Raw genomic sequence first — 72,089 nt, 5'->3', positions numbered from 1 at the left:
CCTTGGTTCATTTTTTAGTAGTATTTTTGTAGCTCTCTCCAAATTGGGCTTTGGAATCTAGAATCACCAAGTTATGGATCCTAACATGTTATTGACAAATTCACTTTTTACATAACCAATTGGTGAATTTGGAAAGCCTACTTAGTGGTCGCACAATGGCCAGTTGGTGAATCTGAAAATCTTGCTTATAAATCTAAGATGATAGAGCTGGAGATCCTCTCATTTACTTCAATCCTACCCTGTGGTAGATCTAGATTTCAATAGGCCTACAATTTGGTGGAGCTAGCTACCTCTTCAAAGTGGTGGACCAAGAACCCATTAAAGTCTAGCTACCTCTTCAAAGTGGTGGAGCTAGGCCAATGCACCCCCCCAAAGACAGTTTTTGCAGAGCATCCATTTAAGTCTAGATCTACCATATGGTAGAGCTAGGCCAATGCATTTCTAACTCCACCACATGGTAGAGCTAGTTCAAATGCAATTCTAGCTCCTTGGTTCTTGTCACGTGCGAGGAGCTAGAACCCATTGAAGTCTAGACCTAGAACCTATGGAAGTCTACTGGCTCCACCCATAAAGAAGCTATCTTGATCCCCAACTCAACCACGTGGTAAAGCAAGACTTATAAATTTCAGCTCTACCATATGGAAAATCTACAACATCTAAAATTTTAGCTTTACCATATAGTTGAGTGGTTTTGTGTTTCTCACCTCCACCTACTCTTGGAGCTCAAGAGTGGATCTCAAGGCCTACTTCCAACAAGAGCTCCCTTGCAAACTGGCTCTACCAAACGGTAGAGCTAGAATAATGGGTGTATTTGGAAATCCATTTTAAACCCTCCAATTCTAGAGTGAGTAACTAGAATTGATAATTGGTATCCAAACATGATTTCCTTTTAGATTGCACCAATAAACATGTGTTAAGAGTGAGTGTTACAATTGTAAATTCTTTTAGTTTGAAAGATTGTTGAGTCAATGTTACTTTTTTTTCTTTTAGATCCCGAAATTGAGATAGTAGCACCAAGTGAAGTAGCTACGGAATGCCACAATCAAACTGTGGATGAGAGCTTCTCCCACACATTCAGTGATGTCCATCCAGAAGGTTTAAAGACAATGAAATTGGGGTACCTAAATCTCCAACAAATGAAGCAATGGGTGAGAGTTTCCAGCCCGAAGAAGAAGTACCAAGAAGTACCGACACTGCTATCTCCAAGAAATCAGTGTTGACAATTGTGTTGGACTTGAATGGTCTACTACTGAAACGTTGTCAACAACAACCATCTTCAATACATGAAACTATTCAAATGGATTCAAAACGATATATTGTACTAAGGCCAGGATGTATCCAATTCTTGAAGATTTTATTAAAAAATATTAATGTTGGGATCTGGTCAACAGACAGAGAGTAATGTTCTTCAAATATTGAGAATATTACAAGACAGAGCAGGAGAGATATTGCCTTTTTTTGTAGTTTGGGCTCAAGAAGCTTGCGAGAAGGATAAAAGTGGTAAAATAGCTAGACCTGATAATCCAACAGTTCAGGCAATGTTCATCAAGCCATTGTCAAAAATTGCTTCATGTTTTGATTGTGATGCTCGTAGAACGGTTCTTATTGATGACTCTCCATACAAGGAATGTGCTTCTCCTGATAATAATTGTATATATCCTGCAAAGTTTGATGAAGAAAAGATGGTCGACAATATTCTCATTGATGAGCTGCTCCCTTACCTATTGTGCAGCTTGATGAGAGTGAAGATGTGCGTGAGATCATTGGCTCTAATCGCTACAGACAACCTCCAGTATCCAATGAAAATGAATACAGAGGTGTGGTAGATTTTTGGAGAAATCGCAATTTAAATTGGTCACAGAAGACAATCTACACTGATAGGCTACCACTATCAGAGATTATACAAAAGTATGTCGACAATCAAGAGGTATTAGCAAGACAATATGAAAACAAAAGAGAAGAAATAATAGAAATTATGGCAAAAGAACGAGTCAGTATTACTAGCATGAGGGGATCACAATTGATTTCTCTAGCTAGAAAATTGGGTTCTACCACAACGCAGTTGAAGGTAGCCAATGCAAGGGCTTTCATAAACAAGGTGTTAAATGAGTACAATCTTCTCCAACGGGATAGAAATAACTAAGGTACTACCCAACATAAATAATAATTATAACTAAATACATGATTTTATACAACAATTGTGTATTCACAATGAAGAAACTTAATTTATGATGGTTTCAAGCAGATTTATTTCAAGGATATTGTTCCAAGGAGTATTCACTTAAAGAAGCCATTTGTCACCAAGAATTGTATTTTTTTTGGAGGAATTTTATCTTTTTGTAATCATGAATTGACAAGAAATTTTGTCTTATTTTTAAAGTAGTGGCAAATGTATTACTCTTCAAATAATTTTATAAATGTTGGAGTGTACTCTACTATAAGGGGCCTCCTAATTTGAAAATGTATGGAAGCTTGATCTTTGTCTTATGATTTTAATTCCTACATATATGGACTATGGTAGAGCTAGATCAATGCCTTCTAGCTCCACCTCATGGTAGAGCTAGACTTCAAAGCATTCCACCTCCACGACATGGTAGAGCTAGACTTGAAAGCGTTCTAGCTCTACCATATGGTAGAGCTAGATCAATGCATTCTAGCTCTTCCAAATCACCACACATGGTTGAGTTGGACTTCAAACCATTCTAGTTCTACCATGGGGTCTATCTAAAATATTTTGATACAGCTCTACCACGTGCTAGAGCTGGACTTCAAATATTATTTCTAATTTTGCCATGGGATCGAGCTAGAATACTTTGATATAGCTCTATCACATGGTAGAACAAAATATTCTAGAGCTGGACTTCAAATATTATTTATAATTTTGCCATGGAATCGAGCTAGAATACTTTGATATAGCTCTATCACATGGTAGAACAAAATATTCTAGCCCTACCACATGGTTGAGCTAGAACAGTGCATTCTAGCTCTACCACGTGGTTGATCTAGATCAATGCATTCTAATTTCACCACATTCTGATATCTGCTAGCACATTTTGTCGTGTCTTTTTAGAATTAAATGGAAAGAGTCTTTGCATCTTGGGTCATTTTGTCGTGTCTTTTTAGAATCAAATGGAAAGAGTCTTTGCATCTTGGGTCATTTTGTAATGCAACAAAAGTCAACATTTTAGAACAGTATATAGTTTAATGTTAGCGTGCATAGTCACATTTGTTTTGTAATTGTTTAAAATCTATCTTTGCATAAAAGTAGTTGTAACATGCCTTCCCCCACATGCCCACCTTTATCATTAAGCATGCTCATTTTTTTCTAGGTCATGTGATTGATTCTAATTGGCAGAGGCAACTTCTTCGTCACAGAGCATTAGTACGTCACAAGAAAATCCAGAGTGTACGAAGACAGTTGGTTCAGCGCCGTCTTGACCGTCTACGGGAAATTGATGCAAGGTTGCGCTTTGTGCATCCCTCTGAGGGGGTTATCATACTGACATGGTATTCGTCAGACCCAATATGCGTACCCCTATGCAAAGAGGATGATAGGAGGGCTATTATTCTAAACCTTAATGGTTTGTTGTGCCATGTTGTTGAAACCCAATATGAGAAGAAGGATCCTCCTTACAGCAACGAGTTGGTAAAATACCCAATTAACCAATATCATTATGTCCTATGGCACAAGGATGCACATGAGTTCTTAGATTGGTGTATTCAATTCTTTTATGTTTTTATTTGGAGCGCATGTAGGAGAACTAAGCTCTCTGGAATAATTGACACAGTATTTCCACAACAAAAGCCCAAGTTTGCAGGTGTTCTCTCACAAGAGCATTGTTCAAAATCCACATGGGTTGTGCAGAATAGACAAGTTTTCTTTAAAAAGCTTGAGACCTTTTGGGGTCTCCATCCTTTGTACAACAAGAAAAATACATTGATAATTGATGATAGCTACTATAAGGTGTTTAAGAATGAACAAGGAACCTGGTTAATAGTCCGAGAATTATACCAACAACCTTCCAAGGAAAGGTATAGTTTTTTGAAAGAAGATTTAAGAAATTGGTTGTTTTTATGGCTACAGAATGAAGATCGGCAAGAGTATACATGGGATAATGCCTTTGAAGAAAAACCTAACCAATTCTCAGATGATGTGATGAAGAAATGGCTTGAAGAAGAGAAATTGGAAGTAGAGAATAGGAAAAAGGCAGAGGTGTGGAAGCAACAGCAGGAGGCTGATGCTGAGGCAGAGAGGCAGGAACAACTTGAAATTCAAAGAAAGCAAAGAGAGGAGGCTGAAGCTGAGGCAGAGAGGCAAGCAGAGAGTGAAAATCAAGCAAAGCAACAAGAGGAGGCATCATGAAAGTAATACACCACCATGAAGCTCATTTTGTTTGTCCATAATATAATCAAATGTAGAGGATGCAAGTATTTTGGCCTTTTTTTAATGTAATAAAAAGCCATATATTAAAATATGATATTGTAATCAGGCCTCTTATGGAGCATACTGTTCAAATGTTTGCCTTTGCAAAGCATTGAACAAATTCTAGCACAAGCAATAAATTCATGTTCATTTACAATGTCTTATTATAATTGAGTCATAAATGGAGTGCATCCTTCTCTAAGGGGACTCCTTTTATCCTTTTATCTTTTGGTCAAACTTTGCAAATTATTATTTTTTTAGTAAGAGTAGGTGAAGACTTTTAACTATCATTTTGACAAAGGTCATCCTACTGCAAGGAGACTCTTTCTATCTTTAGTAATGTTAATTTGTAGTAGTTGTGTATATAAGGAAACTTTCACCATGTCAAATTATAAATTCTTGTTTCAAATTATTTAGTCTTTGTTCATTACAATGCAGTCTTAAAATTGGAGAGTGCATCCTAGTCTAAGGGGACTCTCAATATACAATCTCTTGTATCAATGTTTTTACCTGGGGGTCTAGATTGAACAAATGGTAGATCTTGGTTCTTTCAATGCGTTCTTGCTCCACGTGGTAGAGCTAGCATTCTATATCTATATCTACCATGTGGTGGATCCACCATCCATTGAAGTCTAGCTGTATAATTTCATGGAGCTAGCTAGCTCCACCATGTGGTATCTTATTGAGCTCTAGCTCCACCATGTGGTGGAGGTAGCAGCCATGGTCTCTTCATGGAATTTTGGCCTTACCACATGGTGGAGCTAGTATCCATGTGTGGTAGACCTAAACCTTTGGAAGTCATAAAATACGACTAGAATTTTGAGTCTACATCTACCGTTTTGGTGGAGCTTGCATCCACTGAAGTCTAGCTCTTTAATGTCCAAGTGGTGGAACAAGATCTAGAATGGATAAGTCATGGATCAAGAAATCCTTTTCAGCTCTATAATAGACAAGTGCTAGATGTAAAGTGAAGAGATAAAGTGTTTGACGTTGGACTGCTAGCCATGCTAGCTAGACACCTCAATATGAGCAACAAGGCAAATATCTCGCTACATTGTCCATTTCAGATAAATAACTACACGAGTTTTCTTCAAAAAAGTTCATTTCTTTTGGGGTCTCCATGTTTTGTACAACAACAAGAATAGATTGAAACTCAATGATAGCTACTACAATGTGTTCAATGAAGATGATAATCAAGATAATAATTGAGAGAATAATCTAAGTGTGTAATCTTGTGAGTACACAAAATGAACATGCTTAAAAAGAAGCTCAATACCTCATTCAACCAATACACCCCCATGACACTAGTACAGAATTAGCTTCATCAAAATGAAAATTTATAATCGTAATGTTCACAAAGTGCATCCTACTCCAAGGAGACTCTTTCTATCCTTAATAATGTTAATTTGTAGTGGTTGTGTATATAAGGATACCTTCAAGTGGTGGATCTGAAAAATCTTGAAACCTTTCTATTTCTAAGATCAAGCTACTAGGTTCGATCTAGCATCACTTGATAAAGCAAACCATTTTTAAATTTTTTATACTAGGTTGAAGAAGGTAGATTCTAGATTAAATACATACAATTTTTCAATGTGGGAATGGGATTTTTCCCACTTTACCTAATACGGTCTTAGCTCCTGTAGTCCTCAAAACAGTCTGTTTCCTTGTGGGGAAGGGGCGAAAGCCTATTTACTTGTGGAGGGAAGGGTGAGGGCTTTATCCCACATACTCACTTTACTCCTTGGGGGGTGGGCTACATACTCACTTTACTCCTTGGGGGGTGGACTACATATAGGGCACAACTTCCCATAAGCTCTCACTTGAAAGAAAGCTATGGAGGCTCACTCTCCTATATATATATATCAAAAGACCGAGGCGGCCGGGGCCGGGGTCGGGGTCAATTGGGGGTTTTTCTTTTCAAAATTTTTTTCTCCAATTAAAAAATCTTTCATCTCCACACGTTTGGTTTTTTTGGTTTTTTCTTTGAAATTAAAATAAATTTTTTTCTCCAATTAAAAAATCTTTCCTCTCCACACGTTTGGTTTTTTTCTTTGAAATTAAAATAAATTTTTTTTATTTTTTATTTTTATTTTTTTCACAATTAGGTTTTTTTTGAGAAAGTTTTCTAGGGTTTCTTTCTAGGGTTCAAGCCTTGGCCGCGACGCAATTCGCACATAGCACAGGTCTGGGGATTCAGAAATCCCTCCTCGCAGCGCAGAAACCCAGATAACAGAACGCACGCCCACACACGGAGCGGAAAAATAACAAAAGAAACAGAAATACAGAAGACAAATTGCAGAAACAGAAATACAGAAGACAAATTGCAGAAACAGATTGCAAAACACAGAAACGCCTCAACAACAAACACACAGACGCCTTTCCTGCAGTGTAAATTAAACTTCACGCAGCAGCCCGAGCTGCAAACTGGAGCTTGGTGCAGGGCATCTCCCCGGCAGCGGCGCCAAAAATGTGCGCTTTTGCCACACAGGTCATAGCTGGGGACTTGCCAAACACCGTATGCGAGCCACGAATGGCTGCAAGCATACAACCAGGAAAGCAAGCTCAAACAGAATGCAAAGGTGTGTCACTCACCGCTCTAACCGTCGCGTGAAGGATTCTCGCGTCGCAGTGAAGGAGCCGCCTCGCCGCTCTACCGCCTCTCCACCGCCGTGCCGCTACACAGTGCTCGATCGCTCTCTCACTCTCTCTCTCTCTCTCTCTCTCTCTCTCTCTCTCTCTCTCTCTCACGCAGGAGAAGGAAACCAAGGAGATAAGGCAAGAGCACTCTTGTATTCACAACACATGAGAATGAGGATTTTAGGGTTACATTTGTGACTCTTATAGGTGACTTGGCCGTTCATACTTGGGCGCCAATACATGGCCGACCGATCCTAACCCTTATCCTACTGATATTCAAGGTGCGCCTCTCATCGGCGATCACCCAATCCCTTCATCCTTAACATATGGTGCCGACAAGCCCGGCCCATGACTCAGAATATTTAAATTAATGACGTAAAACATAGTACGTCTCAACGTCTGTCATAGGTTAACAGAATGCGAAGCTCCTCTCATTAAGGCTTTACTTAGAGCCACTAGAGTCACCATCCACATATGAGTGACCTACTGACAGATCAGGCACAAAAGGTTGATCTACCTTTTCCTTCCCTTTCCGTGATACATGTGTACATGCATCATTCGTCAACCTACCTGACCATGGACTAACATTGGATCCACTGCTCGAGGACTCCCCAGGTCCACTCAGCACCCGTGAGATTGTTGCTCTACATGTGGTGCAACATCAGCACTTCTTACATCTACATCTTATGTTGCCTTCACTATTGGTGCATACAAGCTACTCATCTCATCAAAGACATCTCTGCTTACTCGCATCTCACGAGTGGTAGGATTATAGCATCTATAACCTTTTTGCTCCATAGCATAACCAATGAAGATGCATTTCTTTGCCTTTGGATCCAACTTTGATCTCACTTCATCAGGAACATGTACATATGTAATACACCCAAACACTTTCAAGTGAGACACATCCGGTCTTATGCCTATAAACTTCTGTTCAGGAGTCATACCATGAACAGCTGCAATGGGTGTCCTATTCATAATGTACAAGCAGTTGCTTCTGCCTAAAATTAATGTGGCATATTCTTTCAGCCACATCAAGGCACGTGCCACTTCTGCAATGTGCTTGTTTTACTTTTCTACAACACCATTCTGTTTGTAGAGTGTACCTACACGTAAACTGCCTCTTGATTCCCTGCTTTCTCAGAAAATCGCTGAACTCATTGGAGAAATATTCTCCCCCACCATCTGATCTTAGGCATTTTATTTGCATGCCTTTTTCCTTCTCGACCAAGGCTTTAAATCTCTAAAAGTGAGCAAACACCTCACTTTTCTCCTTCATGAAATAAACCCACACTTTCCTAGTGTGGTCATCAACGAATGTAACATAGTACCTGCAACCTGCAATTGTTGCAGTCTTGGTCAGTCCCCATACATCTGAATATATGACATCCAATAGCCTTGCACTTATATTATTTTCATGTGGAAAAGCATGTTTGGCCTGCTTACCAAGTTGGCATGCTTCACATACCTTATGTATACCGTCAACCTTAAACTTTGGCAAACCTACAATAATATTTTGGGCCTACATAGACTTTAGTCGTTGTACATTCACATGACCAATGCGCTTGTTCCATATGTCAATATCTACAATGACACATGTTCCATGCTGCGCAAACATGGTTGCCTTTATCTCAGGCATGTTCACATCCAAAGTAAACATCCTGCCATTTCTGTTACCCTTTGCAACCAAGTGACACTTATTTTTGAAGTCTTCCACAAAACATCCTTGAGGAACCTCACTTTTGCAGACCCTGCTCAACCATCTATCCAACAGAAACCAGGTTCTTTGTAATATTCGGAACATGAAGTACATCAGCCAAGTACTTCATTTTGCCATCTTGCATAGACAATGGCACTTTACCAACATGCGTAATGGGATGCGCACAGTATCATCACCTGTTTCTACATAACTTGATTTTTCCATTTTTTGTATATCTCTAAACCACTCAACATGACTGGTCATGTGGTTAGAGGCACCAGAATCCACATACTATATATCTTGAGATCCTAACACATCCCCGGTTATATGGAACTAAGCATGTGCTGCATCACAAACAGCTGCTCACTTCTGTCATCACCTCCATGTTTGCTAGATGATGCATAGTTACCTTACTGCAGCTTTCCACTTTTAATGTCGTTCTGCTTTTTGTAGCAGTCCTTTGCCATGTGTCCTGGTTTGCCACAGTAATAGCACTATGCTATTTGCATTTTGATTTCTTTGCCAACCACCTCAGCCTCTTGGCTCCCCTTGCTTCTAGACTAGCCTCTTCCACCTGTGTATGATTGCTGTTGTGAATCATTGGACTGTTGTTGTCCAAAATTCTGATTTCCTTGTTGGGCACCACCTTGGCCTCGACCACGGCCTCTACCTGAATTAGAGTAGAAGGCATGTTCCAATGTGTTCTTGCTTTGTGAAAAAGAATCCTCACCTAAAGCCTTTTCTTCTATGATCAGCATAGATATCAAGTCCCGAAATTTGGGAATATTCTCCCTAACTGCAATGGAGGTCTTGAATTGTTTATAATCTTTGCCAAGCCCATTCAGACAGACACTCACCAAATCATCATCCTCCATTGATACATTGATAAACCCAAGGGATTCAACAATGCCCTTGATGGACATGCTTTTCTTTTCCACCATATGCAACTCTTGCTTTAACTGCAACTTCCTTGTCTTTGTGTTAGTTTGGAACATCTAAAACCAGATTCTACCTTGCAACTACATGAGTGTTTGCATCCTGTATGTGTTCTATCATAATGTCTACACTAATTGAAAGCCAGTACATGACTTTTCTTGCACCTTGATTCCAATCCTTGAATGCCTTTATGTATCTGCAGGCGTCACATTCTCCTCAGATAGCTCTGGAGGCTCCTTATTATCTCCTTCTACATAATCCCAAATTCCTTTGCCCATCAGGAAATTGGTCATTCTGAACTTCCAAGCATGGAAGTTATTCTTATCAAGCTTCTCACTAACAATTTGATTAATTCCGTCAGACATGTTTTCTTGCAGCAACAATCAAATAACTTGCAAACATACAACTTCTGTATGCAACCTGTAATATAGCAGTGTCTCCTACTGTTGCTGGCACAATGGTACTTCAGTACAACCTGTGTGTTACCAAATGCGACCAGAGTACATGTGCATACACCCAGTATCAACAATACATGTGCAAACCCTGTCTGCACTTCCAAAATGCACTGTTGCACTGCAATAACCAGATTTCGAGCAGAAACAGTTCTCTACCAGAACTTTCAGAAAACTACCAAAAATACCCTCCAATGATGAAACAGAGCCCGTAATATGCCCGAAACGCGAATCTAGCCGAAAAAACTATGTCCAATATAGGACTGCCAATAGGATAGTATACTTGCCCTACTGTAGCTCCGCTCCCGCGGAAGACACCTCCTCAATCGGAGATGTGTAGCTCCCAGAGCTACTGAGAGGGTGTTGTACCTAAACCAAGAAGGGGAAAGAGATGATGGTGTTCTTACCTGTGGTGGTAACGCTTCCTTCCTTGCTTGTTCTTGCCTCTTTTTCTTTCCTCCTTAGCTCTCACACGAACCAGGCTCTCTGATACCATAAAAAGAATGTGGGGGAGAGGGAGAGCTTCAAACCCTAGCAAGCAAACACACACACATAAGAGAGAGATGGATAGCTGAATTTTCTTCTATCTTCTTCTTCTTCTCTAAACCAACATAACATAAAGATAAGAGTACACACTATATGGGTTAGTACTCAACTACTACAACATACAAGGGTCGGTCCATAATGTGAACCCGACTAAATGAGCTAGTGCTATAACTATGCCAGTCTCTAGTAATCCAAAATGGCTGTCACACAGCTTGTCATCCCATTGGCCGCATAATGTCGGTCCATAATGTGAACCCGACTAAATGAGCTGGTGCTATAACTATGCCAGTCTCTAGTAATCCAAAATGGCTGTCACACAGCTTGTCATCCCATTAGCCGCATATCACCCATAATCTCACCAACCATGCCAGTAGTGTAGATGCGGAAGCTATCACCTAGGCGGGTCATCAATGTCCACCGTAGCACTAGTTGAGCTCAATATCTCAACAACTTGTACTCAACCAAAGTGCTCAAGGATAGGCTCTAACTCAGCCTATCCTTGATCACCTTCCTTACAAGCTATTAGGCTTGTTTCATTCATTGCTTTTCCAACATAGGGTTGGGGTACTCTTTGAGTTTCCTGAAATAGGGTTTGCATAGTCAATGGGCTTCTTTTTTTAAGCTGGTTTGAGTGGGTGATTGCACGATGTCTCTGCAAGGGAGGACGCTTCAATGCTCTCATCTAAACCACTGTCAATGGTCACAACATCATTGTCCTTAACAATTGATCTCGCATTACACTGGGTCATGCTCTTCTGCTCTTCAACGTCTTCTCTATTTGGACCTCTAATTTTGGTCATTTAGCCTTTTCAGGGGGGCTATAATAGACTTTGGGGCTTATGCCTCAAGATCTTTAGATTGAAGCTTGATCTTTTTTCTTATTAGAATCCATTCATGTTCTTTTCAATGTCTTCTTCTTTTGAACCTCTATTTTTAGCCCTTTAGCCTTTTTGAGGGGCTACATTAGCCCTTTAGGGCTTATGCCTCAGGATCTTTAGATGCTAGCTTTGAAGTTGAAGCTTGGGATTTTTGCTTACTAGCAACCTTAGAGCTTCCCTTGTCTTCTTGCAAAGTGTCAAACAGCTTGGCCAGTGTCTCTGTATCTATCTATATGGTCAGCCAGTGTTGAATAGCTTAGCCAATGTCTCCGTATCTATCTACATGGTGCTGGAGGAGGGATCGGTGTGGGATTTGAGTTAAGCCTTGAGGAAGCTCACCCTATTTTGATCTTTAAGTGATTTGTCTTTGACGGAGCCCATGAAGTCTGTAAAGAGGGTGGCTGCTTTTTCTTCTTTCTCTTTTGCATCCGGAGGTTTGGGTTCTCTTATTGAAGCCTTGTGATGGTTTCTTCTAGCTGGAACGCCCAAGCCTCCACTTGCCTTGTCATGAATGGATCCTCTCCCTCGAAGCAATGCATGAGGTACTCCGCATAATGTTTGGCTGTTGGGAGGTTGATTGGCTAGGGTGGCTTGGAGAGACCCACCGGGCTGGAGAGGACCACCGATTGGGTCGGAGCTATTTGACCCAATTGATGTGTTGCAGCCACCTTTGTTGCAGCCATCTTTGTGGCCCGAAACTCTGTCAGGGGCTTATGCCTCAAGATATTTAGATGCTAGCTTTGAAGTTGATGCTTGAGCTTTTTTCTTATGTGAGAAACCTTATATGTTCCCCCCAGGCTACTGTCCTTGCCTTGGCTTAGAGCCTTGTGATGATGGCATTAAGGGGGACTTTATGAATAAAATCTCCTTGTACACTTCACAAGTTAAGGCTTGTGAAAATGTTTGATGGTACCACTAAGGAAATCATCACTCTATTTATGGAGACGATCCTTGAAAGCATGTTCAAATCCACACATGAATTCATACTTGTAACATGTGCCTCCATAAGAAATGACATTCGGGTTTTGGCACTAGATTCAGGAATGGAGTGGTAATACTCAAGGTGAGTCATAGAAATTGTGGTAATGTGATACATACATCTCGATAAGGGGTTTTGATATGCAAGCACTAAATTATGTGTCGATTGAGGAGAATTTAGTATGGCTAATAGGGGGCTTATTGGTGCCAAGAGCATGGGTTGTAGTGTCAGAGTCCACACACACAAATGGAAGTCCTGGCTAGGATGCTTGATTATGAAGTTCTTTCAATTTTTTTGGAATATTTTGAAATCACCAATTTTACTTATGGTAAATCATTGTTGGAATGTTGGATAGTTGCCATGCTCATGGAAAGAAGGTTTGCTAAAATTACTACCCAAAAAAACAACTTCTGAAACTTTATCGAATTGGCGTCCCATCTCCTTAATGCATGTCATATATAAATTATACTTTTTCAAAGGAAGAAACTTGGATTTTTTAAATTCACATGCAATCATGTAGCCAAACCATAGAGATAGTGCTTTCATGAGAGCCCTTACATCAAACTCCGTATTCTTGGGAAAAAAGAAAGAGTCATCAGCATATGCTTGCACCACAAATTGTGTACCATCTAGCATGGAAAGATCATGTAGCTTCCCATCTTGTGTAATTTTTTCCATGTAAAGAAGTATTAGGTGAGTCGCAATGGCATACAGTAGTGCACTAAGCGGACAACCCTGTCAAACAAATTTCCCAAGATGTCAAGAGGCTAAAAGCTTACCGCTCAAAATGCATTTAAAGCCAAAAAATGACATTTTTCATTCTTGGCCCAAAGCCCATTTTGTCCATTACTTGATCTAATAAAGTCCTAAATCACTTTGTTAAAGTCCTTAGCTATGGCAACGTGCATGATGAGAACATCTTGTTGCATACTTGGCATATTCAATGCCTATGTATGCATTTGCTATATTATGAGTGATTTGTCTTCTAGGAACAAAACCATATTGTGCTAGATGTAAACCTGCATGCAAGACACCCTTTATTCTATTAACAAGCATCTTGGTGATCAATTGGCATTAGATATTGTGGTTGGGTGGTCAGATCCTGCCACCTAATGAGATAGTTAGCCATCTAGGTTACCCCTCACTTAGATGAACGTACATTCAAAAGCATCCTTGCATCAGTGGTAGCTAGTGGGGGAATAGGCTAGATAGTTGTCCAGTAATCCTTTTTGGCCCATACGAAAGGACATTTGTGGGTAGATAACTTTAAGGAAATCATACAAGGTCATGCACATGCTAAAAAAGGAAGTTGAATGCAAAGAGATCTAGAAGTACCAGGCGACAGATTCGTTTTTGGGACGGAGGAGGAAGGTAGAATAGTCTACTTTTTGGTTTTATATAAAAATAGGTTTGGGAGGAGGAACGTGACAAAGACACACACACACACACACACACACACACACACAGAGAGAGAGAGAGAGAGTGTGCGTGGAGAGGTTCTCGTTTTGTAATTTGTGTGCGCGCGCGCGCGCTTGCTTTGTGGATTTGATGGTTTTGGGCGGATGATCGATGAAGGGATTGAAGAAGATGCAGCAGTTCTTGCAAAATTAGGAAACACTAAGTTGTGGTCTCTCATCCTCTTCTCTTTCGTCTCATGTGTGTGTGTGCATGTATCAGACATAAGCTTAGCACAATCAATTTAGCAAGGAAAGAGCTTAAAGAGCTCTATTTGAATCTTGTATCCTGTTTATCTTGTTTACTAATTGATGAATACGGAAAACCTTTATGTTTATTTAGCTTCTCTAAGAATCTTTTTGGTTTCATGCAGAATGTTGCCTCTAAGTTGTCAGAAGGTCATGCTTGGGTGATTTGCTTGTTGGTTGTTGAATTTCTATGAGGCTGGAGCTATTGGGTCAAGGAGGACTTAGCTTCTTGTGGTTCATAAATGGTTGTCCTAATGAGTGTAGTCTGAGTTGAGAGGTAAGAGCAGAGCAATGTGAGAATAGAGTCTAGAGAGTGAAATTCTTACAGGTGTAGATTTATCTATTAGTAAGAGTGTGGAAGACAGAGGATTGAACCATGGTGTCTTCTGCTAGTTTAGCCTGATCCAGTCCTTGAAGTGCTAGCTACATGTAGCTTCACATCCTCTCATAGACTCATCAAATCAAGAAAGTGTTGGATCAGGAGCTGTCCAATTAGGATCTAGTCAAAGAGGAAGTGTCTCGGGAGTAGGGACTGGTCGGATCAAGAAGTGTCTAGGACTAGTCAGAACAGGAAGTGTCTAAAGTAGGACTGGTCATGATAATGTGTATGCTTTAATTAAGGATGTCAAGAGCAGGTGCAACTCCAAAGATGATAAAGTTAGGGCATTGTTTCTCACACGAAGATTGGAAGAATATGCACTTCTATGGTACATGGGTTTGGATAATGAGGTCAAATACAGGTAGAGATGTCTTCACAAAGCTTTGATCAGTAGGTATAAGGTGTGTGAAATACCTAAGTCAAGAGGATAATGAGCCTATCAATGACTTCATAATTAGGTTTGAAAAGCTATGGTATGATTATCTCCTTTTCTTTGATATAATAGATCATGTGCATGGAGCACTTTAGCTAGTTAGCTTTGTTCAATGTTTGAATGATAAGCTGCAAAGTAAGGTGTTGCAACAAGGGTGCCAAACATATGCAAAGGCAGTGCATCATGCGTGTTACCAGGAGCATAGAAACTTGAAGAGGAGGAAGCATGCAAGAAGGCAATGGGTGGTGGAAGGTGATGAAGGTGTTACAAGTGATCTTTCTATGTGTTTATCCACAGATGCAATGGAAAAAATTATGTCAACTAAGTATGACTGTGAGAGTTTGGATGAGGTGGGTGGTTTGTTTGAACTTTCTCTATAAAGTAAGAAGATGTGTTGGGTGATATTTGCCTCAATAAGAAGGATGTTAATGTTAGATCTGTGTGATAGTCAATTGGTGAGTGGATGCATGGTTGTTTAGGAACTGTGTGGAGTTAATGGCTTGTTTGAGGAGGATAGTGACAACAATGGTGATGGTGAGTCCATGTTAGAGATAGGATCTAGTGCAGAGGTAGGGCAGGTGGAGCCTTGTGTGTGTCTACAAAAAGAGAGGCCCATGGTGATGGAAATCCAGGTGATGTTGGCGGATTGCTCATCAGAGAGTGGTAGTAGCCATGAGTTAGGTAAGAAAGATGGAGAAGGGATGCATTGTGAGGCTATGCGCATGAATTTTTCCACATGTTATGAGAGTGTTGATACAGGTGAGACAAGTAATCAGGATATAGATGGGGAACTTGACATGGTATTGGATGATGCATTGGAAGATCTGCTGGCCTTGGAATCTTTGGCAAGAATGAATACATGTGGTAGTTATGTGAGAAAAGATCTAGGTACATGCATGGATGAGATTTTGAAGGAAGCTTTCAGCGAAGATGCTCATATGCAACCTGGTGTAGTATGTGATGAATATTGTGCAAGCCAACATGAAGAAGCAATTATTGGGATAGGTAACCAGGTGGAGAAGACAAAATGTTTGCATGTGAATAAGTATGCTAATGATATGTTGCTTTGAGTGGGAATGGATAAGGATTTGTGTGGATGTTCAAATGGGTTGGATGCAGATATACCGGTTATGGATATTGGTTCAGACTTGGATGTGCTTCTAGACGAGGCATTGCATGACTTGATGACTTATGAGAGCAAGATGGGAATAACTCCTCTTCCTATGCAAGGTGAGAATTTTTTTTGATACTGACCAGGATTTTGAATGATGCAGTGATGGATTTCTCATGTATCATATGTGATGGAAACAAGTTTATGTTTCTCACGTATGGTGGTAGGAAGATGTTTTAAATATGATCCAAGTTGAGTTGGACCATATTGTGGTGGATGTGGACACAAGTGAATATAAAAGTGAATTTCAAGAGAATCTGGGAATGATGACCATTTTGGATGATGCACAAAAGAACTTTATGAGTTTGGATTATGATTCTTATGGGCAGAATATGTTTCATGAGGTGTTTGATGAGCATGAATATGATGCTACATGTATTTTGGAAAACATAATGTTGGAAGATAGAGACTTCTTAATTGATAGGTATATGGATATGCCATTTGATCCTAGAGGCGGTTTTGCTGGTTTTCATGATGCCACTTGATCCTTGGAGGTGAAAAAAACTGATCTCTTTGGGTTCATGGACAAGTTGATATGCATCAACCTTAGAGTCAAATGTGTTGTTGGCAAAATGGGAATGGTTTTTATGCTTTATCATGACTGTGTAAAGGACTCAGTTCAAATATGGATTGCAAATGGTATGCATGGTATGGATGATGGGAAACTATGTGGAATCCGATTTTTAGGGTTGGAATCCATTACATTCAGGAGGTGGCCGAGAAGATCAAGAAAGCAAGAGTTTACATGGGGGGATGGCTAGCTATGGTAAAAGAATTGGCGATGGTACATAAATGCACCATCTTCCATGGGATGGGTTGTCTATGATGCAGGTTTTCAACATACCAAGATCTTCTTTTCAATAGTGTAGATGATAGTGGTAGAGCTGCTTGATGTGATCTCACTTAGATGTACTTGCATTCAATAACATCCTTGCATCAGTGGGGTAGCTAGTGGGCATAGGCTAGATAGTTGTCCAATAATCCTTTTTGGCCCATATAAAAGGACAGGTGGGTAGTTAAATTTAAGGAAGTCATACAAGGTCATGCAGTTGCTAAAAAAGGCAAGCTAATTGTGATGATGCAGAGAGATCTAGAAGAATAAAGGCGACGAAAAAGGAAAGAAGGAAATAGGGAGTTCGAGGGTACGGAGCGGCGACAGATTCCTTTTTGGGAGGAGGAAGGTAGATAGTCTTCTTTTTGTTTTTATATAAAAATAGGTTTTGGGGGAGAAACGCGACACACACACACACACAGTGGGGAGGTCGTGCTTTTGTGATATATATATATATATATATATATATATATATATATATATATATATATATATATATATATATGCCTTGTGGAGTTGATGGTTTTGGGGGGATGATCGATGAAGGGATTGAAGATGCAGCAGTTGTTGCAGAATAAGAAAACACTAAGTTGTGGTCTCTCAGCCTCTTCTCTTTCGTCGTGTATGTGTGTGTATGTATGAGACATAGGGTCAACACAATCAATTCAGCAAGGAAAGATCTTAAAGAGCTCTGTTTGAATCTTGTGTCCTGTTTATCTCATTTACTAATTGATGAATATTAAACACCTTTATGTTTACTTAGCTTCTTTGAGAATATTTATGGTTTCGTGCTGAATATTGCCTCTGAGTTGTCAAAAGGTCGTGCTTGGGTGATTTGCTTGTTGGTTGTTGAATTGCTATGAGACAACAGCTATTGGGTCAGGGAGGACTTAACTGCCTATGGCTCTTAATTTGGATGTCTTAATGAGTGTAGTGTGAGTTAAGAGGTAAGAGCAGAGGAATTCAGTGTGAGAAGAGTCCAGAAGGTGAAATTCTTGCAGGAGTGGGTTTATCTATTAGTAAGAGTGTGGAAGACATAGGATTCAATCATGGTGTCTTCTGCTAGTTTAGCCTGATCCAGTCCTCTTGTAGTGCTAGCTATATGCACAGCTTCACAACCTCTCATAAACTGGTCGGATCAGGAAAGTGTCAGATTAGGAGCTGTCGGACTAGGAGCTAGTCAGAGCATGACTGGTCGGAATAGGAAGTGTCTGGAGTAGGACTGGTCGGATCATGAAAGAGGAAGATTAAGAGCTGATCGGATGAGTTATCGAATTAGGAGTTGATCATATCAAGAGCTGATCGGATTAGGCGCTGTCAGATTAGGAGCTGATCAGATCAGGAGCTGATGGATTAGGAACTGGTCGGAACTAGTAGCAAGCCCATTCTACACTGTTGCTTGCAGCCCTTGCTACCACTTAGAGGGCCTTCATAACGACTCCGTTGTCTGGCCAACCTTCATCTGCAGACCTTGGTCAGGTGATTCACACCACGCGTTTGGTGGTGCCAAGTCTATAGACACGGTAACAGGCTTTAAGGCCTCCTTGGCAGGGAGATGGAATCCCGCTCAGAACCATCCCAGGGCAGGCAGCAACCACACCAAGTCGACCGCTCCACAGTCAAGTAACCTCTTTCTTGACAACGACAGTATACATCATGCCGAAGGTTTTGGGGATATCCATGTCCTTGCTGATGGACAAACCACACACATTTCGAAGGTGTACTACATGCCTGGCTGGCCCAACCAAGAACTTGCTATCAGTAAGCGAGTTGACAGCACACTGGGGCAACACATTGGGGAAATTCTTTCATCACCACAATGTCATCAAAAGGCCTGTCTCTCCACAGGGAAGATGGTCTACATTAAATGCCCACATCAAGGAAACTCTACCCCTTGGGCATCACCCGGGCTCCTATTTGGGCTCTCTTACTGCTGCCTTGCCGACTACGAGTCACTTGGAGACTCTCCGTTGGCACCCCTTGGGACACCCTGGTCAAAACACAATGAAGAAGATGGTGCTGAGAGAAGGAACCAGTCCTTGATGGAGTCTGCATGATCAATGCTCCAGACAGCTGGCCTGGCGCACTTCTACTTGGAGGAGGCTGTTGCTACGGCATGTTACCTCAAGAATCGCCTTTTTTCAACAACTCTGGAAAATTCCACACCCTATAGCCTCTGGTTCAGCCACCTGATCTCGCCCATCTTCGGATCTTTGGCTCCCCTGCATATTCAATCCTCCCCACCGCAGCTGGCACGCAGGGCAACACAGTTGGTATTTGTTGGGTATGGTATGACCACTTTGGGGTCAAAGCATACCAGCTCTTTCATCCCAACAAGCGAGCTTTTCATTTCAGTCGCAAAACGTCATTTTTCATGAGCTGGCCCTTCTAACCAGTGAAGCAGACACCCCTCAGTGCAGATTACACCGACCCGCTTCACATGGATCGTTGATCAGCTTCCTGCCGTCCCTCTTGCAGCGGTTCCACCTGGTGTGCCACAGGGTCCACTTCCTTCACCACCCCATCATGGCACTGCATCCTTTTGGAGACAAACAATGGACTCGAAGTACGAGTCCCTGATGCAGAATTCCAGCTGGAGCCTAGTGGAACTCCCTCCTGGTCGGCGCCCAATCACCTATAAATGGATACTGCGCTGCAAGCTCAAGGCCAATGGGTCAATTGAGCGCTACAAAGCATGTTTATTGATCGAGGGTTTTCAGAAACCCCTGGGCTTGATTTTGCTGAAACATTCTCCCCATTCTTGATGACTTCCTTGTGTCTGCCGGTCGCCATTGCTGCTCATCATGATCGGTACCTTCACCAGTTGGATGTGAAGACATTTCCTCTACGGAGAGCTTCAGGAGGAGATATACATGATGCAACCACCCTTATACCAGCATGTAGCCCACCCTAATCAAGTGTGCTGGCTCCATAAGGCTCTGTCTGGCCTTAAACAGTGTCCACGTCAATGATATCTCAAGCTACAATCTCTCATGGTTACCTACGCCTGCAATCTTAATCAAATGTCTATACAAGGCATGCTAATTCTGTGTTTCTTACTCCGGGTCTGTATGTGGATGACATACTTATCCTCTCCGATCGTGATCATGCTCTCAGCAAGGGAGCTCTCCTCAGCTTTTCCTCTTACAGATAGGGGAGAGTTATCCTACCATCTTGGTGTTCAGTTCACCGAGACCACAAGATTGGTGTCATCACTTTATTTCAGTCCAAGTTTGTGGACGAGATTGCATCGTTATCAGATGTTCTGAGTGCAATGGTGTACCAATTCCTTTGGCTCCCAGCAGCAAGCTTTCTTCCACCATGGTTTTTTCTTCTAAGGAGGAAAAGCATCACATGCAAACCATCCCATACTACAATGTTCTTGGCAGCATCTGTTACTCCAGGGGCCCATTTTGTGGCAGATTGTTGCAGAGTGTGGCCCCCGCTTTGCAGGTGACTGCGGCCATAGGGAAGTGCACGAGTTTAGCCATAAATTGCAGTGCTGGGGAAGTGAGCGAGAAGCTGGCTAATGTATTAGCATGCACTATACAAGGAAAAAAGCTCGCAAGTAGGCCAGCGAGGGAGGCAAATATTTCTTTGTCTGCCTCCGCCCTCCTTGCGTCGATCGCTCTACCTGAACAGTCTCCGCATTGTTTGAACTGCCGCTAGAGCTGCACGTGACGCCAGGCGATGCCATTCCCATCAGCCCCTCCAACTGTTCCAGTATTCCGCTGTTGTGCTCACCCTCTCCATTCAACTCCTTCCCACCAGTATTGCCCACAAGCTTACCAACACGTAGCTCCTAGCAGCAATGGAAGTGGGCTCCAGAATGTCTTAAAACGCCCCCAGTGGTACTATGCCCAATACCAAAGTGCTCAAGTCAAAGAAGTTTCAAAATTTTCGTATGCTCAGTATCAAAGTGCTCAAACCAAATTTTCATTTGTCAAATACTATATCAGAAAACAGATCTCATCTACTCAGTACTAAAATGCTCAAATCATCAAAGTTCCAAAAACAAGTCATATATATGCTCAGTACCAAAGTGCTAAATCAAAATGTTCAGTTAGAAAACCATATATTCTTCCAAGGAAGGCAAGTTCCTTGTCACTGAAATTTTTGGAAAGAAGTATGTCGATTGTCGACCCACAACAAATTGCACATCAAATTCGTGTGAATTATAAAATCATATATCAAAGTTCAAAAAACATATCTCATATGTTCAATACCATAGTGCTCAAATCAAAATTCCAAAGACAGATCTCATATGCTCAATACCAAAGTACTCAAATCAAATCAAATTTCTATTTTTAAAATTATATATTACATACTGAACATAAATTGCACTTTGTTACACTGCAATTTGTAACCCTTTATTGAAATCCATTTATTGCAAAACTCTTAATCAATTTGTTGAAATGAAACAACACTTATAGATTGCAAATTTGACATTATCGATTCGTTGTGTGACTGTGCATTCTTGTTGACCTTAGATGTACCTTTACAGAGTGTTGACTCCATCAAAGTGTTATCAAGGCTTCCCCTCCAAAATCCAAACCGAAGAGGGGGGGGAGGAACAGAAGGGGTGTAGAATCCCCCTCCCTCCTCCAAAATCCAAACCAAAGAGAGGGGGGGAGGAGGAGGGAACAGGAGAAGGGGGGGGGGGGGGGGGGGGGGAACTCAATCCTGACAACACTTTCATCCAAATTCTTTTCTACATCAAAATATGTAAGACCAAAAGGTAGAGCTCACGCTGGGATGGATTTCATCAAAAAGTACATCTGTTTAGGAATGAAATGAAACCTCAAGTAGGATTTAGGACTAGCATCCAGAAGGTAAGACTCAACTACTACTTCAAACTCCTATGACATTGGCTTGAATCACTCACCAATGACAGCCTGATAGGATAGAACAGCTGAAAACTTAACAGTCAAGCTCACTCATATCGAGTATCAAAAGCAAAAGATTACGGCTTGCTTTGTCTTTTTTCTACCACAGAACTCCATCACTTACAACAGAAGATCTTTTTTTTTTTAGACACCCCCTTTTATTCTACTTCACCAAAGAGAGTGCATTTCTGTTAGGCCAAAGTCTAGATTAAAAGAAACCAAAAGTCAACGGCATAAAGCCTCTACTAAATTTGCCATGCACTGCAGCTTTGGAGGTAGTGGAGGAACCTAAGTGCAGCTCATAAGCAGCAGAAAAGCACCACAGACTATAAGTTCTGCATTAGTATTCCATTCATTTACAATATAGAATACACACCTCTATACAAATAGGACTTTGTCCAGGAAGCTTGTACCATCGACTTCAATGCAGCTCTGAAAAGTCCATTGAACTTCCATAATGTTGTTAACGATAAAAGGGATGAGGCAAACATGACCTTGCCGCTACTTGGCCTTGCAAAGGTAATGTTTCTCCCCTTGTATTTTGTGGCACTTCATTTCTGTGCGCTTGATTGACTTCAGTCCCAACCCCCATGTGCCAGACAGTACACTAGCAACCTGTCAATTCCAATGCAAAGACTGTCCTGGTTTGAATGCATTATTAAAAACCTCCTGTATGATGTAGATCCAAGTGCTATGGTGATTGTAAAGCAAACAAGGCACTTTTTCATTATAGAAAACATCCACAGAATGGCTTTCTCATCCTAAGGCGATGATAGTTGCAAAACAAGCAAAGCAATTCACTAGTGCAATTTATCACTGGTCTGCTCCTTCAAAGTTATTTTAGCATCAGAAAAATATAGTTTATGCCACAACATGCCTTAAAGATTTCTGTAGAGAAAGCTACAATAACAAGTAATTCCATGAAACACCCAATTTGGAAGGTATGAAACTCATCGATTTGTAAGTTGTGGCACTTTATCCTAGATATTTACTAGAATTTATGCGAAATTACAGAGACAAACAGGGACCCATGGCCAGCATACTCAATCAAAAAACAAGCAGAGACCCATGGCTAGCATACTTTTAATATAATATCACAAATAGATGCAAAGTACACTAAAGCTGCAAGAAGCCAAGCACTAGAGCATGAAAGTTCCAGAGAAATTTCCTTCCTGAAAGTTGGCCTTAAATCTCTACTTAACCTCACCTTGGAAAGGGTCATCTCACCTTAGAAGGTGTCATAGCCTCCTTCAAGGAAGAAGAAAGAAGGCTCAAAAACAGAGAAAGAGGGCGAACAACTCCTTCACAAAGAAGAGCTCGAAGGTATAAAATGTTCCTTTTGTGGTAGGAACAATCATGCTAAGAAGGATTGTTATCCAAAGAAGCCATGAAGACATTGTGGGAAAAACAACCACAATGAAAAGAACTTCTTTCACAAAAAAGCAAATGCAAATATCATTGAGGAGACAGAGCTTCCCATAGTGGAAGCAAACTTTTGTTATGATGATTGGGCTGTTTAAAGTCCAAGATATGTGTTGTATTCTATCGAGTTGTGTGTTGTTTTCAGTTGTGTGTGTGCGACTAGATCCTTATTTGTCCTCACCCATGGGATCCCATAGCTGGCCTATGAAACTAGAGCCATATGATTTATCCTTGACCAAGAAAACTGGCATGATAAACCATGAGTTAAGATTTATCCGTGACACAATATGAGGTGATCCCTTGAGGGGGGGTTTGTTGGGAATCAAGATCTGTGTGTGAACCCACTCTTATGAGTGTGGAAGTATGTTTGCGTCTTAGAGGGATATCAATAATATCTAGATATTTATGTGTGATATGACATAAGCAATGATGTCAAGAGGAGAACCTTTGTAACCTATAAAGGTACTTGTACTTCATCGAATCGATCAAGCAACTATCACATCATTCAATTGTGTACTCCACACTCTCTAAGAGCTTTGTTCTCTCTCTTCTCTCTCTATTTTTGCACACTCACTCTTATGACATGAAGATCTTTCAATCTCCATAGCTCAGCATTGTACCTACAAACCCTAGCTGCAACTCTACCATTGACTTCAACAGTAATGACACTTTCCTTTCTTCTTGGAATCACGAGTCCACTTGACCCTAGAGAAGAAGACTTCGTCTCCTTTGCTTACCTGGATCTATTCTTCCTTAATTGCTCCTCATGGAGAAGTAATCCAACCAGCTTCTCAAACAATAGAGGATTGTCTCCTCTCATAGAGAGATTCAAAGAAGTGTGAAAACTCTGATAGGACTCGGGTAATGAATTAAGAATGGTGATAATCAATTTCTTGTTATCAACTACCTCATCTATATTCCATTCTTTAAGGTCTGTTAACTTGGTAAGGTGATATGTGATGGAATCACCCTCATTCATGGTTAAGTTGTCCTGCTCCCCTATCAGGTGCATGACTCGTGCTTCATTACGAGACTAGAACATGGTCTCGAGGACCACCCAAGTAGCCCATACAAAGCTGCAAGATCGGATGTGAGGAATAATGGATCGCTTGACTGAAAGAGCAATCATGGCGATTGTTTGGGCATCACAAATATCCCACCGTCTTTAATCTTCAGTGAGTGGAGGCAGCTGGTGCTAGAGTACCTACCACCACTTCAGCTGTAGTTTGGGTCCCCCTTCCTATTGTGGCTGATGTTGCCGAAGAGTTACTGTTGCAGGACAAGGCTCTTGCCCTATAACAATCTCTCACAGCCCCTTGGCTATCAAAAGACTCTTCATCATGAAGCTCCACAGTGAGTAGTTGGGACCATCAAGACGGTCTTCAATTGTCATGAATCCACTAAACCCAGAAAGGTCACAAACTCATGCTCTTTGCGACATCCTCACAATAAGGGATTTCCCAATGTAGTTCTATGTGCAAGAAACAAGAGAATCCCCCCTTGAATGGAAACTTTTGTGCACTAACAGGTTTGTGAGAAAGTACAAGAAGAGAATTGAATTGTGCCCTAGATATGACGAGATGAAAGATGTGATCACCAAAGTATACCAAAAGCAGGATGTATACTTGAGTGAGCAAAACAAAGCTCCGAGATATGTGCACAAGAATTGGAGTGCCTATGGATGCCTAATCCAAAAAGATATCTCTAAGAGAAAGCCCCATAATAAGAAACCAATAGCTCAAAGTTTTGTCAATGCAACCAGCTGATGTCAATGGAGAAGTGGAGCTGCCGAGGACGGCGAAGGATGAAGTGAGTCAGGTTCGGGCTGATCAGCAGGGCAGGACCGAGGACCGCCAGATCTAGGCATGGGCTGGCAGATGAGAGCTGAGTGGAGCTACCAAAACTCAACCAATGATGGGCGGAGTAGCCAAATCTGGCAATGGTGCACGGGCGGCAGTGGTGCACTCTGCACTAGTGCCGCTGGGGAGCTGGGCGGCCATTAGCTGGCAGTGGAAACGGGCGGCGCTTGGCGACAGTCAGCTGTGGACAAGCCGGCAATGGCTCTAGCAAAGGCAGGGGCAGCTGGACTGTGAGCTCTGATACCAGTTTTTGGTATTAGAGTTTAATCACAAGGTTAAACAAGAGTGATTAGCAAGACGGGACATGAGATAACTCAAAGACTAGGCATACTTGCATTATGATATTTGGTCCTTTGAATAGGAGAAGCTCCCTTTGCAAAGGTGAAGCTTATGCTGCCACATATGCCACATGTCAAACATGATGCCAAGTGTCCCTAATAGATGTGTCACTTTGCCACACATCATTGCTTACATAAGATCCTTTTAAGAGGTTCCCACACAAAGAACTTACACACACTAGCGGTTGTTCACACAAATTGGAACCACCTTATTTAAAGCCTAAGCTTACATGCTAGAGTGCTAGTTTACACAACCACCTAGCACTTGTTTATTCCCACATTAATCACTATTAAAATCACTTGGCAATACATGATCCCTTTTTTAGCAAAGGAACTTAGGAGTATTCTTCAAAGCCATCAAAGGAGTTGGATGAAGAGTCTTCACTTTCTTCACAAATGTCGATGGTTTCTTCACCATAAATGACACCACAATAGGACATGTCACTTGATGTGTCTTCAGCACATGAGGTTGTGTTAGTGAATGATGTTTAACTGGAGATAATTTTTTCAACAGTTGATTAAACAAACAAAGGCCAAAGTGTTATCTTCGTTGTATCACAATGTGTACTATGTGGAGTATGTTCTATTAAAGGGTGTAGGGAGGACCAAGAATTCGCGCCCAATAGGCACAGAAATGTTGGACTGGGCATACAGGTTCCAAGAGGTACTCGTGGATACAAGGTTGATGTAGGAGTTCTGAGAGTCTTGTGTCGCCTTGGGATGCATTCACTGACAAGCATATGTGGGGTTTTGCAAACCCGACTACATGCAAAAATTCAAAAGTAGCTGGACGTTTTTTGGTGAGTGCTCTCAACCAGAGAGGCAGTTCTGCCAGAGCTTACACGCGAATGCTCTCAGGAGTCAGAACTTTGTTGGTTCAAGGAGTGCTTGATCAGCAAATTCATCAAGAAGTTTCTTTGCAGGTTTTTGTGCTGCAAGGCAATCAGTCCCTTGGGGAATATTAGACTAGAGTTTTTGCATACCGGACAAATGAGGAGAGCTGTGATGTTAGTGGGAAAAAATGTGACACCTACTCCTACAAAAATGGCCAACCAGAAAGGCTTTGATTTTGCATACCGGACAAATGAGGAGAGCTGTGATGTTAGTGGGAAAAAATGTGACACCTACTCCTACAAAAATGGCCAACCAGAAAGGCTTTATTTTGAACAGATGGGCAGCTAGGCTGACCAAAAGAGTATAGGGATCCAAAGTTCAGATGAGCATTTTGGAAGGCTTTGTTTACAGTCTGGGGACAAAGTTACAATTCAGTAGAGCCTTTCACCCATAGATAGACAGTCAACAAGGAGCATGGACAACGATGACCACTATGATTCGGTGTTAGTGTCAAGAGCATCTGACTATTTGGGAGAAGTTTTTACTGTTGGTGGAACGTGCCATTAATGATGCAGTTCAGGCTTCAATGAAGAAGACTTCCTTTGAGGTTGGGTATAGTCGTCCAATCATCAATCTGATGACCCCAGCTCGAGACTTCCACAAGACATTATGGTGTGGATCAAGTGGTCTAGGTTATGTATCATATGTTGCAACAGGTCCGGGAAGAGATAAGAGATACATAAGGCTTGGATGAAACAAGTCTGAGGAGCTTATAAGCATCACCAAGATAGCAGCTTTAAGAAAAATGATTGGGTTTATCCAAAGATCCAGAAGTAAAGGTTCAAGCAGTTGGTGGAGATTTCTTCCAAGCTATCTCCGAAGAAGAAGGGTCCATTCAAGATCATCAAGAAGCTCAATGGCGTGGTCCTCAATCTGGAGTTACCAAGCAACTGAAAGATGCATCCAATATTTCATTCAAGCAATCTTGTGGAATACCATGGGACCATGTTGAGCGCACCGCTTGATGAGGATAAACCCAAGTTGGTGGATGATGGAGGAGGTTGGTGCCAAAGCACGTTGTGTTGCAACAGAACAAAAGGGATTCTTGTCGGAAGCAGCTTTAGTACCTTCTCAAGCTCAAAGGCTACCTGATCAAGCGGGCGGTATGGTTTGGTGAGAATTAGTTCACAAATGAGTGTCAACCATTGTTGAGAGCTTATTAAGAGGCCATGCAGCGAAGGACAGCTACAATGCAAGTAGGGGAGAGTGTAACACACCTCCAGTCACCCAACAGCAGTGCACAAGGTCCACGCAGCCAAAAACAAGGTCAGGCAGAAATGCAGGATAGGTCAGGCAGCTTGGGTAGGTGTCGGGCAGCTGGGACAAGTGTGTAAGGAAGGTTGGGCAGGCATCAGGGCAGGTCATGGAGCAACCCTACAGGCCTACCAGTGCCTGATGCTCCTATAAATAGGGCAATTGAGCATTTGTTAAGGCATCTCATGATTTTGAGCTTACCCATCTAAAGCACAAAAGCAAGACAATTTGGGGAGACGCTGGAATTGGATTGCAGCAGTCTGGGATGAAATTTCAAGAAGATCACCTTCTGGACGTCTTATGTATCTTCAGCACATTCATTGAACTTTCATTCTTGTACATAATTACAGTTAGAGTTAGGTCTACTCTGTGTGCTTACGTTTGCATGTGTCCACAGCTTTCTTCTCTCTTATAGCTCTTGCACAACACAAGTAGCCTTTCACAAACTCTCCTTCGCATAGAAGGTTGTAGAGAGCCCCACTACCAGATAGAACCAAAGCCACACTACGCAATCCACACAGGATAGAGACTGGCCGAACCGAGGATATCATGAGAGGAGAGGATAAGCGGAGTATGTACTATGGGAGAAGAGAGACCCAGCCTCCACTGGACACCTCTCAGAGAGCCATCATAGATGTCTTTGTTGGAATCATGGAGGTGCTAACTCTAGGTGCAGAAAGGAAAGATGGCAAACATAATGAAATGGAAATGAAAGGAAATGAACAAGTACTTACATGTAGACCAAGATAGCTTGACTTGATTGATGTGACACACAAGAAAGTACATCACTCTTATAGAGTGAACACACTCACTCAAGTACCTATGCTTATGGGATAACTCCCAAAGTGACACGTGGCACTCTCTCACACAAAGACTCATAAACTAGTTCCTAGTACACACTAGAACACACTCTTTGACTATGATTTCTCCAATATCCCCCCTCAGAGCAAAGAGTGTGAGACCCAACACGCAAGGAGTAGACCGATCCCCCCCCCACCGCAATACCACAAAGAGAAAGTCCAACTATCCAACACCTCCCGTGTGATAGTGACTTCTGAGTCAGCTTGCGATCGGCAATGAGAACCATCACTCGTCACACACCCCCCCCCCCTTACTTTGAACTGGGTGTCAATACTTCATATCAAAGTAAAAAACAATACACATTTTTGGGGGACAACCCAGGGCAGAGGACCCTTATTGACCATCACACTCTTTATTTCATCCATTTTATGCATAATGCAAGGGCAGAGCACCCATACACACATAGAAGAAATCAGAAACAATAATCTGTCATCCTCATCGAGGGTGACATGGGCAGAAAGTGCATGATCTTCGAGAAGCTCGTCTAGTGGTTCATCAGCAACAAGATTAGCATGGTGTTGTTCTTGTTCTTTCTCCTTCTTCTTGAAGCAATTGGCTTCAATATGACCTTTCCGCTTACAATATCTGCATATGATGTTCTTGTTGGCTTTCCATCTGCTGTGGGAGATGAGAGCTTCTTCAGCGCCTGCAAAAAAAGGAGAATCCTTGTTCCGGCGATCTTTTTCAAGAAGAAGAGCCACCATATCATCCAATGTGGTAGTAGCCAACGTAAGTACTTCAAGGGTGTTCTCAAAACGAGAGATCCCTTCCATACTCTTCATAAGGACCGCCATTTTATCCTCATTGTCTAGAGGGCATTTTAAGCTTGACAGTTGTTGCACAAGAGATTGCAGTTTTGCTAAATGATCACGAAAGTCATCATTGTCCTCCATTTTCAACTTATAAAATTGCAGCTTCAGAAAAACATTAAGGAATCCACCAAGCAAAGCCCAATGATAGCAATGGCTCAGGCATTGCATTACTTCCACACTTTGGGTTGCTGAAGATCGTCAGTAGCATCTGCTTCATTGTCGTCAATTACGTCCCATACTCCTTTCATAAGGAGCAGCTGCATCTTGGTTTGCCAGGTGGGAAAGCCTTCCCCCTTAAACTTTTCGACCATAACAGATGTAGAATGGAGTGATGTCATGGCTCCGGGTGGCTGTTGAAGTCGGTGAAGAGGTAGTAGAAAATCAAATCTGGGTCTCGACCTTCTTGATCAGGTTGGGCAATAGTCTTACTTCAGCAATGGTGACTTGAAGGCATGAGACTATAGCAAAGGCAGCATATCTGTCAAGAAATGGTGGCACCAGTGTGGACAAAAAAACGACCATCAAGGGGCTGGATAATGGCGACTCCTCTAGACATGGCAATGACTGAAACAACAGAGGATGGTGGCCATTTTACAGGTGGCAGAAAGTCAGCAGCAGGTCGGCATGTGCTGAGCATAAGTGAAGCTGAGCAATAGCGATGATGCTCATGCAGATAGAAGACTGTTGACAGTCGCTGGCAGCCAGCAGATCAGCAGCAAGTCGGCAATGTTATCATCAGCACATAGGCCGGCAATCAGAAGATCCCTCGATGAGGCTGGTGAGGGGAGCTAAGCGATGCTCATGAAGAGGCTTTAGAGAGAGGAGATAGGCTGCAAGCGATGGTGAGCAAGAGAAGAGAGCCTTATGGGAGTGGGCAACCAAAGGAGGAAGACCAACTTCCATTTGTGGGTCGGCCTTCACCCCCAAGGATTGCCCATGGAGAAGCATGGCTCTGATACCATGTTGGAATCATGGCGGTGCTAACTCTAGGTGCAGAAAGGAAAGATAGCAAACATAATGAAATGGAAATGAAAGGAAATGAAAGCAATGAACAAAAACTTACATGTAGACTAAGATAGCTTGACTTGATTGATGTGACACACAAGATAGTACATCACTCTTATAGAGTGCACACACACACTCAAGTACCATATGCTTATGGGATAACTCCCAAAGTGACACGTGGCACTCTCTCACACAAAGACTCATAAACTAGTTCCTAGTACACACTAGAAAACACTCTTTGACTATGATTTCTCCAACAGTCTTTGTAGTATAGGCATCCACATCAGAGGCCACCACCCATACTAGTGCCTCAGCTCAACACCAAAGCCCACTTCCCATACCCACGCTTTAGCTCCGTGCCCGGAGAAGTTATCAATGAGCGCACTTTCAGGCCAGATGCCCTCAATCCAAAGCATTGCGACCCTCCATCCACCAACAGAGGCAAATCCAAGAGATTCTGTTGGAATATATCATCTCCAAAGGGTCTACATACACCTTTTCATGCTTGTACTAGTCATTTTATGAGACCCTGCTTTGGCATATTTAGCAGATATTATTTAGGGATTTTTTAACCATTTTTTAGGCATTTCATGCTACTAGACAGATGTCGGCCTCCTCCAGCTCGCCGACCAGTTCTCTGGAGGGATATATAAGGGTGCTCACCCTTCCCCTCACTTTTCATCTCATTCTTGCATATCTACTGGAGGTCATTGGCTGTAGCAAGTTGCAACAGTCTCTTATGTTTGTAAGCACCTACGGGCTTCCCTCATGCTCATTTTCAGCAATAATCAATCGTTTCCAGTCTTCTACAGTTTGTGCTTTGGGCCTACAACCTGTGGTGCTCTTTCTTTCATGGTATCAGAGCCAAACGCTGATCTACAGGCAAGAAACTGCTGCGTTTTTCTGATTGGATCAGAGGCTTCATCATTGTGCTGCGTTTTCTGCATCTGTACTGCTGTCATGTGCACAGTGTGTATCTACCGTGTGCTATACGCATGCAAGACTAGTTTCGAGGCTTGGGGAAGCTTGGAACTAGGCAGGCTGATTGACGAGCTGAGTTAGGGAAATACTAACAGGCGGGCACCCAAGTATGGACGAGCGGGCGGCCAAGTGTGGACGCCCGATGACCAGCCAAGAGCCTATAAAAGGGTGGCCAAGTTTAGTTATTGGATTATAGAGAGTCTCGCGAGTTTGTGAGAGCTCTATGGTCTTGGAGCCTGGATCTAGTGCAGACGTGCACCTGCTTTATGCAGCCGAGGCCGGCAGCAGTCTCGAGGCCCGCGAGGGCAGCTTCGTGGCGGTATGGGACGTCGCGAGGAGGAGATTGGTCGGTACGTCATCCTAGTTAGCTCAGCTCGTGGCTCGGTGGGGACAGCCAAGGCTGTGGGCTCGCCCACGGCTGTCATGGTTGGGAGGTGAGTCAAGCCTGCACCCCCTTGCTTGTTTGGTTGTTCGTTTGTTTGCAGGATTCGAGTTTCGAACCAAGATCGATCACGAGGGGATCCGTGGGGATTTGACAGTGGTATCAGAGCATACCTCATGAACGAGCAAGTCGGTAGGTAGAGAAGAAGAGGTCGAAGAGCGGTATGTGTTAAAAACTTGCTGTTTTTTCTGTGCATACTGCAGATTTCAGATGTAGTATGTGTTTTTTCTTCATCAAAGAAACCCATGTTGATGGGGGGGATGGTAGTTAAGTAGGGTTGATTGCTTTTGCAAAGAAGAGGCATATTTGTGTGTGCAGTCATACGCATGCACTGCAAGAAGAGAAATCAGAAAAAAGCACGTTGCTTTTTGGCGCAAGAGAGAGAGAGCGCATGCGTTTGTGAGAAGGTGGCATGCTGGCGGGTTTGCACGCTGGCAGGTGTTGGAGTCGGGCTTCGAGCAGCTATAGTCGGGCAGGCGCTTAAGGCTTGTATGGCCAGGCGGCCAGGCCTGCGTAGCCAGGCAGCCAAGCCTACGCAGCCTAGCGCACCGGCCATGCCAGGCCACGCACAGCAGGCGCCCAGGCCACACACAGCAACAGACGCCCAGGCCACGCACAGCAGCAGACGCCCAGGCCATGCTTACATGGGCTGTCGCAAGCGCAGGCTGGCGAGAAGGCGCCGGTTTTCAGCAGCCGACGGCAAGCGTGCAGGCAACGGCAAGAAAGCAGCCGACAGCGTTGACGTCAGCAAACGGCAAATTCAACCGGCGGCTAATCCAGGGGAGGGGAGGGGGAACTAGAAAAGCTTACGTTTTTTTTTTAGCTTTCGGTTTTTTTTTTTTGAGTTTAAAATTTTTAAGTTTTAAAAGAATCTCCAAGGTTTCCAAGGTGTTTATTTTTTTAAGACTATATATATATATATATATATATATATATATATATATATATATATATATATATATATATATGAAAAAAAAACACAAAAGCAAAGCAAAAGCTAAGCCTAGCTTTTGGAGTTTTTTTTTGGCTTTTGGGAAACCTTTATAAACCCCCTCAAGTGGGCTTCTTGCCACACATCTCTCAAGTTCTCAAGTTTTCAAGCTCTCAAGCTCTCAAGTTCGCTTGCACTTTCATTGTGCAAAGATCGAATTTTCTCTCCACGTACCCTCTTCACGATGTCGACCCAAGAATCAGACTTGGAGCCCCTCGTGGAACGCAAAGGCTTCCCGGCTACGGAAGGTACCGATGCCGATCTTTTTGACGATTTTGTGTCAAAATCAGATTTCCAAGAGTTCAAAGTAGCTCTCGAAGCTTCTTCGATGGAACGTCAGGCACAAATCGCAGCCCACATGCAAGCTTTGCAGAACTCCATCGCTCTATTGACCACTACCCTCTCTACTTTCTCGGAAATGGATACCTTGGCTTCAACTTTAGGCCCCAATATTACTCCGGAACCGTTCGGGGGCGAGCAAAAGCAGCGAACCAAGGAGATCATGGACACGTGGCTACACAAGTGGCAAGTTCACTTTCAGTTTCATCCATATGATGATGGAAAGAAGATCCAGTTAGCAGCAGGTTTCCTGTCCGGCAAAGCTTTGCTTTGGTGGAAGGAACTCAACCCTAAGCCAACGACTTGGACACAATTTGAAGATATCTTCAAGAAAATGATGTTGTTGCCCGGTTTTCAGCTTTGACCATGACCTCGCAGCACCTCACTTATGAGGTCTACCTCCAGAAGTTTCGTGACTTGCAAATGAAAGCTACAAAGATGGATCCCACTACTCTTTTGGGGTTTTTCGTAGCTGGTTTACCCAACTCATACCGATTACAGGTTAAAAATAACAAATGTAAAACTTTGGACGAGGCCATCCATTCAGCTCGTATCTATGTTGATATGATGGTCTCTTCCTAGTCGAAACCCGTTACCGAGCAGGGGAACAAGCATAAAAGAAAGTTCTCCGCACCTATGGCTAACACGACAGAAAGAAAGTCTTCGGACCAACCTTCGAAGAATTCCAGTTTGACACTAGCGAAGAAGAAACGACTCCTTAGGGCTTTGAAGCTCAAGAAGGAAGGACGTTGTTTTATCTGCGAAGAAAAAGGACACATGCGTAACGAGTGCCCAAAGCAAAAGGGTACCAAGTCAAACGCAGGACCCAAGCCAAAGGCAGCTAACCAGTTGTCTTTGACAGATACGTCAATTACTGTACTTTCTCGCCCTAGTACGTGTTCTGATTGTCTGTTCAATAAGTATTTGGCTTGCATGAACTCCTCCGAGTTTATGGAGAAGTGAATGGCCATAAGGTTCACATTCTTTGACCCTGGCAGTTCGCATAACTTTGTTAACTACAAACTTGTGCAGAAATTGAGTCTTGATACGACACTTAGCGACCATACCTACGAGGTACGTCTATCTGCGGGAAGACAAGTTTGCGATAGCAAGGTGGAGATGCTTCTAATCCAGATTCAGGACTACAAAGATACTCTGGAATGCTATGTTATGCATCTGGAAAATGTAGACTTGTTATTAGGGATTGAGTGGTTTAAGACTCTTGACGTCCAGATAGATTGGTCTAGTCATATTTTTTCTTTTCAGCATAGGGACACCAAGTATAGTATTTTAGATGATTGTATCCATCCCTCTCAGGGACCTCTTGTAAATACAATTGATTTTGGAAATATAATGAATTCTTCTTTATATACCGCTTTCCATTGTGTATTGATTCCACTTTCTTCTTTTCTCATCCCTTCCATGGATGTGAATGAATTAAGAGTGTTTGAAAGCAAAGAATTACAGAAGATACTTGATTCGTTTCAAGACATATTTCTTAAGGAACTGCCATCGGGTTTACCACCTGAACGGGCAGTAGATCATCGTATTGACTTAATCCCTGGTACTCATCCTGTCAGTATTCCACCTTATAGGATGAGCCAAGCTGAGGAAGATGAGTTGGCTAAACAACTCGAAGATTATTTGAGGATGGGCCAGATCCGTCCAAGTAAATCACCTTGGGGTGCACCTGTGTTGCTTAGGAGAAAGAAGGACAATACTTGAAGAATGTGTATAGATTACAAGAGATTGAACAAGCTGACCATTAAGAACCGTTATCCTCTCCCTAGATCAGATGACCTGATTGACCGGTTAGCAGGAGTGAAATATATTTCACGAAGATAGATTTACGTACTGGCTATCACCAGATACGTATTCATGAAAGGCATGTCGAAAGAACCGCCTTTCGGACTAGGTATGGCCATTACGAGTTTCTCGTATTACCTTTTGGGTTAACCAATGCTGCAGCCACTTTCCAGCAAATGATGAACGATCTTTTTCGTGAACATTTTGGGAAATTTGTGGTGGTGTTCTTGGACGATATTTTGATATATAGCCGTACTCTTGAGGATCATGTCAGACACCTCACGATTGTCTTATCTATTTTGAGACAGAATCGACTATATGCTAAGTTAAGTAAATGTGAGTTCTTTATGACCATAGTTGTTTCTCGTACGCGTACGAACCTGTTCGTACGTACGAGTCGTACGGTACGAATTCGTACGATATCATACGGTACGAGTTAGGTTCCCCCCCCCCCCCCCCAAAATTTTTTTGCCTCGAAAAAAAAATTCCAAATGCTAAAAAAAAGTAGAAACCCTGCTTTACGAAGATCCCAAATGCTCGCAATACTTCACAACTTTCGTGTCCACTCAATATTCCATATGGGGTTGTGGAGAGACCTAAAAAATTTGGCGAGGTAGACTGGTAGTGTACACTTGATTGGTAGGATAAGAGAATCTTGCTACATCACTTGGGGATCCCTGGTATAGGTAGGCTAGACAATTAGATTCTCAAGTTATGCACGAGGGAGAACATTTGGACATGGCCATTTTGATCTAGAGAGGAGTCCCTAAACTTATCACCCTAGATGCACTCCTCGTATTTGTGCAAGGACGGTCCCTTAGTCATAAACGCTACACTGGGAGACCTTTGGTATTGCATTACCCATCCAGGTTCTTTTTTGGAGACAATCGGGAGATCCAACCGGGAGAGACACATATCCATGTACTGGTTTCTCAAGCACTGTAGACTCCTCCCCTCCCAACCTTCCCTCACATTCAAGCTTGAAGCTCCATAGCTTGTAAGTGTAAAAAATAAAAACCGTATTTTATCGTACGGTATCCGAAAATTTCATATCGTACCAAAAATTCCCGTACGGTATTGTATCGTACGGTATTGTATTTTCGTACCGTGACAACCATGTTTATAACCGACATCATTTACTTGGGACACAAGATCACTAGAGATGGATTGAGCATTGACTATGACCGAGTTCAGAAGGTTTTGGACTGGCCTATACCACGAACAGTGAAACAACTTCGTTCTTTTCTCGGTTTTGTTGTTTTTCTTCGGAAATCTGTACGGGAGTACTCTCAGCTCACACTACCGATGACTGACTTATTGAAAGGTCGTGGACGTAAGTCAAATCAGCCTATCACTTGGAATAACGATTTGGATATGGCCTTCAGACTTTTGAAAGATAAAGTCAAGGAAGCACCTATCTTAGCATTGCCTGATCCTAGTCGGCCTTATGTTCTTGAAACTGATGCCAGTGACTATGCTATCGGTGCTACTTTATTTCAAGATGGTAGACCGGTTGCTTTTGAAAGTAAAAAGCTAGACGACACTCAATCTCGTTGGCCAACCCTTGAGAAGGAGCTTTATGCTGTGATTCATGCTCTCAAGGTTTGGAGACATTATTTATATGGCTCCAAGTTTCTGGTATTGATTGATCATCAGTCAATCAAGTATGTGTGTGATGCGGATGATTTGAGAGGAAGGAAAGCTCGTTGGGCAGAGTTAATGCAAGATTTTGATTTTGAGATCCGTTATCGGAAAGGGTCCATGAATAGTATTGCAGATGCGCTTAGTCGGATTAGAGAGGTGAATTCTTTGTCGTTCACTGAGATTTCTACTGACTTATTTCAGTCATTGAGAGGGCTTTGCAGGACTGATAGTTATTTTGGTCCATTTTGGCAGAAGATCCAGGACGGGAGCTCATTGATTGACCAAGACTCGATGACTGAGCAGTCTACTATTCAGGCTGCAGGAGGCCAGTGGATGATTCGGAATGGTTTGCTATTCCGTAATGACAAAATTTTTGTACCACAGATCCCGGACATTAGGTCCAAGATTCTTAAGGAGTGTCACAACGCCCCTTCTGCTGGACACCCTGGGGTATACAGGACGCTATCATTAGTGAAACACACTTTTTATTGGCCGAAGATGAAAGGGTATGTAGAAGATTATGTTCTCAAGTGTCAGATTTGTCAGGCAAATAAAGCTGAACGCTTTAGACAGGCTGGGTTGTTGCATCCTTTGCAAATCCCAAGTAATAAATGGGAAAGTATTTCCATGGATTTTATTGCCGGATTGCCAAGAACACATCAAGGCCACGATTCTATTTGGATTGTGGTAGATCGCTTGACAAAAATGGCTAGATTTTTATCGACCCGGAAGACTATTACAGCTACGCAATTTGCTCCGCAGTTTATCGAGCAATTGTTTAGACTGTACGGATCACCGCAGGACATAGTCAAGGATAGGGACTCTACGTTTACGAGTGATTTTTGGAAACTTGTTTTTGAGAAGTTGGAAACAACTTTGAATTTGAGTTCCTCTGATCATCCTCAATCTGATGGCCAGACTGAAAGAGTTAATCAGATTTTGGAGGATATGCTTCGAGCATATGTATCCAAAAGACAGAGTTCATGGGAGGATTATCTTCCTATGTTCGAATTTGCATATAACAGTACTAAGCATACGAGTACAGGGTTTAGTCCTTTCATGCTTATGTATGGTTTTCAACCTAGATCACCTGTTACAGTAGGATTCTCAGGACTTCAGCATAATGCAGCACGTAATTTTTTGCAAGATATACAGGAAATGTTACAAGTTGCGAAGGAATCTATTAGAACTGCTCAAGACCGAGACAGGTTTTATTCTAATAGACATCGTTCACCCAGAGAGTTCTCTGAAGGAACGATGGTGTATTTGCGAGTTCCGAAAGATTCCGAAACTTTACGGACAGGTAGATCTTCGAAATTATCCCCTAGATATTGTGGACCATTTCGTGTTACACGACAGATTGGTTCAGTTGCATATGAATTGGATTTGCCTTCTCATGTGAAAGTTCATCCTGTATTTCATGTCAGTAGACTTAAGGAAGTACTGAGTGGAGCAGATCAGTTAGTTACTCCTCAAGAAATTATAGATGTCGAGGACATGATATTTGTTCCGCACGAACTTGAAAAGATTCTCGGATTTCGTGAAAGAAGATTGCGTAATACGCTTATCACGGAATACAAGATCAAGTGGAAGGATCGTATTGAGGAGGACACTACATGGGAGACATTGACTACTCTTCAGAGAGATTACCCTGGCTTTTTAGTGAGCTCAGGAGTGAGCTCTTAGAGGAAGGGGAGTATGTCATGTGCACAGTGTGTATCTACCGTGTGCTATACGCATGCAAGACTAGTTTCGAGGCTTGGGGAAGCTTGGAACTAGGCAGGCTGATTGACGAGCTGAGTTAGGGAAATACTAACGGGCGGGCACCCAAGTATGGACGGGCGAGCGGCCAAGTGTGGACGCCCGATGACCGGCCAAGAGCCTATAAAAGGGTGGCCAAGGTTAGTTATTGGATTATAGAGAGTCTCGCGAGTTTGTGAGAGCTCTATGGTCTTGGAGCCTGGATCTAGTGCAGACGTGCACCTGCTTTATGCAGCCGAGGCCGGCAGCAGTCTCAAGGCCCGCGAGGGTAGCTTCGTGGCGGTATGGGACGTCGCGAGGAGGAGATTGGTCGGTACGTCATCCTAGTTAGCTCAGCTCGTGGCTCGGTGGAGACAACCAAGACTGTGGGCTCGTCAACGGCTGTCATGGTTGGGAGGTGAGTCAGGCCTGCACCCCCTTGCTTGTTTGTTTGTTCGTTTGTTTGCAGGATTCGAGTTTCGAACCAAGATCGATCACGAGGGGATCCGTGGGGATTTGACAACTGCTGAACTGCTGCGTTTTTGCTGTTGGAGGCTGAAGCTCTCTTCTAGGTGCTGAGGACAGGATTCCTGAGAGATTTGCTTTCTCTATTTCTCTTTTCCGACCCTGCCTCGCAACCAACTATCATACTTGGTCTTTCTACACTCAATTATTGCTGGAAGGAGCCGGTGTGTGGATGGCTATCTCCACACCTCACTCGGTGGACCCTACTTTGAGAAGCATATTGGATACTCGGGCTCGTCTTATCATCATCCATTGCATGACTCCATCTATACAGACACAGTTTGTCTCTACCCGGAGTAATGCTCATCAGATGTGGACAGAGATCCAGAGGAAGTATGGGAGAGTTTCGACAGTGAAGATTGCCAAATTGGAGTCAGAAGCTTACAATCAATGAGTCAGATAACTTGATTGAGAAGATTGGAGAGTTCACCCGTATCAAACTGCAGCTTGAGGAGTACGGGAGCACCATCAACAATTCCATGCATAAACTTCTTGGTAAATTGCCCATCTTCCTTTGATTCTTTTAAGGATAATATTTATTTCCGTGATCCACTCCCCCCTTTTGAGGAAGTCGTGAGTTATCTCCACGACAAGTGCATGCTTCACAGAAAAGGTAAGTCGGAGTCTGCTTTTGTAGCCTCTGACAAGGACAATGGCAAAGGCAGAAAAGGGACCTCCAACAACAATAACAACAAAAACAAAGGCAAAGGCAAGGGCAGACAGGATTCAAAGGAGTCCACGGACAAAAGCAATGAATGTGATTACTGTGGTAGGACATGTCATAATGAGGCTCGCTGCTTTGCTCATCGTGATGACTCTCGGGCAGCCAAAGCCAAGTATAAAGCCCAGGATGCTTCCAAAGCATCTGACAAGGACAACACCAAAGATAAGGGCAAGGACAAAGTTTCGAAGGAGGGATCTACCAAATTTGCATACATGGCAATCACAGATTCATCTACTTCTTCATAGGATTCACTCCTCGTGATCACAGCCATGACTTCTCTAGAAGAGGTCAATGACACACTTGAAGCGGTGGAATGGGTTGGTGATAGTGGTGCTTCTGCCCACATGACCAATCAAGCCCATATCATGACTACCAAACTTTCTCTTCTTCAATTCGTATCAGCCAACAACTCTTCGCTTCCTATCACCAGTGTTGGTAATATTTCTTTGGGTTCCTCTACCACCTTACATGATGTTTTACATGTTCCACAGATTTCCAAAAATCTGTTTTCAGTGTACAAAGTTTGTAGTATGCGGAAGCTTTGGAGAAGGATCGGTACTTCAAAACTCAGAAATCAGCACTCTTTTCGCGACGGAAATTAACGCACAAATTGAAAGGAGATGTGCAGAAAAATAGAGAGAGAAGGGGGAGATGGAGAGGACACAATATTGGGTCCCAATTACCCTATGTAGGGCCCCCACCACGGCTGGTGTATTTGCTTTATTAGAATGATGTAAATCTGAAAACAAATACAGAATTCTTGACCTTTTCTTGGCTGGGAAATCCCTGCCCTTGACCTTCAGAAATCCACCCCTTTGCTTAGCAATCTCCTTGGCTTGTCTGGCCCTTGATTGGCTTGAGCTCTTGGTGAATACTAAGATGAATGATGGGATTGTGGACCTCTCCTATTTATACTACCCTTCAGGGGCAGTCGGCCAGTATAAGAGCAGGCGGCCAGCATCATATTCCCACGACTAAGCAAAATCAGCATTAAATGCTCAAATAAATCCCAATAAATGCTGCGTTTTCACCTAGCAAGCTAGGGAGGCAGGCGCTTGCTTCTAGAAGGCTGGGCATAGCCTTTGCCCACAATCCATGGGCTGCCCCTTACTTGCCCTATAGCCCTATGAAGGCTGTAACCTCCTGAAAATAGCCTTATTCTTGCCTGAGGACTGTCCTACAGCCCTTCCATGGCTGGTGGGTCCAGCCTGGGCCTTACTGGCCCACATGGGGATGGTTTCACACCATTCCCATGCCCATACTAAGCTCCGGGGTAGCCCTATGGGCTAGCCCCTTGTCCTAAACATAATCTACTCAATGATCTGGTATCCGGTACCATACCAGATACACAGAACCACTGACATCATTCTAGAGGGAGACTCACAGCGCGGACTGGCACTGTTTCATGTGCAGGACAGTGCACATCTGACCTTGGACTCATGTGCAGGACAATGCACACCTGACCTTGGACGACTGAGATGGATCCCTGGCTGACTCGTCTCGGACTGGGCTCACATGGGACCAGTTCACCATCCCAGGTCCTGCACCTTCTGTACAGAAATGTCTACGTGGCATCCAAGTGCGGGATGCACGTGACATCCCCTTGTGCTTAACTTGACGGAAGCTGCATAGCCTCCAAATAATCCGTCAATAATGCCCGATAGTCTTCGAAAAATTCTTTGTCGAGCCATACCGCTTCATGAGTCCTCGGTCCTGAAACTTCGTGAGGAACTGTCGTAGTCTTCGGCCGGAGCCATGCTTGAAACGGTGCAGAAGGATCTGTTTTGGAACCATTACTTCTGCTTCATCCACAATGTCTGGTTCCGCTTCGTCTTTGACCTCTGAAGGGGGTGGACCTGCATATGGCTTTAACCAACTGACATGAAATACATCGTGTATAGTCCAACTCGGAGGTAGCTTTAACCGCATAGACACCTCGTTAATCTTTTTCCGGATGGGAAATGGTCCGAAGCTCCTGAAAGACAACTTTGGGCATCGCTTGCCCACCTGTTTCAATCTTTGCTTCATTATCCGAAGATAAACCCAATCTCCTTCCGAAAACTTCATATCCCTTCGGTCTTTATTGGCATGTCGAGTGTAGGCCTCTTGTGCTTTAGCCAATCTGTCTTTTACTGACTCTAGGATCTCCTTGTAAGACTCCGTCACTCTGTTCGCATCCGGTACTGAAGACGAAGTCCTGGTTAACGACGACTGGAAAGGTCTTCCAAATGCTGCCTCATATGGAGTCCTGCCAATAGCTGAAGAAAAAGAGTCATTCAAAACAGCTTGAACTAAAGGCAAAAACGATTCCCACTTACCTTGTTGATCGTGGACATAACACTTCAGCACATCAAAGGCCAACTGGTTGTATATCTCTGTCTGGCCATCTGTCTGTTGTACATATGTAAACACATCACGCCTCATCTTTGGCCAATAGTATTGCTGTTCTAATTTCTCCAGAGTCGAATTCATGCCCCTATGACCACCTGTAATGGCGTCATGGGCATCATGGAGAAGAGCTGCCCGAAATGGCTCATGACACATAGTCAGCCTTTGTAGAAAAGCCAACCATCGCGTATCAGAAAATGGCATGGTCCTGTGGCATCCAATGCCTGTTCCCACTGAGTACCGAATTCCTCGGAATCCGCTTACGTGTGCTTCATGTCCTCTAGTCCTGTACCAACAAGGTCTAGTGGTGTGAATCGTAGATACTTGTCCCTTCCTGCTCAAAGCATCGGCCACTGGATTGGCCTTTCCTGGAAGGTACTCAATCATACCACCAAACTGCTGGAATATCTGACTCCAGTGGTGTTGTCGATCACTCCACTGTACACTTGGCATCGTCTGAATCCAGCGCAATGCCTGATGGTCAGTGTGAACCTCGAAGTCACGGCCATACATAGACTGAGTAGTTCTTTTCGGCGGGCAGTAACTTACGAGACATGTAAGCTACTGGATGACCATTCTGTTGCAATACACCTCCAATTGCGATGTTACTCGCATCAGTGATCACTTGAAATGGTTCGTCCCACGAGGCAAGGGCTAAACAAGGTGCTTCTGATAAAGCCACCTTGAGGTTCTGGAATGCCTCCAACGCTCATGGAGTCATTCGAATCTTTTGCCTTCTTGTTTTCACTCCCTTTAGCAGATCGGTGAGATCTGTCGAGAGATCTGAAAACTTGTCAATGTGGGTAGAGTATGCCTGGCATATACCCACAAATGATCTAATGTCATAAGCCGTCTGAGGTACTTCCCAGTTAACAATCTCGGCCACTTTAGCCGGATCAAGTCGAATGCCTTCAGCACTAATTATATATCCCAAGTAATGTACCTGGAACAGATAAAATTCTGACTTCTTTTCATTGACGTAGAGCTCGTTGCTTTCCAGCAACTTAAGGACTTTCTCCACATCAATGTCATGCTGCTCAACTGTAGCTGAAAATATGCGTATGTCGTCCAGAAATATGAACACACACTTTCCAATCAAATCCCGAAAAATACGCATCATCATGCAGTTAAATGTAGCTGGGGCGTTCATCAAACCAAATGGCATGACCACAAATTCATAGTGGGCCCGTTCTGTACGGAAGGCTTTCTTGGGGATGTCCCTCTCTACAATCCGTACCTAGTGGTACCCACTCTTTAAATCTAGTTTGGAGAACACCTTTGCTCCATTTAGCCTCTCGAGAATATAGTCAATTCGAGGCATCGGGAATCTGCTCTTGATAGGCAGCTTGTTGAGTGCACGATAATCGACACACAACCGAGAAGACCCATCTTTCGTCTTGACAAACAAGATCGGTGCTGCAAATGGCGACACGCTGGGGCGGATGAAACCAGCTTGCAACAATTCTTGGAGTTGGTGGTCCAACTTCGATTCCATTGCCTTAGAAAGGCGATATGGAAACTTGCTCGGGGGTTCCGAGCCTGGGAGGAGGTCAATCATGTGATCCTCTAGTCTGGACGGGGGGAGCTGGGGAGGGAGGCTGTCCCAAAGAAAAATCTTCTGGAACTTTTCATGGAGAACCGAGTACTTCTCGGAAGCACTGGCCACCGTCTGGGCTGTCTGGATGTAAATCATCGCACACTGTGCGCCTTTCCTGACTACTCGCTTAGCCTACAAGTGGCTTATGAACGGAAAGTTCGGAATACCTGGCTCACACTTAATGGTCACCGGAGTGTTTGACACATTCCGATTGATCTGGAGCGTGTGCTTGTCCCACTTGACATCAGGAAGAAACTTGTGAAACCACTGGATACCCAAAATTATGTCTGCTCCTACAAGAGGGGCAACCATAAAGTCACGCACAAACTCTATGCCCTGAATCACTAACTTAGCACCTAAAGCTTCATACTTGACGCTCGTTGTGCTAAATCCCTCAACCTGTTTGTCCACCGGAGTCAGCTCGAAACGGGCACGCCTAGCGGCCTGTTCCGTGACTACATCTTCCGTGCTGCCGCTGTCAAACAAGACGACGACTCTCTGGCCACATATGTAGCCAAAGGACTTGAGCAATTCGTTGTACTCATACTCCTGGTCATGGGCGCCCTTCTGCTTATCTTTGAGCTCCCGGCTAATAATTACTCCAACTGAAGCACCGAGGTTTGAAGAACTAGGGTTAGCCGCTGGGGTCTGTGTGGGAGCTGAGCTCACCACGGAAGCTGTGGAGGCGGCAGCGGCCTTTGGAGGCTTCTTCGGACAATCCCGAGAAGTATGTCCTTTTGTACGACAAAAGAAACATCTACCCTCCTTCTTGTACTGAGAAAGCTCCTCGGCACTCAACTTGCCACCTGTCTTGCCTGCCTCCGCTTTCTGGTCTGGAGTAAGCTTTGACGCATTGTTCGAGTTCTTGGAGCCAGAGGCTCCCGGGCTTTGTCCTGGGGAAGACCCCGTCTGCTTCTGGCTTTTGCCCCCCGAGGTGTTCGCCCTGGGAGAAGCCGGCTGGGAAGTCTTGGGCTTGCCACCATTGTGTTTCATTTTTGCACTCTGCACAAGCGAGAGTGCGTCCTCAAAGGTGGCTGGCCTAAACATACGAATCTCCCATTGGATTTGCGTGTCCAGGCCATACAAAAACTGCCCTTTCTTGTCTGTATCAGATAAGCCTAATTGCAGACACAAAGTCAAAATTTTATTGGCAAACTGAAGGACTGGTTGCGCGTTCTAACGCGCTCCCCTGAACTCGTCTTCGAGTCGCTCAAGGTAGTGGCTTAAGGTTGCGGACGAACTCGTCCCACACATAAGCTGCCACACTGAGTCCACCAAGGAATGGCCTCACCTTCCAAGTACCAGCTGGCTAAGATCACTCTGTCAGTATCTGTTTTTCTCACTGCGGCAAAGTAAGCTTCAAATTGATGTAACCATGAATAAAGAGTTGTGGGATCGAGTTTACCATTATACTTACTAAAATTCATTTTCTCGAGAAAATGATTCGAGGGCGCCGCCAGTGTTAATCTGGCGTCCAAAGCTCTGAGGTAATGCTCGTGTTCCATGCGTCGCATGGCGTCGTCTTCTCGTTGTCGGATCTCCAATGCACGCATCTGCAACTCAAGCAAGGAGCTTCGCTGCGGCTGTGACCCCACGAGAGGGTCCCTGTGACGAGGATCTGGTATCTGGGATACGGAAGGAGAGGGAGGAGGAGATGGAAAACGCGACGCTGGAGGGCAGGTACGCTCCTCCAGAGCCAAGATCCGCGCCTTCTGCTCATCCAACTTGGCTGTCTGTTCTGCGAGTGCTCGCATCATCTGCTGGAACATGTCTGTGACAATCAAGCCGAGTGCCCTAGCTGGGCTGCCTGGTGCACTCTGGTCCCATGGTTCTGGTTCTCTCTCGTCGCCGAAGCTCGCCATAGCAAGAAAATGCAATTCCTTTCCGGAATGCAATCTGACCATCCACTATCTGTGTGGGAGACTTCCGGAGGCTAAAAACCAACCGTCCTTCGAGGGATAGGAGTCACCCCGAAAGGGGTAGTCCACCGGCGTCTAAAAACCAACCACACAAGCGAGAAAAAATTCTGGTTTTCTTTGCTGAATCTTTGTCCTTGAAGTAAGCTCTGATACCACTGTAGTATGCGGAAGCTTCGAAGAAGGATCGGTACTTCAAAACTCAGAAATCAGCACTCTTTTCGCGACGGAAATTAACCCACAAACTGAAAGGAGATGTGCAGAAAAATAGAGAGAGAAGGGGGAGATGGAGAGGACACAGTATTGGGTCCCAATTACCCTCTATAGGGCCCCCACCACGGATGGTGTATTTGCTTTGTTAGAATGATGTAAATCTGAAAACAAATACAGAATTCTTGACCTTTTCTTGGCTGGGAAATCCCTGCCCTTGACCTTCAGAAATCCACCCCTTTGCTTAGCAATCTCCTTGGCTTGTCTGGCCCTTGATTGTCTTGAGCTCTGGGTGAATACTGAGATGAATGATGGGATTGTGGACCTCTCCTATTTATACTACCCTTAAGGGGCAGTCGGCCAGTATAAGAGCAGGCGGCCAGCATCATATTCCCACGACTGAGCAAAATCAGCATTAAATGCTCAAATAAATCCCAATAAATGCTGCGTTTTTCCCCTAGCAAGCTGGGGAGGCAGGCGCTTGCTTCTAGAAGGCTGGGCATAGCCTTTGCCCACAATCCATGGGCTGGGCAGCCTGTATGGGCTGCCCCATACTTGCCCTACAGCCCTATGAAGGCTGTAACCTCCTGAAAATAGCCTTATTCTTGCCTGAGGACTGTCCTACAGCCCTTCCATGGCTGGTGGGTCCAGCCTGGGCCGTACTGGCCCACATGGGGATGGTTTCACACCATTCCCATGCCCATACTAAGCTCCGGGGTAGCCCTATGGGCTGGCCCCGTGTCCTAAACATAATCTACTCAGTGATCTGGTATCCGGTACCATACCAGATACACAAAACCACTGACATCATTCTAGAGGGAGACTCACAGCGCGGACTGGCACCGTTTCATGTGCAGGAGGACAGTGCACATGTGACCTTGGACTCATGTGCAAGACAATGCACACCTGACCTCGGACAACTGAGATGGACACCTGGCTGACTCGTCCCGGACTGGGCTCACATGGGACCAGTTCACTATCCCAGGTCCTGCACCTTCTGTACAGAAATGTCTATGTGGCATCCAAGTGCGGGATGCACTTGACAAAGTTTCTCAGAAGGGACTTCGTGTGTACTTTGATGATGAGGTCATTGAAGTGATCGACAAGAAGACTCTCTCGATTGTTGCCAATGGAGTCCATGAAGGGGGTCTCTACAAGATCACCAACTTTTCTTCCCAGATCCTTCGCACTGACTCACATATTCATCAGCTTTTCTCCCCCTTGATGGCTTTGGTTTCTGAGGCAGATACTTCACTGTGGCATTTTCGCTTCGGTCATGTACCCATTGCTCCCTTACAGAAGTTCCATTCTCGGTAGGTTGTCAACGGACTACCTAAGCTCAGGTCTCTTTACACATTTGCTCATCCTGCATGATGGGCAAGCATCATCCAGACACGTTTCCAAAGGAGGCCACTCATCGAGCAACCCGAAGACTGGAGCTTATACATGCAGATCTTGTTGGACCCGTGGAGGTTGAGTCTCTTGGAGGGACTCCATATTTTCTTCTTGTGGATGATTTCACTCGCAAAGTCTGGGTATGTTTTCTGGCTCAAAAGTTAGATGCTTTTGCCAGTTTCAGGCCTTGGATCACAATGGTGGAAAATTAATCTGGCAGTATAGTTTCTTTTCTCAAGACCGATAATGGTGGCGAGTTTACACCGTTTGATAACTTCCTTGCATCAAAGGAGGGCATTCACCGTCAGACCACAATTCCTTACACTCCTGAGCAAAATGGAGTTGTGGAACGGAAGAACCAGACCGTAAAGAGATGGCTCATTCTTTGTTGCATCATGCAGGTGTCACCAATTGGCTGACCATTTGGTCCATCTCCAGTTTTTGCGTCTCGTTCACTTGAGGCCAGGCCGGTGTCTCGTGTGAAGAGGCCAGTATTTTGCTGACATGGACGGGAGCCAGACTGGTGCCACCCGTGTGTTAGCAGGATGGTGTCGTATGGACGGGAGCCAGACCAGTGCCACCCGTGTATGACCTGGACTGTGTTCGACCCATGGGACTGTCACGCCATGGAAGAGCCAGTATTCGTGCCGTGTTTTGCCTATGGGACTGTCACACCATAGGGAAACTCGTGCCTGGAACTGTGTCTTACCTATGGGACTGTCACTCCATAGGAAGACCAGATTTTTATGTTTTTATGTCGTGCCAGTTTTGTGCCGACAGATATTTTGTACTTGTTCCATGAACGGGAGATATGTCCATGTTACTATTTGCACATGCACACATATTTTGCATGTTTGAAACTGTTTTCGCATGACATGTATTTGTGTGTTTGCCTGCTTGACGTGTTACTTACTGAGCGGGGACGCCTGCCAGTGAGTCGTGAAGTCTGCCCTGTATTCTGACGAGTTTTGGTGCATGTGAACAGGTGGTAAGTATGTCGCACTTGTTGTTTTAATGTTTTATATTCTAACCCTTTAATTTATAAGGTTAGGTGTTCACATTTATTTAAAAGTGGGCACCCACTTAGGGGCCAAGGTAGGGAGCCCCACTTTAAGTGAGTGTGGGGGTGGGCATGGGCACCTACCCAAACTCCCCACCCACATGCAAACGTGGGTATCACAAAGTAAAACTTCACTTTAATTTTATTTAACTCCCTCCTTCAAGCGTGAAAAAAAAACCATCGCTTCTATCTGGCGTTGAATTCATCATCCGGAGATCACCTTCGCTGGCGGCTCTTTCGTCTACAGCACCTGGCGGTTGCTTCACCACCCATACAGGCGACTGTTTCTCCCTCTCCTACCAGGCGGATGTTCTGCTGCGCCTAACCCTTGGAGGCGACTCTGAAGCGCTGCAGCTGCTCCCACAGGCGGCTGAATTTCAACAGACTGCGCTATCCTCACCTCCACGTTGAAGTTATCTGCAGACTACCCATCTTCTACCAGCTGTCACCTCCGATAGGTTGAGCTGCTGTACAGGCCAAAGGCGGCTGCCTTTTCCTCTGCAGGCGGCCATAACAAGCAGGTTGTGCAACCTCTCCTTCTCCTCCTCTGCACAGTAGCTACTATCAACAGAAGGATACAATCGGCTGCACCTCCACGCCATCTTCCTTCCTCCACGCTGCAGCCAGGCATCACCTCCCTTGCAAGTGGATGCTTCTTCTCTCACAGCAGGCGGCTGTACCCTTTGTGGTGGTGTTTGTCTTGATGGTTCTACACGAGGCAACTGTTACTTCAACAAGGGTGGCTTCATATTCTACACAAACACCACAAGTATTGGTTTTCTATCAACCATCCACAAGTAAGTGATTTTCAGATTTGAGTAAAGTATTTTATGTTTAAATCTGATAAAGGATTCATCCCACTCGGCCAACACCCGTTCGGTGCCGGGTTGTCCAAGCTATATTGGCGAACCTCGGTCCAAAGGTGCTGAGATCGGGAGAGCCAGGCGTTAGTACGAGAGCGCCTGTTTGTGCGTGGTCTCGGAACACCAGTGAGGCGCTCTCCGCGGAGTCCAGTGAAAGCACAGGACCGTAGAGATTGGACCACACTAGTGGTTGTTCTGCTTCGAGCTTCTACATCGAAATTCGAGCCTATTTGTTTGGTACTGTTTTCATATGTACATGGACATTATCTGGTTCTTGGAACCCATGGAGCATTGTATTTATTAAATACTCCCAATAAATATATCATATATTGAGGGGGGGTCGGCCCGTTCCGGCCCCAGTGCTGGTGTCCATCTTTCCATTTCATTTCATTTAAATTTCAAGTTGTTTTAAGTTGTCCATTTCAAATTTGTGGTTTTAAAGTTGTGCTATTAAGCGTGTGGGTGTCCAACGGAGTCTTTCCCACTTGATGGGATCGGTTTCATTGGTATCAGAGCACGGTTGTTTCCCTCTTCCTAGTGGGGAAACGAACCTGTGTACTGGACATCCCGCTTTTAGCAAACTTAAAACACAATGGACAGCCAAGGCAACCCTTTGGAAGTACCAAATTCGAGGGGTCCATCTAGTGCTTCTCGTGGGTCTGATGCCCTGCGAGGTAGACACAAGCCCCTTGAAAGGGTTATGGATAGTGAATCCAAGGGTCAACTGTCTCCAGGAAAGACAGTTATGCTTGAACAAGAGCCTGATGCTATGAGGGCTGAAATGGAACATATGAGAAAACTTTTGCAGGCTCAAGAGCAAGAATTAAAGTTTTTACATGAAGATCCCCATCTACAAAGTGCTATTGAAGCCAGGAAGGCTGATGCTATGGTTGATGTAACTTTTGAATCAATGGCTCGTGAAGCGGGCAAGAAACCAAGGGAGTTGGCACTTGCCTATCTCCTTCGCAAAGGTGATATCAAAGAGGGGGATGACGGAGAGCTGAAATTCAGAAATCCACCTCGTTTGAAGCATGGAGATCCCGCATCCCAGAGGCTGAAATCTTTTATGCAAAAGGAAGAGGTGACCGTCACCTCTCGACATACATCTTCTCCCCAAGGCACTAAGCCTGACAGATATATGTATGCCAGTGCTCATGGAGGGCATGAAAGTCACATGCATGCAAGACATGTATCTCATGGTGACAGGTCTACTTCCAGAAAAATTTTGCCTTCTGAGTTGTCTCATGGAGAGACAATGCCATATGCAGGTAAGTCACATGCATCTGAGTTTCGAGTTCGTGGAGCACATGCCACCGTGCCCCATGACGCTTCTATGACGGCCCATGGAGCCCATGCAGATAGGGCTGCCCCGTTGGATAAGGGAAAAAGAAAAAGAGAAGACCATGAGCCTCATGCCAGGAAGCTCAAGGAATTCAAAGCAGGTGATAAATCTGTCAAATTTGATGTCTTTCATGGTGAACATGATGCTTCTAAGGTGTTAACATTTTGTCATGTGCATCACAGCAGATGCCATGGACATTTGCAGGGCTAGATCCAGAAGAGGCAAACAGATAAAGACCATGAACCAGTAGAAGATGGACATGGAGCAGGACTTGGAGCAAAGCATGGATCAAAGGGCTGTCGGCTGCAAGAAAAAGGATGCTGGCTGCCAGAAGAGCTGTCGGCTGAAGTCAGCAAAGTGTGGGCAGCAGGCGCATCAAGAACATCTAGTCGGCTGCATTTAATAGATTTTTATGAACTTGCAACTGGCCGACCAGCAGTCGGCCAGTTTCCCACATACTCCAAGGGCTATAAATAGGGCTCCTTGCTCCTTGTTTTATTCATTCAGCCCACTAGGGGTTTGGATCAGTAGGGTCCTAGTCTAGGGCAGAATTTTGGGTGTTTTACCACTTTTTCAAGAAGGCAGCCAAGGGCTGCAAGATATGTACCCTTTTTGTACCATAGTATATACTGAATTTCCAGGACTTCTCACTCTCTCTCTCTACTCTCTCTCTACCTGTGTTTTTGCATCAGATGGTGCGTTTTTGCATCAGAAGGTTTCCAAGAGTGTTCAGGGCTGAAAGAAGACTACCCAGAGCTTCCGCATGTTACATTGGTATCATATGTGCATCACAGCAGATGCCATGGACATTTGCAGGGCTAGATCCAGAAAAGGCAAACAGATAAAGACCATGAACCAGTAGAAGATGGACATGGAGCAGGACTTGGAGCAAAGCATGGATCAAAGGGCTGTCGGCTGCAAGAAAAAGGATGCTGGCTGCCAGAAGAGCTGTCGGCTGAAGTCAGCAAAGTGTGGGCAGCAGGCGCATCAAGAACATCTAGTCGGCTGCATTTAATAGATTTTTATGAACTTGCAACTGGCCGACCAGAAGTCGGCCAGTTTCCCACATACTCCAAGGGCTATAAATAGGGCTCCTTGCTCCTTGTTTTATTCATTCAGCCCACTAGGGGTTTGGATCAGTAGGGTCCTAGTCTAGGGCAGAATTTTGGGTGTTTTACCACTTTTTCAAGAAGGCAGCCAAGGGCTGCAAGATATGTACCCTTTTTGCACCATAGTATATACTGAATTTCCAGGACTTCTCACTCTCTCTCTCTACTCTCTCTCTACCTGCGTTTTTGCATCAGATGGTGCGTTTTTGCATCAGAAGGTTTCCAAGAGTGTTTAGGGCTGAAAGAAGACTACCCAGAGCTTCCGCATGTTACATTGGTATCAGAGCATCAGGCTCAGCAAAGCTAAACACTGATTCAGTCCCATATGATGGTGTACAGGTCCAAGGTACAGGAAAGTACACGGATTCGAAGCCCAAGGCGAGAACACAGATCGGGAAGAACTCCCAGGAGGTTAGTTGGTGGTGTTCCACAGTGCCAGATGGGGATGGCAGTTCCGTGAGCCAGATAGGTTCTCATGTAACGGTCCCAAGGGAGGTTGATCCTCCAAGGGTGATGTGAGAGTGCCAGACTCAGTTCCAGGAATGAAGACCAAGACGGTGTTCAGAGTCAGGGCAGGAATGGATTGTGGACTAGAGGAAGACCAGATGCATAGATCTTCATCAGAGACAGAGTGGTTTGGAGAACAGGCCGGGTTTTCAGAGAAAAAGGTTTGCCAGGGATGGATGATGACAGAGGGACTTCGGGACAGGATTGGGATGATGACAGTCATCCAAGAGCAGGTTGGATTCCCGTCATCAAGTTTAGCAGAGGGGGATGTCATGTGCATCACAGCAGATGCCATGGACATTTGCAGGGCTAGATCCAGAAGAGGCAAACAGATAAAGACCATGAACCAGTAGAAGATGGACATGGAGCAGGACTTGGAGCAAAGCATGGATCAAAGGGCTGTCGGCTGCAAGAAAAAGGATGCTGGCTGCCAGAAGAGCTGTCGGCTGAAGTCAGCAAAGTGTGGGCAGCAGGCGCATCAAGAACATCTAGTCGGCTGCATTTAATAGATTTTTATGAACTTGCAACTGGCCGACCAGCAGTCGGCCAGTTTCCCACATACTCCAAGGGCTATAAATAGGGCTCCTTGCTCCTTGTTTTATTCATTCAGCCCACTAGGGGTTTGGATCAGTAGGGTCCTAGTCTAGGGCAGAATTTTGGGTGTTTTACCACTTTTTCAAGAAGGCAGCCAAGGGCTGCAAGATATGTACCCTTTTTGTACCATAGTATATACTGAATTTCCAGGACTTCTCACTCTCTCTCTCTACTCTCTCTCTACTTGCGTTTTTGCATCAGATGGTGCGTTTTTGCATCAGAAGGTTTCCAAGAGTGTTTAGGGCTGAAAGAAGACTACCCAGAGCTTCCGCATGTTACACATTTGTGGCACAGTTCGACATTGCTTTCAGCGATGAGGATTTCACAGAAAAGTCAAAGGTGCGCCATGCTAGCATGTTTTTGAAAGGGATTGCTGCCCATTGGTGGATCACTGAAAAGATCACCAAGGATCCCATCTCCACTTGGAAGGAATTCAAAGATAGATTTTATGCTCAGTTCTTGCCACCCAATGCGGAGCAAACTCTCACTCAAAAGTGGGATAGGCTGGAACAAAAAGATAATGAGAGTGTGCAACAGTATGTTAACAAATTCTGGAAAGTGTTGCTGGAAGTGACTCCCTTCATGCAAATCACAGAGGATGAAAGAAAGAGGAAGTTTCGTTCTGGACTACAACCAGCATATAGATCGGGTATTGAATTGCACCCAAAACATACGTTGCAACAACTCACAGCTTCTGCTCTTGCTACAGAGCAATTGATACTCAAGATTAAACAGGATCAAGGAGGTTCCAAGGGGAAGGACAAGGCTGTCCCAAATCAGCAAAAGGGTGGACAGCCACCTAAAAAGAACTTCCGGGAGCCTTACAAGGGTGGTAAAGCTGAAAATAACACATCAAAAGAACAGGGCCCAAGGAAGAACAAATTTGGATTAACCCCGGAGCAAAGAGAGCAATATGCCAAGGATGGAAAATGCTTTTCTTGTGGTAGCAAAGACCACATGTTTCGGCAATGCCCAGATCGCAAATCAAAGCACGAGGACAAGCACACCAAAGCTAATGTACATGCAGTTCCTGATGTGCAAGGAAATACAGGTCATGATGCAAAAGAGCGTATGGTTTGCAAGGCTTGGGGGCAAATCAAGGATCAGCCCGCACTCTTTATGTTTGATGACTGTGCAACTGACAATTTCATCTCTATGCAAATGGCAGCTGCATTGGGTATTGAGGTTGAAAACATGGGACCTCAGATTGAAGCCGAAGCTGCATTTATTGGTAAAGAGGTGCAGGTTACCCCTTTGATTGGGAAGTTGTGTATCCATATCCAGGGCTACCTTGATAATGAGCATTTCCTAGTTGCTCCTCTGAATGGATGTGATGTATTGTTGGGCAAGCCGTGGCACCATAGGCTTGAGCCCCGCAAAGACTACAAGTCTAATATGATTTCTTTTATGCATAAAGGCCGCATGCATTTTATTGATGCTGGCAAAGAAGGGGATTCCAAACCACTTGTATCACACATCCAAATTAATAAAGCAATGAAAAAGAGTCTTTCAACGTACTTGGTTTTTGTGCGTGATAGTCTTGTGCCAAATCATCAAAATGTGGATGCTATGTCTAATGATAGGCTGAATTTTCTGAATGCATTCAACGAATGTTTTGCTGACTCGTTGCCAGGTGAATTACCTCCCCAAAGGCCTGAAGATCACCGCATAGATCTTGTGCCAGGAAGTTCTCCACCTAACAAACCCGCATACCGAGTGAGTGCTGCACAACAAGAAGAAATTATGAAGCAGGTAAACGAGCTTTTAGAGAAAGGTTTGGTTCAGCCCAGTTCCTCACCTTACTGCTCTCCTGTGCTTCTTGTTCAAAAGAAGGACGGATCATTCCGTATGTGTGTAGACTATAGAGCTTTGAACAAGCTTACCATCAAGAACAGATTTCCTATTCCACGTATTGATGATATCTTGGATAAGCTTGATGGTTCGGCTTGTTTTAGCAGACTTGATTTAAAGAGTGGTTATCACCAGATACGCGTGGTGCCACAAGATGTCCATAAGACTGCATTCAGGACAGCCTTCGGATTATATGAATTCTTGGTAATGCCTTTTGGTCTCACCAATGCTCCTGCTACTTTTAATCGTATGATGGATAGGATATTCCGACCCCATCGCAAGTTTACAGGAGTCTTCTTTGATGATATCTTGGTTTTCTCCAAGAATGAGCAGGAACACAGAACTCATTTGGTCATAGTGTTCGAAGAGTTGCGGAAGCATAAACTTTTCGTCAATGCCAAGAAAAGTGAGTTTTTCCTTTCAGAGATTCATTATCTGGGACATATAGTATCCAAGGATGGAGTTACAATGGATCCTGCAAAGATAGAGACTATTCGGAATTGGCCCGAATTGCAAAACGTACATCAAGTACGTAGTTTTCTGGGATTATGTTCGTATTACAGGCGTTTCATAAGGCATTTCGCCATGATTGCCACTCCTCTACATGATCTCACGAAGAAGAAAACTACTTTCAAATGGACTTCAAAGGAACAGGATGCTTTCTTGCAGCTCAAGCATGCTATTATATGTGGTCCAGTATTGATTGTTCCTGATTTACACAAGTCATTCGTGGTTGAATGTGATGCTTGTGGTGATTGCATAGGAGCTGTCCTAAATCAAGAAGGGCATGCAGTTGCATACGAGAGCCGTCGTTTGCATGATGCTGAGCTTCATATGGATATCTATGAGAAAGAGCTCTTGGCTGTAATTCACGCCTTAAAGATTTGGAAACACTACCTTCTTGGGGCTGAATTTGTAGTCAAGACAGATCATCAAAGCTTGAGATACTTTCTATCTCAAACCAAGCTTTCAGAGAAGCAGATGAGAATGGCAAATTTTCTTTCCATGTTTCATTTTCAGATTGTGCATACCCCAGGAAAGAAAAATGTGGTGGCCGATGCACTATCTAGGAGGCCTTATATTGCTGCAGTCTCAGTGGCCTCTCATGGAGATCTATCTGCTATGAGAGATTTGTATCATTTGCATGATGATTTTTGCCATATATGGACTGATTTGATGGCTGGTCATTCACATGCCTCTTATGTTATCAATGAGGGCTATCTCATGAAGGATAATTGCCTGTGTGTGGTGAAGGATTTGCGTCCAAAGGTTATGGACGAATGTCACGCTCCACCATATGCAGGTCATAGAGGTATTATGCCTACTACTCGCATGATTCAGAGGTATTTCTTTTGGCCAAGCATGCGTAAAGACATTGAGGCTTATGTGCGTGCATGTATCACTTGCCAAAAGGTGAAATTTGATAGGCAAAAGCCTCCAGGTTTGCTTCAGCCATTGCCTATTCCCTCGCAACCTTGGGACAGTATCACGATGGATTTTATTATGGATTTGCCTCGATCCCAGCATGGGAATGATGCTATTTGGACTATTGTGGACAGGTTTAGCAAGCAAGCTCACTTCTTGCCCGTCAAGAAAACCATTAAAGCTGATCATATGGTAAAGCTTTTTCTTGCTAATATTTTCAAGCATCATGGTATGCCTACATCCATTGTTGGGGATAGAGATCCCAGGACTACAAGCCTATTTTGGAGGGCTTTATTTGATAATATGGGTACTAAGCTTGAGTTTTCATCAGCTTATCATCCCCAAACGGATGGCCAAAGTGAAGCTGCAAACTCAGCCGTGTTGGATTTGTTGAAATGTTATGTGGCAGATCAAAAGAGTACATGGGAGAAGTATCTTCCACTTGTTGAGTTTGCCTACAACAATACGATCCATGCTTCCACAGGAAAGGCTCCGTTTGAGATTATTTATGGCAGAGTGGTCTTGCCACCCATCCTTCGTACAAAGGATGAGATTTTTGCAGCTGATGAATATGTTCGTGACTTGGATGTTGCCTTTGGTCAGGTGCCGACAGCCATTGCAAGATCTCAGGATAAGCATAAAATGGCTGCTGACAAGCATAGAAGGGACATGGAAGTCAAAGAAGGTGATTGGGTATTGCTGAAATTTGAGAAGGCTAGGCTTCGGAAGAGGCCAGGTCGAGAAGGATCATATCCTAAGCTTTCTCCTCGCTATTATGGACCCTTCAAGGTGATTCAGAAGATCAATGAAGTGTCCTACAGGCTTGCTTTACCTAGTCATTGGAAGATTCACAATGCTTTTCATGTGAGTCTATTTCGGAAATATGTGGGGCCAGATCCTGATGAGCCTGTCACAGAAGATCCGCCAGAGATTGAAGAGCTTGAGGAGATCCTCCAGCCAGAACAGATTGTTTTTCACAAGGAGAGAAAGCTACCTGCAGGAAAGCTTTCCAGGAGATACCTTGTGAAGTTTAAGAATTATTTGCCTATTGATGCCAAGTGGGTGAATGAGGATTATTTTGCAGATTATCCGCAATTGTTGCAGGCATATCTTGAGGCTTTTCAGTTGAGGTCAACTCTTTAGAAGCCCGGGGGGATGTCACCAATTGGCCGACCATTTGGTCCATCTCCAGTTTTTGCGTCTCGTTCACTTGAGGCCAGGCCGGTGTCTCGTGTGAAGAGGCCAGTATTTTGCTGACATGGACGGGAGCCAGACTGGTGCCACCCGTGTGTTAGCAGGATGGTGTCGTATGGACGGGAGCCAGACCAGTGCCACCTGTGTATGACCTGGACTGTGTTCGACCCATGGGACTGTCACGCCATGGAAGAGCCAGTATTCGTGCCGTGTTTTGCCTATGGGATTGTCACACCATAGGGAAACTCGTGCCTGGAACTGTGTCTTACCTATGGGACTGTCACTCCATAGGAAGACCAGATTTTTATATTTTTATGTCGTGCCAGTTTTGTGCCAACAGATATTTTGTACTTGTTCCATGAACGGGAGATATGTCCATGTTACTATTTGCACATGCACACATATTTTGCATGTTTGAAACTGTTTTCGCATGACATGTATTTGTGTGTTTGCCTGCTTGACGTGTTACTTACTGAGCGGGGACGCCTGCCAGTGAGTCGTGAAGTCTGCCCTGTATTCTGACGAGTTTTGGTGCATGTGAACAGGTGGTAAGTATGTCGCACTTGTTGTTTTAATGTTTTATATTCTAACCCTTTAATTTATAAGGTTAGGTGTTCACATTTATTTAAAAGTGGGCACCCACTTAGGGGCCAAGGTAGGGAGCCCCACTTTAAGTGAGTGTGGGGGTGGGCATGGGCACCTACCCAAACTCCCCACCCACATGCAAACGTGGGTATCACAAAGTAAAACTTCACTTTAATTTTATTTAACTCCCTCCTTCAAGCGTGAAAAAAAAACCATCGCTTCTATCTGGCGTTGAATTCATCAACCGGCGATCACCTTCGCTGGCGGCTCTTTCGTCTACAGCACCTGGCGGCTGCTTCACCACCCATACAGGCGACTGTTTCTCCCTCTCCTACCAGGCGGATGTTCTGCTGCGCCTAACCCTTGGAGGCGACTCTGAAGCGCTGCAGCTGCTCCCACAGGCGGCTGAATTTCAGCAGACTGCGCTGTCCTCACCTCCACGTTGAAGTTATCTGCAGACTACCCATCTTCTACCAGCTGTCACCTCCGATAGGTTGAGCTGCTGTACAGGCCAGAGGCGGCTGCCTTTTCCTCTGCAGGCGGCCATAACAAGCAGGTTGTGCAACCTCTCCTTCTCCTCCTCTGCACAGTAGCTACTATCAACAGAAGGATACAATCGGCTGCACCTCCACGCCATCTTCCTTCCTCCACGCTGCAGCCAGGCATCACCTCCCTTGCAAGTGGATGCTTCTTCTCTCACAGCAGGCGGCTGTACCCTTTGTGGTGGTGTTTGTCTTGATGGTTCTACACGAGGCAACTGTTACTTCAACAACGGTGGCTTCATATTCTACACAAACACCACAAGTATTGGTTTTCTATCAACCATCTACAAGTAAGTGATTTTCAGATTTGAGTAAAGTATTTTATGTTTAAATCTGATAAAGGATTCATCCCACTCGGCCAACACCCGTTCGGTGCCGGGTTGTCCAAGCTATATTGGCGAACCTCGGTCCAAAGGTGCTGAGATCAGGAGAGCCAGGCGTTAGTACGAGAGCGCCTGTTTGTGCGTGGTCTCGGAACACCAGTGAGGCGCTCTCCGCGGAGTCCAGTGAAAGCACAGGACCGTAGAGATTGGACCACACTAGTGGTTGTTCTGCTTCGAGCTTCTACATCGAAATTCGAGCCTATTTGTTTGGTACTGTTTTCATATGTACATGGACATTATCTGGTTCTTGGAACCCATGGAGCATTGTATTTATTAAATACTCCCAATAAATATATCATATATTGAGGGGGGGTCGGCCCGTTCCGGCCCCAGTGCTGGTGTCCATCTTTCCATTTCATTTCATTTAAATTTCAAGTTGTTTTAAGTTGTCCATTTCAAATTTGTGGTTTTAAAGTTGTGCTATTAAGCGTGTGGGTGTCCAACGGAGTCTTTCCCACTTGACGGGATCGGTTTCAGCAGGTCTCCCTCCTGCTTTCTGGGGTGAGGCTGTGGCTACCTTACTCGCTCTCTAACAAAAGCGGTTGAGGGGATGACTCCGGAGGAGGTTTTTTTAGGACACAAGTTTTCTATTTCTCATCTACATGTTTTCGGTTGTGTTGCTTATGTGCATGTCCCAGATCAAAAGAGGACCACACTCGCACCGAAGTCAAAGATAATGATCCTCACAGGCTACAATCTGAGATCCAAAGGATACCGGTTGTCAAACCGTACACCTCTCTCTTGTCCCATGGATCCCAATGCCAAGTTATCCAAGGAGAATGATACACCCTTGGTGGATTCCACAGAGTACCGGCAGATTGTTGGCTCATTGCTTTACCTAGCCAACACCCATCCAAATATCTCCTATGCTATGAGTGTTCTCAGCCAGTTCCCATCACCGCTCAAAGGTCTCATTGGCAGGCAGCCTTGAGAGCTCTTCGTTATCTTCGAGGTACTTCATATTATGGCATCACCTATTCCAATGGTACTGATTTGGTTGGTTTCACAGATTCTGATTGGGAAGGCTGCATTGATACTCGAAGGTCTACATTTGAATATTGCTTCATGCTTGGTACTGGATTGGTTTCTTGGAAGTCTCAAAAGCAGAGGATTGTTTCTACTTCTTCCACCAAGGCTGACTACCAATCTTATCTTCTCTCCTCCACTGAGGCACTTTGGATTCATCAGATTTTGGAGCATTTGTGCTGTGCCGTGCCGTGCCGACACTTCCCTAGTTACCATCTTCTCGGATTCTCAGAGTGCTATTGCTCTAGCTCAAAATCCTATGATACGGGAACAATCCAAGCATATTGAAGTGCATTATCATTTTGTACGTGAGTGGATCGAGTTGGGACTTCTTCAACTGGCCTACTATTCTACCAAGGACAATGTGGCTGATCTCTTCACCAAACCACTTCCGAGAGCTACTTTGGAGGTGTTACTTCAGTGTGCTGGTCTTGGACTGCCTCGCTGGTGCTGAAGAGGACGTGTTGGAATATATCATCTCTAGAGGGTCTACATACACCTTTTCATGCTTGTACTGGTCATTTTATGAGACCCTGCATTGGCGTATTTGGGAGATATTATTGAGGCATTTTTTACCATTTTTTAGGCATTTTATAGCATTTCATGCTACTGGACAGCCGTTGGCTTGCTGTAGCTGGCCGACCAGTTCTCTGGAGGGATATATAAGGGTGCTCACCCTTCCCCTCACTTTTCATCTCATTCTTGCATAGCTACTACTAGAGGTCATTGGCTGTAGCAACAGTCTCTTATGCTTGTAAGCACCTACGGGCTTCCCTCGTGCTCATTTTCAGCAATAATCAGCTGTTTCCAGCCTTCTACAGTTTGTGCTTTGGGCCCACAACCTGTGATGCTCTTTCTTTCAGATTCTCTACTAATATGACATGCACCCATCTCAGAGACCTAACATTCCCTCCACCATCAAATCACTTCTAGCCAAGGAGGGTATCGTCATTAGCTGATCATGACATATCTCACTCTACACAGGATCATCTGCTGCTTACATGTACATACACTAGTGGTAGATGTTTTCTTTTTTGAGTTTTCCATAGCTCGGTATATCCATGCTACCATTGTATCACTTTTGGTCTCATAGACCCTTGGGGTCTTTTGTAGACATTAATCTCTCTCTCTCTCTCTCTCTCTCTCTCTCTCTCTCTCTCTCTCTCTCTCTCTCTCTCTCTCTATATATATATATATATATAAAACCCAAACCCGCCCTGCCTGCATGTAACTCTAACCAGCTCACATCATACCAAACCCTAACCCTAACCTGCCATGCCTGCTCGTAACTCTAATCTACCCGTATCCCGTTCCTAGTTGGGTTGCTATCCCGCTTGTCCATCTACATGTTGCCCAGCTTAATGATAGCATTGCCGCCTTTACCCACACCTATTCGCCATTATCCACTATGTTGTTAGCATATTAGTACATGGCAACCACCACCACAACCCCCCGTAGACCATAACGAAATAACATCTGCATCCAGTAGCTGGGCTGAGAGAAGAGAAGAAAACTGCCAAAGCAGCAAACCACGGATACGTAGAATGTGCCCATGTATTCCAGACAAGGAATCAAAGATGAACCCATTCCGTGTAGTCCAAATATGCCAAAGTCCTGTCCATCTAAGGAAATGGAATATCACAAGGTGATTGTCCGAAGTAATGACTTGAGGACAAATCCCAAATATCCACTGATGAGCCGAAACGGTAGACCTCTCTACTGCCTCCCAAACGCGAGAGACAAAAGACCAAATCTGACAGGCCACTCGACAACTCATGAACAGATGCATAACTGTTTCAGTGCATGTCGTGCAGAAGAAGCAAGAGGCCAATGTAATTTTACGACGGCTGAGCTAATCTTGAGTAGGTAACCCTCCCACCAACATCCTCCAAATGAAAACCTTACCTTGGTAAGGGAGTTTAGACTGCCAACCACGCATAAGAGTTTTCTGCCACCATGATTTAGACTTGCGCAATCCCCACACCTTATTGGCCTTGGCTGAAACCCAATCTTTCTCTGATACGAGCTTATGATAGACCTGGTTAGCTGAAAGTGATATCAAGTCACCAGATTTACATAGTGCCCAATCAAGCCAAGGCTGATCTGCAGATGGCCGAGGTAATGGAGTAAAAGGCTCAACTGCATGCATGATGTCAACCCATAGTGGCTGAAATGTCGGAGGAACCTTAAAGTGCTGCCGAATACGACGAAATGAATATGGCCTGTCACGACCAGGTATCACAGCATCTCGGATTCTAACCAAGCCTAACCTGACCATGCGGTTGAGTCGTATGCGTGAAGCATCTCTGTCTGGCCAAACAATGACACGCGACTCCACAAATGTTTCGAACTGCAAAGAGTTCAAAAGTAGTCTTTCATGACCATGATCCCACCGAGCCAATAGTAGAACTTCATGCCAAGAAAGGAGAATATGCGATAAAATGTGAGATGAGCGAATAAGGACAGGATGAGCCGCATTCACAATGTCCCACCATGAAGCCTGCATACGTGTCCGTCCATGTGACAATCCCTCCAACTCAATCAAGTCACGAGTCATGAATACCCAAGGCTGCTCCTGCAAACACATATCTTGAAAAAGCGCCCACCTACGCGCCACCATATGCAAGCGGACATCCAGTAAAGCCGCCCCACCCGTTCTTTTGGGCGTCGTAATGTGATTCCAAGCTATCATGTTTGACCCATAATATTTCCTTGCCTCTTCCAAAGCATAAACCGAATGGGAGCAACCAAACGGAGAAGAGATTTGTGCGTCCAAGGTAGCAAAGGCAAAAAATAGGAAATCATGCTAAGCATAATAACCTGAGCTACCTTAACCCTCACGTGCATAGGCCACCCTTGAGCTTTCCAATACACAAATTTATCCGAGATCCGAGCAGAAATCCAAGCAAGAAGTGCTTGGGGGTCCACATCCACACCCACCGGATACCCAAGATGAAGAACAATGTCTCCTGTATGCACCACACGGCCTTGCCACCCTAATGCCTCAAGATCAAATTCCGTGCATACAATGAGGGCTGATTTTGTTGAATTTATTTTCAGCCCAGAAGCCAATGCAAAATTATTCCAAGCTTCCATTGCTCGATCTATATTGGCTTTTTCGGCCCTGAGAAACATAAAAGTGTCATCCGCAAGGGCTTGAGCAACCAATTGCTTGCCATGAGGGAGATGCAAACCAACCACTTCACCATGCGATGCCATAGCATCTAGGCGAGATAACATAGGATGAGTGGCAATGGCAAAGAAAAGAGGGCTAAGAGGACAGCCCTGCCGGAGAGAACGGGTGAGAGAAATACCATCCGAAAGTCCTCCATTGAGCATAATCCGCGTGATAGAGCCAGAGCCAAGTAAATGCACCAAATTAGCCAGTTTGGGACCAAAGCCCATGGCTGTCATTAACTAAGAAAGGAAAGACCAGCTGACATGATCAAAAGCTTTTTCAAGATCCAGCTGCACCATCACAATCTCTTGCTTCTTTGCCTTGGCATAATCCACTCCAATTTGAACATTAAGAATATTATGCAAAATATTCCTGCCATGCACAAATCCATATTGATATGGATGAATAAGAGTAGGAAGCACCTTCTGCAAAGCGATTGGTAAAAATCTTTGTAAAGATTTTATACATAATACCCATAAGTGAGATCGGGCGCCATTGAGCCAAAGAAGTAGGCGAAGGGACTTTGGGCAACAAACGAATATGCCCAACTTCCAATCGGCAGGCATATATCCCTCATCCCAAACCCTTTGACAAATAAGCGTCAAAGGCTCTGCAAGCTGATCAACATATTTTCGGAAAAACTCATTTGTCAAACCATCCCAACCAGGGCTCTTTCCCATGGGAAGTTTGGAGAGAACAGCTTCCACTTCCCCTTGAGTAACAGGAGCATCAAGCTGAACCGCCACATCAGGGTCAACTTGATATCGTACTTCAGCAAACAATGACTCCCTTGCAGCCAGGACAGCCGGCAAGAGATGCTCTCGAGGGGCAAGCAAATCTTCATAAAACCTGATGCAATGCTGAATAACCTCAGAAGGTTGAGTAACAAGGTTACCTTGGGCATCCATCAGCCTAACAATATTCTCACGCATATGTTTTTAATGCAACTTATCATAGAAGCGATGAGATTGACAGTTAGCATCCCGCAAAGCATCAAGACGTGCAAGTAGTTTAAAGCGAACATATTGTGCTTCCTGCACCCTAGATAGCTCCTTTTTCAGCCATTCTATGGCATCCACAACTTCAGCATCCATAGAGTCAGTAAACATGAACGCCTACAAGCCCTTTAAAAGCGACTCAAGAAGAGCCACATGCTGTTTTTGTATAGAGGCATTAGCAAGACCATAATGCCGCGCTAATTCCCAAGTGTTGTTAAGGAACACTGGCCAAGCATGATAATCAGCCATGGACACTCTTGTGCAGAAATGTCGTATCAACTAACGCATATAAACATCAAAAACTTCATGCTCCAAAAAAGTGTGATTTAAGCGCAAAGGCAAGCGTCCCAACAAGCCTTTATATGCATCCACAGGATGATAGACCATTAGAAAACCTAGTCTAAGATCCTATTCTATGACCCAGCCAAGCAAGGATTGAATGGTCAAAACAATGAGCAAACTTTGCCTTTTATAGGATGGAAATACCCTGATGGACTGGCCAACTTACTGGTCATCAAGGTCCAAATCCATGCGATTCATGCGACCGCCGACAGGTTCTTCAAGTCTCTTATATTCTAGCTGACAGCAACACCACATCTTCCATTAGATAAATCCCTACCAAAACAGCAACTCATGCTCCTAAACTCTAGTCTTAATCTGTTTTTATCTGGTTTCTCTTCAAGATTAGCTCTAAGCTTAGCTAGTGCATGTCTTGCACATGACATCCCCCTTTGCTAAACTTGATGACAGGATTCCAACATGTTTCTTGGATGACATCATCATCCCATTCTATATTCCCGGAGTCCCTCTGTCATCCTTCATACTCTGGCAACCTTTTCACTGAAAACCCGGCCTCCAACTCTAATAACGAACTATGCATATGTTCCATCCAGTCCCCATTCCGTGCCTGCCCTATCCCTGAACACTATCTCTGATCTTCTTTCCTGAGAAATGAGTCTGGCACTCTCACTCCACCCCTTGGAGGATCAACCTCCCCTAGAACCGTTGCCTGAAAGCCTTTCCTAGTGTGCCGCTCTGGGAATCTTCTTTCAGCCCTAAACACCATCTGGGAACATGCTGATGCAAAACGCAAGCAAAAGAGAGAGAAGAGAGAGAGAGATAGCTGAGTATTCAGTATATTCATAATGTACAAAAAGGTACATACAGCCATAGGCTGCCTTCTTGAAAAGGTAGAAAACCTAGTCTAAGATCCTATTCTATGACCCAGTCAAGCAAGGGCCGAATGCTCAAAACAATGAGCAAACTTTGCCTTTTATAGGCTGGAAATACCCTGATGTACTGGCTGACTGCTGGTTGGCCAGGTCCAGGTCCAAATCCATGTGAATCATGCAGCCAACAGGTTCTTCAAGTCTCTTATATTCTGGCCGACAGCAACACCACATCTTCCATCAGATAAATCCCTGCCAAAACAGCAACTCATGCTCTTAAACTCTAGTCTTGATCTGTCTTTATCTCGTTGCTCTCCTCAGGATTAGCTCTGAGCTCAGCTAGTGCATGTCTTGCACATGACAATATTACTAGCAAACAGACCTTCTTGGATAAGCAGGCTGCCCTTAAGGGTACACAAGTTTACTGTGATATGCGACTCCTGCAGAAGTATTCTTTCAATGGAATAGAGAAGAGAATGCTTAAAGTGCTTGCTGAAATTTGCAGAAATGATAAAGGAGAGGTAAAGAGATAGAGATAGCACACAATACACCCGATTGGGTCCCAACCCCTCTCAAGGGCCTCTACTTGTTGCCAAGTGTATTTACTTGTGTATTGCAAGATGTAAATGCAGTACAAGATTGATTTACTGCCTGTCCACTAAACAGTGAACAGAGACACCTTGGGGACTGTTTTGGGCTGAATGGAACCTCTGTTTTGGGGCTGATTCGGGGCACCTTTGGGGCTGTGTTTTCTCTCTATATATATTTTTGTTGCAGCTCTCTGGGGCCGGTCTGTATGCTGTATTTTCTTTCTGCTGTAGGCCACCTATGTAATGTGCGCTTTTTGCTCCAGAGATGGCCTTCTTGATGACCTGCGTTTTAGGGTTACAGGCTGGCTGGACAGCCTTCCATGCTCTCCTTCACACAGGTGGGACCAGTACTTTTATACAAGGAGGACAGGGAGTGCCTTGCACTTCAGTAATTATCAACATGGCAGCCCGGCATATCTTGCAAGCATAGCCATTTATATGGTAGTGATGTGTGGACATAGGCTAATAATGGGCTGGGTCACTTTTTCCCTCCTTAGAAGGTTTTTTCCCCGAGCGTGTAAGTGACCTTATCATGTCACTTCACTTATTCTCATCAATCTGCTTTGTGCTTCTCTCCATCTCTGCTTGCTTGTTACATGTGTGTGTGTTGCTCCCTTTGTTTCCACTTTTTTTGCATTTATAGCCCGGGTCCCTGCCTCACCCCTGGGGACGGCAATATCACAATAGGCCTCTATTGTGCCCCCACCCCAATGTTGTCTCCCTTTGAGGCGGCCAGCCATGGAGGAGTTTGCTTTGTACATTCTACCTCCTCGGAGGGTTGTAGTCCACCCAGAAGCAGACGTGTAGAAGGATCCTTTCTTGAAAAGAGAAAAGAAAAGCAAGCTGCCCTCTGGCAGGCAACGTCTGCCACTAGCGGATTATACATCACACAATCACATGTTTCTAGGCGTGCTCACACACTGCCAAAGCATGGAAACCAATATGCAGGGCAGACTTCAGGCAGACAGCAATGCAAGCTGTTTGGACAGGTCAAGCATGTGTATTCCAGTCATTTCCAAGCCGCCCAGGAGGCTAACTAGTAGCGACAGTCACTTTCAAGAACGGCCACACAGTTTCAGCCACTTATGAGTCAAGGACTTGCTTCCATTGCCTAACTTTGAATGACTTACCTCAACTAGTTTGCTCCAGAAGCTCAAAGCATTGTGGGTCCCCGGCCTGCTTCCATTGCTATGCAACACACAATGTGAACTTAAGTTCTTTTCCATGCTCTGAATTCCTTAGAAAAGTCTTGAGCATCTTAACGATCAGTACATAGCATCACTGAAATAGACAATTACTGATAGCTTGAGCTACTACCCGCCGACTTACCGAACAGAAAGTTTTATTTTTGTAAAACAAAATGCTTCTCAAAGCACATCCTAAAGCTTTGGATTCAGCTGTTGGATCATACCTGCACACATGTAGGTGTAGTGATTCATGACACAGTTGGGGATGGCACGTATGAAGATAGACTCATACTGCCTCCAAAAGTTTGATTCGCTGTAGGCAATCCATTTGACAGTCCCCTTAGAATCTTCTGATGCCGTGTTTGCCTTTCTCCATGTGTGGAAAGTGGGAAACTTTCAGGGGTGGCCTTGCTTGAACCACCAAGATACGTGCCTTTTTTATTCGCTTTGATTGCTGAGCTTTCTTTTACCCCTTCTTCGATCACTTGAGTGTAAGAACCTAAGCTTAAAGAATTTACCTTGGCCTCATTGTCATCTATGTCTACCAGCTTATCGCACACCACTGTCTCGAGTTGTGACCCTGTGAGCTCTGCAGCAGCATTTGGTGACATAGCCAGCTTACGCGACACCTTATTGATGCCAGTGCTGTCCCTTCTATTAGGCAAGACCTGTATGCTATTGGCACATGCAGCAAGCAAGATTTTCCCCTTTTTTTTCTTATTGGCAATTCTAGCACCACTCAAATTTGCCTCTTTTACTGTTACTGCACTCTCAATTACACTTAGGTGCACTTTATCCATTCCCATGGCTTTTACAGCCCCGTCTTCATGAATTTGGTTGTTAGAATACACACTCTCACTCTTTGCTGCTGGATTGGATTTGCTGCTGCTATCAACATCATGGGTATAATCCTCTTCAATACATTTAGTCAATGGTGCAATCACATGATTAGCATTTAAAGGCGCAGGGGTATCCTCTATAAGGGGCTTATTATCCCTGGGATCATGAGAGGCAGCACAACATGACACTATGCCATCCAAAACATGGTGTTGGGAAGGTCCTAGCCCTTGAAGCAGATTGAGAGTCTCATTAATCGCACTCATAGACTTTAATTTCACATCCCCCCTTGCACTACTGTTTCTTGAAACCTTCATTTTTTTCTTTTTTGCTTGCTTCTTCTCCATGGGTGAACTGCATCCCCGTGCTCGCTGGTGCTTACCTCGAAAATGGCTTTGAGTTGAAGGTGGAGATGTTACATCCTTCTTCCAGCACTCCAAAGCGGCTAGATTGCGGGAAATTCTTGGTGAGCTGTTCATGGCGCGATGTAATCTGCGGGCCAATTCCTCATCGTCTACAGGGGGAGGCAATGGGGAAGCAACTGTAGAGATTTGAACAACCTGCTTCAGCTCACCATCCTTGCTCTTCTCTTTTTCAGAAGAAGCAAGAGCACTGTCACCTATAAGGGGAGGTGGTAACGAGAGCCTTGTCTTGGGTTGAAGTTCTTGCTTCAGCTCATTCCCTTTCCTCTTCTGTTTCTTAGAAGCATGAACGTGCCTCTGAATGGATTTAAGTTGAGGTTCAAATACCTCCTCACAGGCTGCTATGGCTATGGCTTCAAGGGCAGCCTTGGCAACTGCAGCAGCCTTAGCTGCTGCAGCGGCCTTGTCTGCCGCTATGGCTTTTGCCTCTGCAGCGTTTTTTGCAGCCATGGCTGCTGCGGCTTTAGCAGCATCTACCATCTCTCTGTGAGAAGAAACAGTTTCCTTCTCCCCGTGGGTAACCTTTGAGGCCATAATAGAGGACAAGACAACCTTGTTGCCTCTGGATTTCTTCCGGATTTTACCTGCAGGGCATGATTTGGGATCATCTGGCTGCAACTTCTTGGCAGAGCTATGGCAATCGGCTAACACAGAAAGGCATTTTTGCCGTTTGGATGCTCTCTTGCTTTTACCGGAATCAGAACTTTCTAATGCATTGCTCTCACCTGGAATAATGGTAGACTCAACCAGGAAATTGTCTCCATTGCACTCCACCTTGGCCCCCTCAAGGTCCACCTCCAGCTTAAGCTCCTCCATGAAACCTGCACATGGAGCTCCGATGCAGCTCTCCCAAGCCGCGGCATAGGTAACGGACGACGAAAGCCACCCGTTCTGCTTCAAGCCAGCCAGTAACCTCTTGCGCGGAGGGAGGCAAGCACCATTCCCTGTCTTGCATGCTTGGCCGGGGTCCCATGGACAGAAATCGGGTGGTCTGGAATCATCGGTCATTAGGAGGAAAGCTGTTTCAGCTCAAACAAGGCAAAAGGCAGGCAGACCAACGTCGAAGCTAAGTGATTGTGGACAAAATCAAAGAAAGGGAGGGGATGCACGCAGGAAGGAGAGAAATGCATTCATAGACATGCCTGTAAAAGGCCAAAATTTAGGGTTTCAGAACATTAGGGTTAGAGCTTCAGACATTAGGGTTAGGGACTCAGGAACTAGGGTTAGAATGATCATGCAGCAGCTTGAACAGGATCAGATGGAGACAAGGATGCGGAAGGAAGCCCTGACTGCAGATGTCGAAATAAGGGTTTCGGTAGCGATCACGGTGTAGCATGGCGGACAGGAGGAGAAACTAGGGTTTCAGAAATGTATGTGTGTTGGGTGGGGGAGAAATCCATGGAAATGAAAACAAAAATTAGGGTTACAGAAGGGTAGTAGAGGCAGGAACCTAATGGGCAGGCAGCATGAACAGCTGCTCGTAGCAGGCTTGATAGCGAAGGTGACAAATGACAGGAAATTCATTCACGTGGAAAAGAATGCCATCCTTAATCCATGATTAGTACTTTAATAAACTTTTACTGCTTAATCTCGCTTTTTGACTTTTTGATCCACACTTTGAGGCTCGGCCCAACAAGCCTCGCTTCGGCTTATGCCACGTGGAGCAGTACGCAACCAAAATATCCCAAGGTTTTAAATAGTTATCATAGCCTTAACATTTACATACTTATAAAACACGGTTATCATAGCCTGTAGGGCCTTTATATTTACATACTTATAAAACACGGTCATCATAAATAGAGAACGGTTGACACTCGATAGTTACCTTGCCCTCGCTTTGTAGAGGATACGAGGGGTCCTCACGAAGTACTTTGCTCCCTTCTAGTAGTCGCTGAAATTTAAAAATAAATAGAGAAGCCCCTAGGGACTAGACCAGTGGGGTGAAGGTGTGGACAGGAAAGCAAATCTTGGAGAAGCTGCCCCCAAAAGGATGCACTACTGAAACAATGATGATAGCATGTATGCAACTTGGGTATCATGTATCTTGGAGCCAATCTTCCTTTGTTTGGGAAGAGTATAGGTGGAACATGCTTTGTAATCTGTTGAACTGCAATGTAAATAACCAAGACTACGTTCTGGCCCTGGGCCCCTTTTAACTGGTTTGTAAAGAACTTTCAGTGTTAATATTATAAATATATATCTACTTCCAAAAAAAAAACATGGTTATCATAGCTTGTAGGGCCTTTACATTTATATTTACATACTTATAAAACACAAGCAACTCCCTGGGAGTTTGTAAAGAGCCATAGATAGTGGCCTTATTATGGCCTTTTACCTATGCAAGCGAGTAGATGTGTGCGCACACATAAAAAGGGGGAAAAACACATATGCAACAGTACTTACTACCATCAAAGAAAGCTTTAAGGTTATGTAAGGTTTAGAATCTCTATACATACTTATAAAACATGGTCCCCGTCCATTTCTCCACTCCCCATCCCTCATAGGGAGTCTATAAAGAGCCATAGATGGTGGCCTTCCTATGGCCTTTTACACAAGTGAGTATGTGTGTGCACCAGATATACACATAGCAAAAAGGGGGGGGAGGGGGCGGGCGACACATTTGCGACTGTGTACTTGCTATTATAAGAGAAAGCTTCAAGGCTAGGCAAGATTTAGAATTTTTATAAGGAGAACTTCTCGTCTTGAGCTACAAAGGAATCTAACTTGCTAATAAACATAGCATACTGTTGGTATGTACTCCAAGTTATGTGCTAGAAGGCTTTTTTACATGTGTAGCTTTGCAATTGGGTACTAGTTGCCATCAAGATCAAAAGGAAGAAGTAAAATGCTATGAAACAAGAGAATAAGGAGAAGTTATGTTAGCAAATAAGGAATCGGCATGTTAAACATTAGATACCTTTGATATCATGCTCCACTTGAGTTGTGTGTCACATGCAACTCTAGTGGAGGATGCCACATTAGATACCTTTTGGTATCATGATCCACTTGAGTTGTGTGCCACATGCAACTCGAGTGGAGTATGACCAAAGGTATCTCATGTTTTGCATTCTTTTCATACTCACACAAGAACTACACCTTACTACATGTTCGTGTATTACAAAAATTCTAGAGCTTCCATAGCCTTTAACTTTTCCTTGCTTATCTTTGATTATAGTCATTATCTACTAATAGCATATCATTCTCTAAGGAACTTGTTCTCTACACATTCTTCCCAATTATTGCATGTGAATCACTGCAAGAAGTTTGAATGTTTTCTTTGAAATGCCTCAATGGTGGTTCTTTAGCCTTGCCAAGCCTGCCATCCTTATTTAAAACCTTTGATACATGAAAGTAAAATATGGTGCAAATAAAACATTAATTTACAAAATCGATATCTTCATTATAGTTCATAAAAGAGTACATGGTTATAATTACTCCATAAATAAAGGAGTTAAGCCTACATAACTTCTAAGTGACTCTCTTGAATTTGAAAATGTCCAATATGATCCAAGCAATAACTATTGCAAGTATAAAATAAAGCAAAACCTTGATTAACCATTATGGTGGGGTAAGTTAAGAGTTATGAAGGGACATGGAAGAAGAGGAGAAGCACACATTCTCACAATAAGCTAGAGTGGCACGTATGGTTCTCATGCTGGGAGGCAAGGGGTCTTAAATATTAGCCAAGTCATAATCTATTAACCAAAAAGGAATGGGCTATGCAAAAACATATAAAAGGTTTTGGCATGACACAAAACAATAATATCCCTACTTTATGGTGGTGGCACACTTGAAGAAAATCATACAATGCTCACCATCCCTTATACAAGTGAAAGAAGCCCATTTTTTAAACCAAAAAGTTGAATGAGTGGTTCATGTATAAACTTTGCACCAAACTCATCATGCCTTATACAAGAAAGAAGCCAATTTTTAGACCAAAACCTTGAATGAGTGGTTCATGTACAAACTTGCACCAAACTCATCATGCCTTACACAAGAAAGAAGCTTATTTTTAGACCAAAACCTTGAATTAGTGGTTCATGTACAAACTTTGCACCAAAGTTCAGTTCAAGGAAAATCTCTCTCTCTCTCTCTCTCTCTCTCTCTCTCTCTCTCTCTCTCTCTCTCTC

General features: G+C 44.0%; 2 protein-coding genes across 7 annotated transcripts; one reads left to right on the top strand and one right to left on the bottom strand.

The window, feature by feature from the left end:
• The first annotated feature begins 15,043 nt into the window (after positions 1–15,043).
• On the top strand, positions 15,044–16,684 carry LOC147629073 (uncharacterized). Its single transcript, XM_086812944.1, has 2 exons — positions 15,044–16,070; positions 16,185–16,684. Exons 1-2 carry the CDS (start codon positions 15,608–15,610, stop codon positions 16,310–16,312), a joined length of 591 nt encoding a protein of 196 aa, XP_086669070.1. The 5' UTR covers positions 15,044–15,607; the 3' UTR covers positions 16,313–16,684.
• A 5,147-nt stretch (positions 16,685–21,831) lies between these two features.
• On the bottom strand, positions 21,832–69,472 carry LOC147629072 (uncharacterized). 6 transcript variants are annotated; one of them, XR_015267882.1, is made up of 3 exons: positions 66,925–69,472; positions 66,644–66,794; positions 21,832–22,569 (listed from the first exon to the last, which is right to left on the bottom strand). XR_015267882.1 is itself a non-coding variant. In XM_086812319.1 (3 exons), the coding sequence occupies exons 1-2, from the start codon at positions 68,965–68,967 to the stop codon at positions 66,949–66,951; spliced, it is 1,878 nt and encodes a 625-aa protein (XP_086668445.1). In that variant the 5' UTR covers positions 68,968–69,472; the 3' UTR covers positions 21,832–22,569; positions 66,925–66,948. The 6 variants fall into 6 exon arrangements, 4 of the variants coding, with proteins under 4 accessions (XP_086668445.1, XP_086668444.1, XP_086668443.1 ...); XR_015267883.1 differs by having other exon boundaries at positions 66,644–66,701; XM_086812319.1 differs by lacking the exon at positions 66,644–66,794 and having other exon boundaries at positions 66,925–68,543; positions 68,685–69,472.
• Between the last annotated feature and the right edge of the window lie 2,617 nt (positions 69,473–72,089).

The sequence above is a fragment of the Cibotium barometz genome, chromosome 18 (assembly GCF_041138505.1).
Source record: "Cibotium barometz isolate CiBa-2024 chromosome 18, ASM4113850v1, whole genome shotgun sequence".
In the NCBI taxonomy this organism is placed as follows: domain Eukaryota; kingdom Viridiplantae; phylum Streptophyta; class Polypodiopsida; order Cyatheales; family Cibotiaceae; genus Cibotium; species Cibotium barometz.
The sequence above is the reverse complement of the archived record's forward strand: the minus strand, read 5'-3'. Positions and strand labels throughout refer to the sequence as shown.

What these genes read in the sequence shown, in the direction of transcription:
- LOC147629073 (XM_086812944.1), top strand. Translation starts at nt 15,608, where the DNA reads ATGTTAGAGATAGGATCTAGTGCAGAGGTAGGGCAGGTGGAGCCTTGT. An exon ending in AGAAGCAATTATTGGGATAG is followed by an intron (nt 16,071 to 16,184) that starts GTAACCAGGTGG and finishes GGTTGGATGCAG; the next exon opens with ATATACCGGTTATGGATATT.
- LOC147629072 (XM_086812318.1), bottom strand. Translation starts at nt 68,967, where the DNA reads ATGACCGATGATTCCAGACCACCCGATTTCTGTCCATGGGACCCCGGC.